Raw genomic sequence first — 72,089 nt, forward strand, 5'->3', positions numbered from 1 at the left:
GTAGTGATTGAGATGGATTTCTGGTGCCTTCCCTTTTCACCCCAGGTCTCTTCCACACTTACCCTGTCAGCTCTTTGGGACTCACATAGACAGAGGTCTGGCCTTCTCTTAGTTGCACTGACTCACAGAGCCAGCAACATTCCCAGAAAAAAATGAGCTGAGATCCAAATAATACAGTTTAGAATCATAGCCATTCCAAACAAAAAATAACACACAACTGGAGTACAGGTTACTTCAGAAGGAGAAATATTAGAATAGAGAGATGAACAATTTAGAATTAGAGTAATAAACTAAAAGTGATAGGGGAAGATATTTGCAATATCTAATATCTTAGAATAAGAATAAGAAAACATAAACAAAGACCAAACAGAAATATTAGTATGAAAAATATGGTAGTTAAAATAAACAATAAAACAGTTCAGATAAATAGCAGCCAGGATCTGTGTGGAGGGGATGCATTAGTGATGTGGAAGACTAAACTGAGATCATCTTAAGGAAGAGGGAAAAGACAAAGAAATAAAAAATATGAAATGAAAAGCCAAGACATATGGAAAATAAAGTTGAAGTACTAACATCCAGATAACAGAGGTGCCATAAAGAGAAAAAAATAGAGAGGAAGACAGAAGAAATAATGATGATAAAGTTTCCAGAGTTATCTAGAGGGAAAAGAGGAGGATAAGAAGGAGGAAGAGAAAGAGGAAGGGGAAGGGGAGAAGAAGAGAAAGAGAAGGCAGAGGAGAAGAAAGGCTTTCGATTGAAAGATACTGCAGAGAATAGATAGGGAAGACAGAATGGAAGTGTGTAATTTAAGAATAGCAAAGTCTAAGAGAAAATTCTAAAAGTTTCCAGACAGAAAGAATAGTTCACACACAAAAGAACAAGAGTTAGATTGACCATAAGAGATTTTTCAAATAAGCACTATATACAGGAAGTCATGAGTATCATTTAAAAAATATTAGAAGGAAAGAATTTAGACTCCGTAATTTTATATTTAGCCAAGACATTTACATATGAGGTCATGACAGAAATACTCTTAGTCCCATAAAGCTTCAGAAGGTTTGTCACTGACAAACCACACTGACAAAAATCCACACTGACAGCTGTTTTGGATGAATTATATAATGAGGAAATGCAAACCCAGATTTGGCTACCATATTGAATAGCACAAGTGTAGATCCTTGCTATTCAAAGTATGGTGTTGAACCAGCATCGGCATCACCAGGGAGCTTGTTAGAAAAACTCAAGTCCCACCCTAAACATCCAGAATCAGAATCTGCCTTTTAACGAGAATCCTAGATGCCTTGAGAGTTTGAGAAACACAGTTCTAGATACATCAATATGATTGGGGTTAGGAAGGAGGGAAAACTAAGGGAATGTAAAAATGTGCTAAAATTCTTATCAAATTAGAGGGCAAATGATTGAAAAGAAGCATTAAAAAGTAAGACAACTGAAAAATTAAGATGGTAAAAACTAATCCAAATATATAAAAATAATTATAATAAATGTGAATGGACTTAACTCACAAGTTAAAAAGCAAATATTGACAGATGGGGTTTAAAAATCCAGATGTATGTTATTTACAAGACATACTTAAAAAGCTAAGAACAAGCCCAAGTTAATGGTAAAAGGAAAGAAAAAGATATAGTGGCAAATATTAACCTAAACACAATAGCTATATTACTATCAAATAAGATTGACTTTAAGGCAAAGGGCATGACTAGGGATGGATAGAGCACTACATTATGTAATGATAAAGTGTTCATTTTTGCCAAGGAGACATAGCAATTTTAAAGATGTATGCATCTAACAAAATAACCTCAAATATCTATATAAAGCAAAAACCAATAAATAACATGGAGGTGATAAATCTACCACCATACTAGGAGATCTCAACTTTCTCAATTGTATCAGCAAGGATATAAAAAATATGAATAATACAAATGATTAGCTTTACCTAATGGGCATTTATGAAATTCTAAATACAAAAATTAGAAAGTACACATTTTTCTCAAGCACGTCAGAAATATTTACAGTTTCAAATAATAGATATAACTCAGAACATTATCTCTGACCACAGCATACTTAATTTTGAAGTGAGTAATCAAAAGATAAATAAGAAACCTTACATATCCGAAAACTTGAAAAATATACTGCTAATCAGCCCATGGATCAAGAAAAAAATCATAATAGAAACATACAAATACCTAAATCTTAAAGATTGTGAAAACACTAAATATCAGACCTTGTGGAACTTAAAAAAAAGTATAGCTTTAAATATGTATATAAGAAAATAAGACAACCTCAAAGTTAATGAGCTATGTGTCTACCTTAAGAAGGTAGGGAAAAAAAATAGAATAAAACAAAAGGAAGGAGAAACAGATAAACATAAGAATAAAAAATCAAGAAATAAGAAAAAAATGCAGTAAAGAATATCAACAAAACCAAAAGTTGGATCTTTGAGTGACTCATAAGATAGACAAATCTCTATTAAGACTAACCAAAAAAAAAAAGAAAAGACACATATAAACACATACTATGAATGGAAAGGGAGGAATAACTTCACACAGAGATTTAAAGATAAGAGGATACTATCAGCAACTATATGCCAACAATTTTGAATATGTAGACAAAATAGGCAAATTCCTAGAAAATTACGACTGAAAGTGCTGCTTAAAAAGAATTAAAACAAAGCATCAGTCCCAGATGGTTTTACAGATGAGTTCTACAACACTTTCAAAGAACTCATCATTCCATTTTATACAACTTTCATGTAGCAGAAAAAGAAGGAATGTAACTTTTTCTATGAGGACTGTACTACCCTAATGCCAGAGCCAAGCAAAGACATATTGAGGAAGGAAGAAAAAGGGAAGGAAACAAAGAAGGAAGGAAGGAAAGAAGGAAGAAAAAAGGTAGGGAGGGAGAAACGGAGGAAAGACTATAGGCCCATTTCACTCAAGGGTATAGATGCAAATATCCTAAAAAAATATTTTCAAATAGAGTCCAAAAGAATCCAACAGTGTTTAAAAAAGATTAACACACCACGACTAAGATGAGTTTATTCTAAATGAGCAAAGATGGTTTAATATTTTAAAACTCATAAACATTAACAGATTAAAAGAAAAAACTGCATAGTCATTCTAAAAGTTGTAAAAGAAGTTATTTGACAAAACTCATTCATGATTAAAGCACTTATTAACTCAGGATTAGAATGGAAATTTATAAACGTTGTAAAGAGTACTTATGAAAAGTCCCCAAAATGGGGAAATGATTTCATTTATAATCAGGAAAAAGATGCCAACAATATCACCACCATTCCTCATTTTATTGGATGACCTAGTCAGTTCAATAAAGCAAGAAATAGAAATTAGAGGTATAAGGATTGGAAAAGAGAAATTAAAACCATCATTATTTGTAGATGATCATGTAGTTACATAAAAACACCAGAGAAGTCTACAGACATATAATTAACAGAATAGATTCTAGCAAGATGAGTGAGCATAACAATAATAAACACAAATCAGTTACATTTTTACATAGCAGCAGCAAACTAGAAAACACAGTTAAAGACATCATTTAAAATATCATCAGAGAATGTCAATTATCTAACAAACGGTGTATAAGACTTCTACAGGGAAAATTATAACACTTTACTAAGAGAATTTTAAAAGGTATAAATATATGGAGAGATACATTCAAGGGTAAGAAAACAATAGAGTGAAGCTGTCAATTCTCCCTAAATTAATTTACAGATGTAAGGCAATTCCAATCAAAATTCTAACATGTGTGGAACTTGAGTACAAGAAAGAGGTGGCATATCACATAAGCAAAGAAGTGAACATAGCTGGAAAATAGTGGTTATCCATGTGGAAGAAGATGAAATTGTAATCCTGCTTTTCACCATGTACAGATATCAACTCTAAGTGAACTGAAGACTTACGCTTTAATATCCAAAATTTAAGACTCCTAGTAGAAAAATATTTTTAAACAAGATACAAAAATGTCAACTCTAAGGGAAAGATTGATAGATTTGTCTATATTAAAATTAAGAACTTGGTGCTGGACCAAATAGATATCCTTCACAAAAATTAACTCAAAATGGATCACAGACCTAAATGTATAATGCAAAACCATAAAACTCCTAGAAGATAACACAGGAGAAAACCTACATGATGTTGGGTATGGTGATGACTTTTAGATATAATGACAAAGAAATAATTGATAGGATGGACTTCATTAAAATTAAAAACTTTTGCTTTACGAAAGACAGTGTCAAGAGAATGAGAAGACAGGCCACAGACTGAGAGACAATATTTGTAAAAGACACATCTGATAAAGAACTATTATCCAAAATATATAAAAAACTCTTGAAACTCAATAATAAGAAAATAAACAACCTGATTAAAAAACGGGCCAAAGACCTTAACAGACACCTCACCAAAGAAGATATACACATGGCAAATAATCATATGAAAATATGCTCCACATCATATGTCTTTGAGGAGATGCAAATTAAAATAGTAATGAGATACCACTACACACCTATTAGAATGGCCAGTACCACTGACAATACCAAATATTGGTGAGGATGTAGAGCAGCAGGAACTCTCATTCCTTGCTGGTGGGAATGCAAAGTGGTACAGCCACTTTGGAAGACAGTTTGGTAGTTTCTTACAAAACTAAACATACTCTTATTGAACGTTCCAGCAATCATGTTCCTTGGTACAAATGAGTTGAAAACTTATGTCTACACAAAAATCTGCACATGAATGTTTATGATAGCTTTATTAATAATAATGCAAAACTTTGAAGCAACCAAGATGTCTTTCAGTAGGTGAATGGATAAACTGTGATACATTCAGACAATGGAATATTATTCAGCACTAAAAAGAAATGAGCCATCAGCCCATGAAAAGACATGGAGGAAATTTAAATGCATATTACTAAGTGAAAAAAGCCAATCTGAAAAGACTATAGACATATGGTTCCAACTCTATGATATTCTGGCAAAGGCAAAACTATTGACACAGTAAAAAGATCAGTGGTTGCTAGAGGCTGGGGGTGGGGGAGGAGGGATGAACAGGCAGAACACAGAGGATTTTTAGGGCAGTGAAAATAGCCTGTATGATACCATAATGGTAGATACACACTATTATGTTTGTCAAAGCCCATAGAATGTGCAATAGCAAGAGTAAACACTAGTGTATACTGTGGATTTTGGATGATTATGATATGCCAGTGTAGGTTCATCGATTGTAACAAATGGACCACTCTGGTAGGGAATGCTAATAATGGGGAGGTTATGCATTTGTGGGGGGATGGGGTATATGGGAAATCCCTGTACCTTCCCCTCAATTTCACTGTAAACCAAAAACTGCTGATAAAAAAAGTCTTAGAAAAAGAGAGAGAGAAATTAAAACACTATGGCAAAATTTTTAAGAATTAAGAATTTTAGCCATCTAAAGGACTTTTAGGGACTTCCTCGGCGGTCCAGTGGTTAAGACTTTGCCTTTCACTGCAGGGGGTGTGGGTTCGATCCCTGGTTGGGGAGGTAAGATCCCACATGCCTCATGGCCAAAAAATCCAAACATAAACAACAAAAGCAATATTGTAACAAATTCAATAAAGAGTTTAAAAATGGTCCACATCAAAAAAATCGTAAAAAAAAAGACTTTTAAAAGAAAGTAGAAAGTCAATCTAGAAACTGAGAGAAGATCTTTGCAATATCTACACATGATAATGAATTTGTATCAAGAATATATAAAGAACTCTTACAAAATAGTAAGAAAAGCACATATAACCCAATAGAAAATTGTCCAGAGATATGAGGAGGCATTTCACAGAAGAGGAAACACATATTACCAACAAATAGATGAGGAGATGTTCAACATCACTAGTGATAATGAAATTAGTGATTATTAGTGATAAGAAAATGCCAATTAGCACTACAATGAGACAGAATTTAATACCCATCTAATTGGCAAAAATGAAAAAGTCTGACAATATCAAAAGTTGGAGTGGATATGATTCCAGATGATCTCTTTCTTATACATTGCCAGTAGGAATTTAAATTGACATAAACATGGTGGAACACAATTTGGGATGACCACCTAAAGTTTATCATCTCTTTTATGCCAGCAATTCTACTCCTAGGTATATACCCAAAAGAAATTTGCACATGTACAACAAGAAGCAGCCACAAGAATGTTCATAGCAGCAATGTTCAAAATAGCAAAAATCTGGCAATTAAAGTGCCCATCAATGGAAGAGTGAATGATTAAACTGAGATATTTGCATGATAAAGAAGTACATGGCAGACAAGACAAATGAACTAACATGATACACAACCATATGGATGAATCTTAGTACTATAATATTAAGTGAAAATGTAAGCCCTAAAAGATTACACTTTTTTTAACTAAAATAAAAATATGTACAATTTTAATGAATATATATGCAATAAAATTATACAAAAAGAAAAGTTTAAAAAATGATGAATCCAAGATTATGAATGATGATTAACTAAAGTTGGGACAGGAAGGGGAATAAGATAGAGGGAGACCATGTAGCTAGATACAGGTTATTCTCAAGTTCCAAGCTTTTGTTTTGGATGTTGGGTTCACAGATGCTTATTTAATAATTAGAACTAACTAACCAACTAAGTAACTAATTTACTACCCCTTTCAATTATTTATTGTTACACAACAAGCCACTCCAAGTTTAATGGCTTAACAGAACATTTGTTATTATCATACCTCATGATTCTCTGTGTCGAGAATTTAGACAGAGCACAGAGGGGCTTGTCTTTGTTCCACAATGGCTGGGTCCGTTGGGACGAGTCCAACAGCAGGGGGCTGGAACAATGAAGGACTGGCCAGGCATTTCTCTCTTTATCTCCATGGGGCTAGGGTTTCTCACAGCATGGCAGCCCCAAGGTAGCTGGACTTCTTACATGGTGGCTGAGGACTCTAGAGTGACTAGGTGGAAGTTGCAAGCCTTCTTGTGATGTTGCCTCAGAAATCAAGAGAAAGGGAGGAATAGACTCCATCTCCATTCACCTCTGGAGAGGCAGGAAGAATGAAGAAGAGAGGAGTTGATGGCAACCATCTTTACATAAAAGCCAATGGGAAGACTCTATCATAAATAGATCTATTCTCCCCAGAATAACCTATTAATTTGATATGAGTCTCATCAAAACTCAAAGTTCTAAAATTTACAAAGATTCAGCGTGAAAAATGTTCTAAAGTTTATGCAAAGATTCAATAAGAAAGAACAGTCAAGAACATTATAAAAAAGAGGAGTAATAAGAAGATACTTTTCCTAGAAGGTATAAAATATATTCTTGGGGAGATGGAAGTGGGGAGGAGCAATATAGGGATAGGGGATTAAGAGGTACAAACTATTCTGTATAAAATAAGCTACAAGGATATATTGTACAACAAAGGGAATATAGCCAATATTTTATAATAACTAAAAATGGAGTATAACCTTTAAAAATTGTGAATCACTGCATTGTACCCCTGTAACCTATATAATATTATACATCAACTCTACTTCAGTTAAAAGAAAGTAAAGCATAAAAGTGGAAGTAAATAGAAAGTCCAAACCCAGACAGGTGTTTATAGGGATTTAGTATAAGGTAGAAATGAGATTTACTTCAGTAAGGAAAGGACAGGCTATCTGATAAATGGTACCTGCATAATTGGCTTCTTTTATTAAGAAAAAATTATGGTTGGATTCTCTTCCTTATTCCTTACTTTAAAATAAATTTCATATTGAATACACATTTAAATGAAAAAATTAAAACAGAATATAGATCATATGGTAGTTCTATTTTTAGTTTTTTAAGGAACCTCCATAGTGTTCTCCATAGTGGCTATATCACCTTACATTCCCACCAACCTAAGTGTCCATCGACAGATGAATGGATAAAGAAGATGTGGCACATATATACAATGGAATATTACTCAACCATGAAAGGAAACTAAATTGAGTTATTTGTAGTGAGGTGGATGGACCTAGAGTCTGTCATACAGAGTGAAGGAAGTCAGAAAGAGAAAAACAAATACCGTATGCTAACACATATATGTGGAATCTAAAAAAAAAAAAAACTGGTTCTGATGAACCAAGGGGCAGGACAGGAATAAAGAGGTAGGCATAGAGAATGGACTTGAGGACACAGGGAGGGGTAAGGGTAAGCTGGGACGAAGTGAGAGAGTAGCATTGACATATATACATCATCAAATGTAAAATAGGTAGTTAGTGGGAGGCAGCCTCAAAGCACCTAGGCGGGTGGGATAGGGAGGGTAGGATGGAGACTCAAGAGGGAGGGGATATGGGAATATATGTATACATATAGCTGATACACTTTGTTATACAGCAAAAACTAGCACAACATTGTTTTACAATTATATGCCAATAAAGATGTTAAAAAAAAAGAGAATATAGAATATTATTTTTACTGTTTCAGAATGGGGAAGACTTTCTACTCTTGACGGCAAGAGCAATAAAGTTAAGATACCAATAGATTTGACTACATAGAAAGTACAAATTCATGTTGTAAAAATTATTATTCTGAAACAATGAAAAAATAAAGATATCAAAGTGGAATTTTTTGCAAAAGTACATTGAGTTAATATTCTCTATGTAAAGAACTCTTAAAAATCAGTAAGAACATGAATAGCCTAATTGTAAAAGATGGCAAATTACAAAAGCAATTTACAAACGAGCCAATACATATAAGAAAAAAGATGATATTCTTTAAAAAATGCAAAATGAGATATTTTCTCCCCCTATTAGATTGGCAAAGATTAAAAGGAGTAAAACTGCATAATGCTTATCAGAGTATAAAGAAATAGTCACTTTCATACCCCACTGGTTTGAGTATAAATTAGACTTTCCTGGAGGGCATTTTGACCATCTCTACCAAAAGCCTTAAAATGCAAGCAAGCCCTCTGGCAAAGTAATTTCGTTTCTGGGAAGGAATTTATTCTAAGCAGATAATTGGAGAGCTTCAAGTTAAACATGGCGGATTGAAAAAAATTGGATTTAACCCTGCCCCTCTCCTGAAACCCCACCAGACTGATACAAAGTTAAAAGAGAAGTGTAAAGTAACAAGGAGATGACAGTGGGATAGAGTTGTCAACATAACTTTGGAAGATGAAAATGGATGAATGAGCAGAGAATGGCAAATTGAACACATGCGTTTAATTTTGCTCTCTTCCAAAAATCCCACTAAAGCTACAGTAAAGGGATTGTTTAAAAAGGCTTGAACCCACAATGGTGTGGGGAGAATGGGAGAGGAGAAAGGAGGAACACAATTTTGTACGATAGAAAGTTGGTGGATGAGTCATAATTTACTTGGTGAACCTGAGAAAGCTGAGAACTCACCTGGTTTATACCACAGAATCTTCAAAGGACAGAAGAATTGGAGGCCCCAGTTCCTCTGGAAGGAAGTGGGGGAAAGGATGTGCGTGACTAACATAGGGAAGATTGTTTGAAAGCTACTTAAGATCCCTATGCCCCCTATTCAACTCTGTGTCACTGAGTTCCTGCCTCTCCCCTACCCTAGCTGGTGACTGGAGGTTTATTCTCCCTGGAGAAGGCTGTTTGCATTCCTTTTTAAAAAAAATAATTCGTTTGTTTATTTATTTATTTTTGGCTCCGTTGGGTTCTTCATTGCTGTGCACGGGCTTTCTCTAGTTGCGGCGAGGGGGGGCTACTTTTCATTGCAGTGCACGGGCTTCTCATTGCAGTGGCTTCTCTTGTTGCAGAGCACAGCCTCTAGGTGTGCAGGCTTCAGTAGTTGTGGTACACAGGCTCAGTAGTTGTGGCTCACGGGCTCTAGAGCTCAGGCTCAGTAGTTGTGGCACATGGGCTTAGTTGCTCCACGGCATGTGAGATCTTCCTGGACCAGGGATTGAACCCATGTCCCCTGCAGTGGCAGGCAGATTCTTAACCACTGCACCACCAGGGCAGTCCCTGTTTGCATTCCTTGACCTGTGGCCATGTCATGCCAGTCTCTGCCTACATGGTCACATTGCCTCCTCCTCTTCTGTGTCAGTCTTTCTCTGCATAAGGACACTTATGTTGGCATTTGGGACCCACTTGAATAACCCAAGGTTATAACCTCACCTCAAAATCCTTGAGTTAATCTCACCTGCAAAGACGCTTTTTCCAAATCAGGTAACATTTATAGGTTCCAGAAATTAGGATGTGAATATCTTTTAGGGGACCATTTTTCAGCCTGCCAAATATGTTAAATTTATTGATTTTCAAATGTTAAACCAGCTTTCCATTTCTGGGATAAACCGTACTTTGTTTATACTGTATTACCCTTTCTGAAAATACATTGTTAGATTCAACTTACTAAAAATTTTAATAGATGTTTTCTAGGTCAAATGTCATGAATATCATGAAGGACATTTGTCTAAAACTTTTTGTACTCCCTGTTAGGTTTAGATATCATGGTTGTGATGTCAGTTTTTACTTCATGTATTTTGAATAACTAGTTTTTGGTTTCACTGATTTTTCTTTATTGTTTTTCTACTTCCCTTTTTAAAATTGATTTCTGTTCTTTATTATCTCCTTCCCTTTTTTTACTTGGGTTTAATTTGCTTTCTGTTTGTTTGTTTCTTTTAGTTTCTTAAACTTAAACCATTAGTTTGCAACCATTTCCCACTTTGTCCCCCCTTCATATATTAGCATTTAATGCTACAAATTTCTCGTAAAGCACTGCTTTACTTGTAACCTATTTATTTTGACTGACTGTATTTTCACTTTTATTTAATTCAGAATATGCTTTTATTTTGTTTGTGAATTCTTTGAAGCATAGGTTATTTAGAACTGTTATTTAATATCCAAATATTTGGAAATTTCTCAGTATTTTTCTGTTACTGATTTATAGTTTAATTCTGTGTGGTAAGAGAACTTTATCTGCATGATTTCAATTCTCTTAAATTTATTGAGACTGCTTTATGGTCCAGAATATAGTCTATTTTGGTAAAGGTTCCACATGTCCTTGAAAAGAATTTGTATTTTTCTATAGTTAGATGGTGTGATCTATAAATTTCAGTTAAATCAGATTAGTTGACTTAAGTTGTCTTCCATATTCTTACTAATTTTCTACTTGTTCAATTACTGAATGAGGACTGCTGAAAAATTATAATTATTTCTTCTTTCAGTTATATGCTTTTACTTCATCTATTTTGAATCTCTATTATTAGATGCATACACATTTAAGATTGTTTTGTTCTTTTGATGAATTTATTCTTTTATTCTGTCTTTAGCCCTGGTAATATTCCTGTTATGAAGTCTACTGTATATGATATTAAGAGAGCTACTCTAGCATTCTTAGGAATAGTGTTTGCAAGATACATCTTTTTCATTATTTTACTTTTTTTTTTTTTTTGCGGTACGCGGGCCTCTCACTGTTGTGGCCTCTCCCGTTGCGGAGCACAGGCTCCGGACGCGCAGGCTCAGCGGCCATGGCTCACGGGCCCAGCCGCTCCGCGGCATGCGGGATCCTCCCGGACCGGGGCGCGAACCCGCGTCCCATGCATCGGCAGGTGGACCCTCAACCACTGCGCCACCAGGGAAGCCCCATTATTTTACTTTTAATCTATCTGTGTCTTTGTGTTTAAAGTGGGTTTCTTGAAGAGAATATATTGTTGGGTCTTGCTTTGAAAGAAAAATCAAATCTGACAGTCTCTGCCTTTTAACTTGTATGCACAGACCATTTATATTTAGTGTACATTTAAATATTTTTCAGCTTAAATCTACCAACTTCCTCCTTGTTTTCTTTTAATTCCAATGCTATTTGTTCCTTTTTTCCTCTTTCCTTCCTTCTCTGGATTAAATTTAAACTTTTTAATTTTATCTCTGCTTGGCTTATTACTCTACCTCTTTGTTTTATTTTTTAGTTATTGCTCTATGGTTTACTATAAACATCTTTAACTTATATTATAATTACATTATAGTCTAATTAAAATAATATATTACATCACATATAGTTCTAGGAAACTTAAAATAGTATATTTTCATTTCCCTCTCTATCCTTTATATTAATTTTCCTTATACATATTTGTAAACTGCATAATAGATTGTTATTATTTTTACTTTAAATAGTCTATCATCTTCTAAAGAGATTCAAATGTGACTTTTAACATTTCTAGTGCTTTTTATTCTTTCTGTGGGCCCATTTTTCTGTCTGGTTTCATTTTCCTTCTGCCATATGATCTTCCTTTAACTTTTCTTATAGTGCAGGTGTGATGGCAATAAATTCTCTCAGCTTTTGCCTGAAAACTTCTTTATTTTCTTTTCAGTTTTGAAAATATTATTTTCTTCCTTTTTTTGGCCATGTCACATGGCTTGCAGGATCTTAATTCCTTCGCCAGGGATTGAACCTGGGCCCCAGCAGTGAAAGTGCAGAGTCCTAATCACTGGACCACCAGGGAATTCCCAAAAAATATTTTTTTGAGTAAAAATTCTAGGTTGACAGATTTTTCTTTTGTTCAGGACTTTAATTATATCTCACCTTTGTTTTCTGTCTTGCCTAGCTTCTAATAAGAAGTCAGTAAGCTGGTAAAATCATAGAGCCCATTTTGTTTGTTTCCCTTCTCTCAGTTATTAAAGTCCTGGGCAATTTATTCCAATGTCTAAAAACCATTATTATATTTTTTTTCTTGTTTTCTGATTGTGTAAAGAGAGAGTAAATCTTGTCACTGTTACTAAATGTTGGCTAGAAGCTGAACTCTACTGTTATGATCATTTTTAAGTTTCTATTATGATTTCTTTTTGAATCATTATTTAGAAATGTGTTTCTACAATAATCATAGTTTTGTTATTGAGTTCTCATTGAATTGCATTGTGATGAGAGATTGTGGTTTGAAGTTATAGCAATTTTTTGAAATGTGTTAAAGCTTGCTTTATGTCCTGGTGTGTAGTTAAGTTTGTAAATTATTCTTGTGTGCTTAAGAAGTATGTGTATTTTCTTTCTTTCTTTCTTTTTTCTTTCCCAATTAAACATTTATATGAAGGAGATTAATTCTCCTCCCCCTCAGAGAACCTGTTTGTAGCTGGGGCTGCTGGTGACCAGTGGGGGAAGTAGTGTCTCCAGGGAGGGGCAGGAGCAGGGGTGGGGTAGGGTGAGGGCTTGCAGTGGAGCGACTCCCCTCTGTGCCTGGGCCACAGCCAGCACCTGGTCAGCACCCCCTTTCCACACCAAGTCCCACAAAGGGGCCGCTGCTGACTGGTCATGACACCTGCAGGGTCCCTGTTTTCAGGGCTCCTGTGTTGGCTGCCAAGTCTGTGTCTTGAGTGATTTATCTGTGAGATCAGTCATGTGCACCTCACTGAGGTTTATTTGGCAGAGGGGGTGCATGAGGGTCTGGCAGAAGAGGGCGAGCAGGCTGCCCCTTGGGCCCAGGCTGGTTATGCCCTGGAGCTGTCCCTGCAGACTCCAGGGGACAGTGGCAGGGTCTCCTCCTTGGAGGGTTTTGGGTGTTGATGTGGAGGTATGGTAACTGGTGGTCCTCAGTGCTCTGCTCTGTAAACCTGTCCACACTACATTCCTCCTCCCCCCAGCCCTGCCCAGCCCCTGCTCAGAACTCCCACTCTGAAAATCCTTGAATAAGTTGAGACCCTTGTACAAAGGCTGGGGCGGGCAGGTGTGTGTGTGTGTGTGTGTGTTTACTCACAAATGCCATCTGAACAGCTCTCTGCATGTGGCTCCAGGAGCAGACCCCAGACTCCACACAGCGGTGGCATCCTGCAACTCCCTGCCTTTTATAAACCTCAGGGGTGGGGACCCTCCTGTCTGCCCTTCTGCAGGTCTGGCTTTCTGAAATGGTGATGCACATGACCCCCAGCAATGCACCCCACCCCCCCGTCAGCCTGGTAGGTGGGAACTGCAGCCCTTCCAAACACGTTGCTCTGATGCCCAGAGCAAACTGGGGCTCCCTGTTGGCTGCCTGTGGGCAGTCGTTCCCCATGTGGGCCGGTCCACATAATTCTCTCACACTCACCTTCACATCCACGCCTGCGATCCATCTGGAGCCAGCTTTTTATAAAGACCAGCCTTCTCTCCCCAGGGATGAGCCATGTCCCCAGCACGTGTCCCCTGGTCGTTGGTCACTGGTCCCCTTTGGAGCCCACGAGTCCCCAGGCCCATTCAGGGTGACCTTGCTACTTCATTGGCAGAGCTGGCCTGTCACTTATGTTATCGTAGCGACCACAGCTTTGGGGTTATCTCCATTCTGGGGGAGCAAGCGCTTTCTCTTTGCTCTTTTTCACTTCACATCCCCATTCCTGGGCCTTTATTCCTCCACGGGCCAATTTAGGAGGAGTTTCCTAAAAAAAAGCCTGCTGGAATTTGGATTTGCATAACATTGACCTAGACACTAACTTGGAGACTTTTGTCAGCTGTGCTGTCCTGACTGCAGCACTTTCTTCATTCTGTTGCTCATCTGCATCCTTCTGTGGAGTCTCAAGAAGGTCATGAGCATGTCTGCTCTTTGGTACTTAATTACTGGCTTCAGCTGCTGTTGTGAGCAGTGTCTTACTTTCTGCTTATTATTGCTGGTGTGGAGTCTTATGATTTCTGTAGGTTTATCTTGTGACCCATTAGTTCCAGTGGTTCTTGTGTTTATTTGGTTACACTTTCTATGAAGACAGTCACATTATTCACAAGTGATGAGGGTCTTATCTTTTCCTGTCCAATCCTCACACCTCTGACTTCATTTTTTTGTCTTGCACATTTCCTGGGACTTTCAAGATTATGTTCAACAGAGTAGTGGCAAGTGACATTCTTGATTTACTTCTGATCTTGAAGAGATTGTGTCTTAGATTTCTCTTTTTTTTCATTCTTTTTATCACATCTTTATTGGAGTATAATTGCTTCACAAAGTTGTGTCAATTTCTGCCATACCTCAAAGTGAATCAGCTATATGTATACATATATCCCCATATCCCCTCTCTTGAGGTTCCATCCCACCCTCCCTATCTCATCCCTCTAGGTCCTCACAAAGCATTGAGTTGATCTCCCTGTGCTATGCAGCAGCTTCCCACTAGCTATCTGTTTTACATTTGATAGTGTATATATGTCAATGCCACTTTCTCACTTCATCCCAGCTTCCTCTTTCCCCCCACATCCCGTGTCCTCAAGTCTGTTCTCTACATCTGCATCTTTATTCCTGCCTTGCCACTAGGTTCATCAGTACCACTTTTTTAGTTTCCATATATATGCATTAGCATACGGTATTTTTCTCTTTCTGACTTACTTCATTCTGCATGACAGACTCTAGGTCCATCCACCTCACTACAAATAATTCAATTTCATTCCCTTTTATGGCTGAGTAATATTCCATTCTATATATGTGCCACATCTTCTTTATCCATTCATCTGTTGATGGACATTTAGGTTGCTTCCATGTCCTGGCTATTGTAAATAGTGCTGCAATGAAAATGTTGGTACATGAATTTTTTGAATTACGGTTTTCTCAGGGTATAAGCCCAGGAGTGGGATTCCTGGGTCATATGGTAGTTCTATTTTTAGCTTTTTAAGGAACCTCCATACTGTTCTCCATAGTGTTTGTATCAATTCACATTCCCACCAACAGTTCAGGAGGGTTCCCTTTTCTCCACACCCTCTCCAGCATTTCTTTTTTCTAGATTTTTTGATGATGGCCATTCTGACCAGTGTTAGATGATACCTCATTGTGGTTTTGATTTGCATTTCTTTAATGATTAGTGATGTTGAGCATCTTTTCATGTGCTTCTTGGTCATCTGTATGTCTTCTATGGAGAAATGTCTATTTAGGTCTTCTGCCCATTTTTGGATTGGGTTATTTGCTTTTGTGATATTGAGCTGCATGAGCTGCTTGTATATTTTGGAGATTAATCCTTTGTCCATTGCTTCATTTGCAAATATTTTCTCCCATTCTGAGGGTTGTCTTTTCATCTTGTTTACAGTTTCATTTGCTGTGCAAAAGCTTTGAAGTTTCATTAGGTCCCATTTGTTTATTTTTATTTCCATTACTCTAAGAGGTGGGTCATAGAAGATCTTGCTGTGCTTTATGTCATAGAGTGTTCTGTCCATGTTTTCCTCTAAGAGTTTTATAGTGTCTGGCCTTACATTTAGGTCTTTAATCCATTTGGAGTTTATTTTTCTGTATGGAGTGAGAGAGTGTTCTAATTTCATTCTTTCACATGTAGGTGTCCAGTTTTCCCAGCACCACTTATTGAAGAGGCTGTCTTTTCTCCATTGTATATTCTTGTCTCCTTTGTCATAGATTAGGTGACCATATGTGTGTGAGTTTATCTCTGGGCTTTCTATCCTGTCCCATTGATCGATATTTCTGTTTTTGTGCCAATACCATACTGTCTTGATTACTGTAGCTTTGTAGTATAGTCTGAAGTCAGGGAGCCTGATTCCTCCAGCTCCATTTTTCTTTCTCAGGATTGCTTTGGCAATTCAAAGTCTTTTGTGTTTCCATAAAAATTGTAAAATTTTTTGTTCTAATTCTGTGAAGAATGCCATTGGTAATTTTGTGTGTGTGTGTGTGTGTTACGCGAGCCTCTCACTGTTGTGGCCTCTCCCATTGCAGAGCACAGGCTCCAGACATGCAGGCTCAGTGGCCATGGTTCATGGGCCCAGTCGCTCCACAGCACGTGGGATCTTCCTGGACTGGGGCATGAACCCGTGTCCCCTGCATCGGCAGGCAGACTCTCAACATCTGCGCCACCAAGGAAGCCCTGCCATTGGTAATTTGATAGGGCTTGCATTGAACCTGTAGATTGCTTTGGGTAGTACTGTCATTTTCACAATGTTGATTCCTCCAATCCAGTAGCATGGTATATCTCTCCATCTTTTTATGTCATCTTTGATTTCTTTCAACAGTGTTTTATAATTTCCTGAGTACAGGTTTTTTGCTTCCTTAGGTAGGTTTATTCCTAGGTATATTATTGTTTTTGTTGCGATGATAAATGGGATTGTTTCCTTAATTTCTCTTTCTGATCTTCTGTTGTTAGCATATAGGAATGCAAGAGATTTCTGTGCATTAATTATGTATCCTGCAACATTACCAAATTCATTGATTAGTTCTAGTAGTTTTCTGGTGGCATCTTTGGGGTTTTCTATGTATAGGATCATGTCATCAGCAAACAGTGACAGTTTTACTTCGTTTCCAATTCGTATTTCTTTTATTTCTTTTTCTTCTCTGATTGCTGTGGCTAGGACTTCCAATACTATGTTGAACAATAGTGGCAAGAGTGGGCACCCTTGTCTCATTCCTGATCTTAGAGGAAGTGCTTTCAGAGTTTTACCATTGAGAATGATGTTTGCTGTGGGTTTGTCATATATGGTTTTTATTATGTTGAGGTAGGTTCCCTCTATGCCCATTTTCTGGGGAGTTTTTTTTTTTTTATCATAAATAGGTGTTGAATTTTGTCAAAAGCATTTTCTGCATCTATTGAGATGAACATATGGTTTTTATTCTTTAATTTGTTAATATGGTATATCACATTGATTGTTTTGTGTATATTGAAGAATTCTTGCATCCCTGACATAAATCCCACTTGATCATGTTTTATGGGTTTTTTAATGTGTTGTTGGATTCTGTTTGCTAGTATTTTGTTGAGGATTTTTGCATCTATGTTCATCAGTGATATTGGTCTATAATTTTCTTTTTTTGTGATATCTTTGTCTGGTTTGGGTATCAGGGTGATGGTGGCCTTGTAGAACGAGTTTGGGAGTGTTCCTCCCTCTGCAATTTTTTGGAAGAGTGTTAACTCTTCTCTTCTCAAATTTGATAGAATTTGCCTGTGAAGCCATCTGGTCCTGGACTTTTGTTTGCTGGAATATTTTAAATTACAGTTTCAATTTCATTACCTGTGATTGGTCTATTTATATTTTCTAATTCTTCCTGGTTCAGTCTTGGAAAGTTGTACCTTTCCAAGAATTTGTCCTTTTCTTCCAGGTTGTCCATTTTATTGGCACACAGTTGCTTGTAGTAGTCTCTTAGGATCCTTTGCATTTCTGTGGTGTCGGTTGTAATTTCTCCTTTTTCATTTCTAATTTTATTGCTTTGAGTTCTCTCCCTTTTTTTCTTGATGAGTCTGGCTAAAGGTTTATCAATTTTGTTTATCTTCTCAAAGAACCAACTTTTAGCTTTACTGATCTTTGCTATTGTTTTCTTCATTTCTATTTCATTTATTTTTGCTGTGATCTTTAGGATTTCTTCCTTCTACTAACTTTGTGTTTTCTTTGTTCTTCTTTTCGTAGTTGCTTTAGGTGTAAGGTTAAATTGTTTATTTGAGATGTTTCTTTTTTCTTGAGGTGAGATTGAATTGCTATAAACTTCCCTCTTAGAACTGCTTTTGCTGCATCCCATAGGTTTTGGATCATGGTGTTTTTGTTGTCATTTGTTTCTAGGTATTTTTAAATTTCTTATTTGATATCTTCAGTGATCTCTTGGTTATTTAGTAGTGCAATATTTAGCCTCCATGTTTTTGTGTTTTTAAAGTTTTTTTCCTTTAATTGATTTCTAATCTCATAGCATTGTGGTTGGAAAAGATACTTGATACGATTTCAATTTTCTTAAATTTTCTAAGGCTATTTGTTACCCAAGATGTGATCTATTCTGGAGAATGTTCCATGTGCACCTGAGAAGAAAGTGTGTTCTTCCATTTTTGGGTGGAATGTCCTCAGAGTATCAATTAAGCCTATCTGGTCTATTGTGTCATTTAAACCTTGTGTTTCCTTATTTATTTTCTGTCTGGATGATCTGTCTGTGTAAGTGAGGTGCTAAAGTCCACCACTATTATTGTGTTATTGTCATTTTCTCCTTTTATGGCTGTTAGCATTTGCCTGATGTATTGAGGTGCTACTATATTGGGTGCATAAATATTTATAATTGTTATATTTTCTTGGATTGATACCTTGATCATTATGTAGTGTCCATCCTTATCTCTTGTAACAGTCTTTATTTTAATGTCTATTTTATCTGATATGAGTATTGCTACTCCAGCTTTCTTGTGATTTCCATTTGCACGGCATATCTTTTTCCATCTTCTTACTTTAGTCTGTATGTGTCCCTAGGTCTGAAGTGGGTCTCTTGTAGATAGCATATATAAGGATCTTGTTTTTTATCCACTCAGCCAGTCTGTGTCTTTTGGCTGGAGCATTTCATCCATTTACATTCAAGGTGATTATTGATATGTATGTTCCTATTATCATTTTCTTAATTGATATGGGTTTGTTTTTGTGAGTCTTCTTGTGTTTCCCACTTAGAGAAGTTCCTTTAGCATTTCTTGTAAAGCTGGTTTTGTGTTGGTGAATTCTCGTAGTTTTGCTTGTCTGTAAATGTTTTGATTTCTCCATTGAATATGAATGAGAGCCTTGCTGGGTAGAGTAATCTTGGTTGTAGGTTTTTCCCTTTCATCACTTAAAATATATCCTGCCACTCCCTTCTGGCCTGTAGAGTTTTTTTCTGAGGAATCAGCTGATAAACTTATGGGGATTCCCTTGTATGTTTTTTGCTTTTCCCTTGCTGCTTTTAACATTGTTTCTCTGAATTTAATTTTTGTTAGTTTGATTAATATGTGTCTTGGTGTGTTTCTCCTAGGGTTTATCCTGTATGGGACTCTCTGTACTTCCTTGATTTGAGTGGCTATTTCCTTTCCCATGTTAGGGAAGTTTTTAACTATAATCTCTCCAAATATTTTCTCAGACCCTTTCTCTTTCTCTTCTTCTTCTGGGACCCCTATAATTTGAACATTGGTGCTTTTAATGTTGTCCCAGAGGTCTCTGAGGCTGTCTTCAATTCTTCTGTTTCTTTTTTCTTTCTTCTGCTCTGTGGCAGTTATTTCCACTATTTAATCTTCCAGCTCACTTATCTGTTCTTCTGCCTCAGTTATTCTGCTATTTCATCCTTCTAGAGCATTTATAATTTCAGTTATTGTGTTGTTCATCACTGTTTGTTTGCTCTTTAGTTCTTCCAGTTCCTTGTTAAACATTCCTTGTATTTTCTCCATTCTTTTTCCAAGATTTTGGATCATCTTTACTATCATTACTCTGAATTCTTTTTCAGGTAGGTTGCCTATTTCTTATTCATTTATTTGGTCTTGTAGGTTTTTACCTTGCTCCTTCTTCTGTAACATATTTTTTGTCATTTCAATTTTTTTTTTTTTGATGAGTGGGAATGTATTCCTGTCTTACTGGTTGTTTGGCCTGAGGTGTCTAGCACTGGAGTTTGCAGGCAGTTGGGTAGAGCTGGGTTTGGTGCTGAGATCAGCACCTCTGGGAGGCCTCACTCCAATAAATATTCCCTGGGGTCTGAGGTTCTCTGTTAGTCCAGCAGTCTGGACTCAGCTCTCCCACCACAGGAGCTCAGACCCAACCCCCAGCCTGGGAACCAAGATCCCGCAAGCCATGCAGCATGGCAAAAGAAAAGAAAACAAGGAGCAGTACAATAACAAAGAATAAAAAATAATATAAAATTAGAAAGATAGGGCTTCCCTGGTGGCACAGTGGTTGAGAGTCCGCCTGCTGATGCAGGGGACATGGGTTTGTGCCCCGGTCCAGGAAGATCCTACATGCCGTGGAGCGGCTGGGCCCATAAGCCATGGCCGCTGAGCCTGCGTTGTCCGAAGCCTGTGCACCGCAGTTAGAGAGGCCACAACGGTGAGAGGCCCGCGTACCAAAAAAAAAAAAAAAAAAAAAATTAGAAAGATAAAAACTATATTAGAAAAAATAAAAATGTAATTGAAACAACTGCAAAAAGGTAAAACAAAACCACAACAGGAAGAAGAAAGAAAGAAAGAAAGAAAAAGGAACAAGCCCAAAGGAAAAGAACAATAACAAAGTATAAAAAATAAAATATAATTAGAAAAATAAAAGATTTATTAGAAAAAATAAAAATATAAATGAATCAACAACAACAAGGTAAACCAGAACCCCAACCTAAAAGAAGAAGAAAAAAAAAAGGCTGGAAAAGCCTTTGGGTATGGGGGGCAGATCTTAGGCATGGGGTGAAATTTAGGCAGGGGTGGGGTTTAGGGTGGGTCAGGGCCTATGCTCAGCACCCACACAGCCAGAAAAGACTTTGGGGGTGGGCCTCCGTGGGCGACATTCAAGCATGGGGCAGGGCTTAAGCTTAGGACCTGTGCAGAAGGATCTGTGCAGAAGGGGAAAGGCAGCATGTCCAGCAGGGGGCCTTCAGAGCGTGTAGTTCTGGAGTTTGGAGGTAAGGCCCCGGGTGAGGGTGAGTGGGTGGAGTTTAAGCCCAGCGCGGTTGAAGGGGGTCTCAGAGGGGTTCTCCAAGTGCTAAGTGCCACCTGTAGAGTTAGGGTCCTGGGTGTGGTGCGGGGGCGGGGCTTGGGCTCTGTGTGGCAGGAGGAAGGCTCCAAGGGCCGAGGATTAGGTTCAGGAGCCCAACAGCTTCCCCGTTGCCCAAGTGGGCAGGAAAAGTACTGGTGGCTCTACCTTCCATTCCTCCGCCTCCCCTGTCGCCGCTGACCCCCTAACCATGGGTGGGTTCTGCCGGGTGTAGGAACTCCTCCCCTCCCCCAGCCACCCCTCAAGGGTGCTGATCCTATAGGTCCATCCTTTACTTTTGCTCCCCCTTCCCTCCCTCCCACTCCCTCAGGATCTGCGTGGCTAGAGGGGGCCTCGGTTGGCAGAGGATCAGGCCCGGGATCTCAGCAGGCTCCTGGGGGACCAAGTGAGCAGGGGAAATGATGGCTACACTCTCTTTTGATCCTCTGCCCTCCCAACGGTCCTCCCTTTCACCCTCTGGGCGTGGGATCCCTTCCCCTCCCCCAGCCACCCCTCAGGGTGGTCCTGTCCTACCTCCACTTCTCCTCCCCCCTCACCCCCCCCATCCTACCTGGTCACTGAGGGTTCCTCCCATCCCCTTAGTTGTCCATGGTCCCCCACCAGTGTCTGGTAGGTGCCCTAGTTTTGTGGAGATGTGAATTCCACGTCCTCCTAGTCTGCCATCTTGACTATGCACCCTGTATTTTCTGACTGTAGTGAGAATATCCACTAAACCAAACTATAGTCAATTGTTCAAATGTCATGTATCATTACTGATTTTTATTTTCCTTTATCCATATGTACTTGAGTAAACTGTGTTAAAATTATTCATTATAATGGTGAATTTGTCCCTGGGTCTAGCACCTATTCTAATAAGTATAGACAAGTTGATGATTATTGTATCTTCCCAGTACATTAAATTTTTTCTCATTATGAAGTGATTCTTTTTATCCTTGATAATGCTTCTCATCTTAACATTTGTCTCTTATAGATAGCTGGCTATCTATCTTTTCTTTGTAAGTACTTGCTTACAGTATCTTTTCTTATCCTTTTACTTTCAGACTCTCTGTCTTCATGTTTTATATGTGTCATTCTAAACAACACATAGATAAAAATTTTAAGTCTAAACTGACCATATACATCCTTTAACTATTGGTGTAAGTCTATGCTACTTTATTTCTCTTTACTTTTTTTAAAAAAATATTGAGTTTTGGTTGATTTCCTTGTTTTTCTATTGTAGTGCCAAAATTGGCATTTGCCCTCAGGATCACTTTTTCTTTTACATTTGTTTATGTTTCACTTCTAGTTTCCTTTTCTTTTTCAAGTTTTATTTATTTATTTATTTTTGATTTTTTTGGTTTGCTCTTGGATTTATTTTAAACCAAGCTGTAGATTTCATTTTATTTTTAAATCCCTGGAAATTGATTCAGTATGATTCAGTAATCCCCAGAGATGGGATTAATAGGGTTTTTAAAAACTAATATATGACACAGAAAATCCTTCAGCTGATGCATAAGCCATTGCTCTGGAAGAACTGTGGATTATTTATTGATAAAAAATATAAAGAAAAGTAATTATAATTCCCACTGAATAGCATATGAAGCAACTAATAAAGATGTTTTGAGGTTTTTAGTTGAATGACTTGGCAGACAAAGTAAATTCAAAGGCAAATGAAAGAACTTGGGTTCTTTGCTTCCATAGTCTTTTTTTTTTTTTTTTTTGCAGTATGCAGGCCTCTAACTGTCTGTCGTGGCCTCTCCTGTTGCGGAGCACAAGCTCCGGATGCGCAGGCTCAGCGGCCATGGTTCACGGGCGCAGATGCTCCACGGCATGTGGGATCTTCCTGGACCGGGGCACAAACCCGTGTCCCCTGCATCAGCAGGCGGGCTCTCAACCACTGCGCCACCAGGGAAGCCCTTCCATAGTCTTTTTAATGTGAGTTACAAAACTCTTTGCCTGGATTGGAAGACTTAATATTGTTAAGATGTCAACACTACCCAAAATGTTCTATAAACTCAATGGGTCCCTATCAAAATCCCAGTGAAGTTTTCTGCAGAAATAGAAAATACAATCCTAAAATGTATATGAAATCACAAGCGACCCTGAGTAGTCCACAATTCTGAAAAAGAAGAGCAAAGTTGGAGGTCTCACAACTTTGTGATTGCAAAACTTACTACAAAGCTACAGTAGTCCAAATAGTGTGGTACTGCTATAAAGACAGACATGTATACCAATGGAATAGAAATATACAGCCCAGAAATAAACCGTTGTATATATGGTCAAATGGTTTTCAACAGAATGCCAAGATTATGCAATGGGGAAATGTCAGTGTTTTCAACAAATGATGTTGGGAAAACTGGATATCCACATGCAAAAGAATGAAGTTGGACCCTTACCTTACACAGTATACACAAATTAATTCAAAATGGATCAAAGATCTAAAGGTAAGAGCTAAAACTATAAAACTCTTAGAAGAAAGCATCGGGTAAAATCTACATGACATTGATTTGATAATGATTTTTTGAATATGACACCAAAAGCACAGGTAATAGAAGAAAAAATAGATAAATTGGACTTAATAAAAATCAAAAACTTTTATACATCAAAGGGTACTATCAGCATAGTGAAAAGGCAACCAGTGGAATGGGAGAAAATATTTGCAAATCATACCTCTGATAAGAGACTAATATTCAAAATATATAAAGAATTTCTATAATTCAAAAATAAAAAACAGGGACTTCCCTGGTGGTGCAGTGGTTAAGAATACACCTGCCAATGCAGGGGACACGGGTTTGAGCCCTGGCCCGGGAAGATCCCACAAGCTGCGGAGCAACTAAGCCTGTGAGCCACAACTACTAAGCCTGTGCTCTAGAGCCCGTGAGCCACAAATACTGAACCCATGAGCCACAACTACTGAGCCCACATGCCACAACTACTGAAGCCCGTACATCTAGAGCCTGTGCTCCACAACAAGAGAAGCCACCACAGTGAGAAGCCTGTGTACTGTAACGAAGAGTAGCCCCTGCTTGCTGCAACTAGAGAAAGCCTGTGCACAGCAATGAAGACCCAATGCAGCCAAAAATAAATAAATAAATTTATGGAAAACAAAGAATAAAAAACAAAGAATTAATTCCACTAAAAAACAGGCCAATAAGCACATGAGAAGATGCTCAACATCATTAATCATCAGAGAAATGCAAAACAAAATCTCAATAAGATATCACTTCACACCCATTAGGATGGCTACTATAACAACAATAACAACAGCAAAAACAACAACAATCCAGAAAATTACAAGCATTGGTAATGATGTGGAGACACTGGGATATTTGTGCATTCCTGGTGGGATAAAAAATGGTGCAGTTGCTATGGAAAACAGTATGTGGTGCCTCAAAAAATTGTACATAGAATTAGCATATTCTAGCAATTTCACTCTGAGGCATATACCCAAAAGAATTGAAAGTAGAAACTCAAACAGATATTTATACCTCTATGTTCATAGCATCATTATTCACAGTTGCCAAAAGGTGAAAACAACCCAAGTGTCCATCAACAGATGAATGGATAAACAAAATGTGGTATATACACAGAATGGAATATTAAAAAGGAAGGAAATTCTGACATGTGCTACAATATGGATGAATCTTGAAAACATTATGCTAAGTGAAAAAAGCCAATCACAAAAGAACAAATACTATATGGTTCCACTTATATAAGGTACCCAGTGGAGTGAAATTCATAGAAACAGAAAGTAGAACGGTAGTGGCCAAGGGCTGGAGGACGGAAGGAATCAGGAATTGTTGTTTAATGGGTACAGGGTTTCAGTTTTGGGAAATGAAAACAGTTCTGGAATTGGATGGTGGTTATGATTGCATAACAGTGTGACTGTACTTAAAGCCACTGAACTGTACAGTTAATGATGGTTACATGGTGAGTTTTGTGTTATGCATATTTTACCACTAAAAAACCCCAGCATTTTGCATTGGACCAGGAGAGATTTCTCACTAAAAAACAATCTATGCCCATCCCCATTGAAGACCAATTAATTGAAGACCAATTAAATCAGATTCTGGGGTATCACTTTATATATATTTTAAATCTCTACCAGTAATTCTAATGTAAAGCCAGTATTGAGGACATCTGACCTGACTTATACATCTCAATGATGGAAGACTGTTTTCCTGACTTTATATTTATTTCCCTTATGTTTTTGAGTTTGGTTATAAAATATAAATTGTATTTAAGGTAATTTTTCTAGTATCTGGCTATATTTTAGTAGGAGGAACCTTTAAAATATAAATTTAGAATTTTATACCCAGCCGAACTATTCATCGATCTGGAGAGTAGAATAAAGGCAATTCAGACACGTAATCTCTCAAGAATTTTATCTCCTATTCTTTCCGAAGAAACTTCAGGAGGTTGTATTCCAACAAAATAAGAGACAAGCTAAGAAAATGAAAACAGTGGAACTAGGAACTAGGCTAGCCAACATAAGAGAGAAGCAAAGTGAATTCACAAGATGATGATGAGAGAAATATGAGAAAAAAAGAAGTATTAGGTGGTGTAGAAGTATGTATAGTGGTATGAAGTGCTTGAGAGCCAGACCAGATGAGAACAACAAGGTAAATAACTACTTGAGGTGTTGACCTTATTTAGAAAGGTTTCATAGTTCTGTCAGAGAGTTTGAGAAGAATTAGCAAAAAGTATCGATAAAGTGAGGTAAATTAAAAATGGAGGCAGTTATTAACTCCAGGAAGAAGTGAAAATTTTACAGGAAAGGAAATGTAATCATAGTATACTACATGGCTCAGACTTAAGAATGTTGTAATTTAACTCTATTGGAAGATCAAGGAGAGGGGAATTGTTTGTGTGTGGCAGTATAAGCACTCCCTTCTCATCTCCCATAGTAGGAAGTAAATAGATGATGTTTAAACTTGGTTAATTAAGAAAGTAGAATATAAACAAATTATTTATATGTATGCAGTTAAAAACCACTAAAGGAACTGTGAAGGTCTTGGCGGAGGGGGAGGAGTGAGACAGGGCACTGCTGGTTTTCATTATGAGATTTTTTGACTTTTAAAATTATGTTCAGGGCATTCCTCTGATTGGTGAGATGTTTTTCAAGTACACAAGTGCATAAAGGTGTATTGTAAGGATGTTCATCTCAGCATTGCTTATGATAGCGGAAAAATTACTATCTACTTGGGGAGATAATTTGAGTGTATATCTTACATGCAATCATTCTGCCAAGGAAAATAACAGTTGAAGAAGACAATAGAAGGAATGTTTGTGATTAGTGGCCAGATGGATTATTAAGGTACATGGCTGCAGGATTTCAGAAGAGGGAGAGAGCCTTCTGGCTGTGATTGGTTTTGGGAAGATGATGTCTGTGTTTGGCTGTTAAGATGGGACTCAGGGAGCTCTGAAACTGGGGCAGGGGGTTATCAAGGGCCCAGAAGAAGGCGGGAGCCCAGGGTCAGGGAAGAGTGGGCATACTTGCTTGGCAGGTGGGGGAGGGGATGGTGAGGAGGAGAAGAGACTCAGCTGTGTAGGGCGTTAAGGCCACGCTGGAGAACAAGAGCTGTGAATGGCTGGTGCAGTCTTTTCCCATGTGTAGCCAAGTGTCATTCCCACCAAGCCCTGCAGTGGGGTTCTCTGTGGTGTTTCTCCAGAAACAGCTACATGCTCTTTTCCTCTATCTCTGAGATCAAACATGCAGTTTTGAAGTGGCCAGTGGCCAAGATTAGGCTCAGTGAAGGTGGAGGAGTTGGGACTAGGGTAAGTCTGAGGACAGGTTTAGTGGTGAGTCTGTGGCCAGGGTTAAAGTTCGGTCTGAGGCCAGGTCTAGGGTTCAGTCTGTGATCAGTGTTAGGGTTTGTCAGCAGATGCTGGTTTCTGACTGGATCCCATTTTTTCCCATGTCAATAAATGTTGCTTAATTTCATGGGTGAATTGCAAATTTTAGCCAGCTATTCTTTTCAAAGCCTTTCAGCCTCTGCCCCTTCTTCTGGCTTTTTGTCTCCCTCTTACCATACCACACATACAGGCATCTCTCCCAGACCTCCCCAGGCCCAGCTGTCACTAAGTCTCAACGCACTACCTCCCCCTGTTCTCATTAGCTGGGGTCCGAGCCCTCAGGCAGCGGATGCCTGGCCCGCGCTGTGAGGAAGGGGCTGCATGGTGGGAGGTGGTGGTGTTGCTTTGGTCTCCTGCAAGACGTGGCTGGGCTCCCTGTCCCCCTGCCCACCTCACCCCAACCAGCGGCCAGTGGGTCCTCTCCCCCCATCATGCTGGGTTGTCTACCTTACTCAGTGCCCAGGAATCCTGGCCCACACAGTGCCTGGGTGCTTTCGAGGCAGGTTACTGAAACTTTTATCCCAGCGTTCCTTTCATTCCTGATCTTCCCCACAACTGCCATGGTCTCAGTCAGGCCACTCCCTTTCCTTGTCCCCAGTAGACACCCGAGTCAGGCCTTGGAGGAGGAGTTCCCATCCAGCCCAGCTCAGCCCTCTGGGTGAGGGACTGTCCCTTGGCTAGGTGGGGGTGGCGTGGAGGTATGATGGGGGGGCCATGGGACGGGGCAATATCTCCTTGACTCACTGCCACCCCCCTGGGTGTATGCGTCCCTGGCATCTGGTGCTCGGCTGCCTTCCAATTTGACTGCCTTCTTCCTGGCCTTCGTGCTCCAACATGCAGGAGTTTCAGGAGTGGCTTTGAGGGTGCACAGCCCAGCCTGGCACTGAGGCAGCCAGGGAGGGAGGGGCACACGCTCTGGCTGCCCTTCTGTCTCTCTCAGCTTCTGTTGGCCTTCCTCTCTGTTGTCTCTGTTTGCTCTCTTTTTGTCCCTGCCCCACCCAGGCCCTGGCCTCTTCCTGTCTCTGCTTGCCCCTCTCCTCTTTCCCGGACCTGTCTGTCTGTCCCTGTCACTGTCTTGCTTCTGCTCCATATCTCTGCCTCCATCCCTGGCTGGGCTCCAGCCCCCGTCTTGCTGCTCCTCCCGTTTTCTGTCTGCATCTCTTGCTTGCAGACTTTTCACTCCATCATCACAGATTGGAGGGGCAAGTCTCATCCTTAATTACTTGGCAACAGAGACGTATGACAAATACCTGTTGGTGATGATCTTAATTTGGGGAGGGACCCTTCCCCTAACCTCTCCCGACCCAATGATCCCCATATAGGAAACTTCCTCACCCACTCACTTCTCGGAGCTAAGGAATTCAAAACCACAGAATGTTCTCTGATCTCCTACCAGGCACGTACCAGCACTCTGCTGGGGGCTGGAATGTGTTAGTAAAACAGGTCTTCATCCTCCAAGAGTTTACAACAGAGTAGATGTGATGGTGGAGGCAAGAATGCAAATGCTGAAAAAAGGAACAACAATCTGAGATGAAAGTAATTGTTGCAGGCAATAACTGGGGGCTCTAGTGGACCATGCAGGCATATCTCCCCTACTGTTTTGAGGACTAAGCAGTCACCACGGGCTGAGGGAGCTGTGCAAATCCTTCCAGAGCTCGTGAGTGCTGGGTGGGATTCACAGATGAAGTGAATGCGTGTGGGGAGTGAAGCAGCCCTTCCAAGGTGGAAAACATAAACAATGGTGCAGAGGTAAAAATGTACATGAGGCCAGGGTCCTGGGAGGTTAGCCTGCTGAGACCTTGGTGTTGGTGTTTGTGAACAAATGGGGAAAAATTGAGAGGCCACTTGAGCCCAGATAGTGGACTCGGACTTGACCCATTGGGCAGTAGGGAGGCAAGGTAGCTTCTTGAGCACAGGCCTGATGGGCCTCAAGTGGCCATCAGGAAGCAACTCCAGGCTGCTGCATGCATCCTGCTTCCTCCCTCGACCCACAGGCACCAGAGGGCTTGGACCACGGACATTATCCATGTCCACAAAGGCAGCTGTGCAGATCCTGGTCTCCACTGAGGAGCAAACTCAAGACCACAGCATCTGTCTCCGGTGGCAGGTCTGCAGGGATGAGGACCGCTGGGCATATGCCCAGGCAGGTCAGGGAAAGTTGTGATGGCTGTGTGCCCTGTGCTCGTGCTCTACAGTGGCTTCCCTGGTGCCTAGAATAAAGCTTAGAATCTGTGCAGGGGTCGCAGGCCCCACCTGGCCCGGAGCTTGTGTCCTGTAGTGTCTTCCCATGGTGGGGTCCTCTCACATGCTTCGACTGTCTCCCCACGCACCATCTCGCAGCCCACTCCTTTCCGCCAGGGGCTTCCACATGGAGGCCTGCCTTGCCCACTTCAGATGAGGTTTGGTCCTGCCCTTGTGTCACACTTAGGGAGCCCTGGATCCTCCGTGGTGGGGCACCTGGCTGCTAACTGGTGCCTATAAAGCACTTGAAAACATAAAGGATGACACCAGTGAGGAATGCAGCTTCTAATCTCAGTGTATCTTGAGTCAGAGGAGGAAACGGGGAGGGGACAGTCCCGAGAAGCTTCTGGACTGGTCTCCTTTCCATTTTCAGGAAATCTGCCCCTTCAGGGTCTGCACCCACGGGGAGGGTCCCAGAAGACCCTCTCTCCAGGAAGCACCCCTTAGCAGTGTCCCGGTCATGGTTGCTTCTGTCCCTCGGGATGAGGTAGAGTGCAGGGTCAGGAGACCCAGGCTCTGATTTCTAGAATGGCTGTGAGGTCATTAAAACACATCTTGTATTTGCAAACCCAGGTGACAAGTAACTGAAAGCCAGCCTCAAAGCAGCTTAAACAAGTGGGTTTATCTTCTCACACAGCAGGGAGTCCAGGTGTAGAGTGTTTCCAGACCAGCGGACCTAGCAGGCCAACTGTCCCTCAACCCTCAGGGATCTGGGACCTCTCATCCTTCCTCTGCCTAAAGTAGCTGTTGCAGTGTCTCCCTCAGGGTGGTAAATAGTAAAATTGCATCTCGCTTTTCAACAGTGAGAAAACTTTCCCTCCCTCCCAGGTCCTATTGACTAAGATTGGGTGACACACTCAGGCCAGGGGAGTGAGACCCTGTCATCAGCCTGCACCGCTGGCTCTCAGAGGCAGGCCATGGCACGTTGTGGTTGTCCTGGTAATGGGGGTGCTACGGCATTTGGAAGGGTGTGGCTGGAGATGGCCTGCCACGCATGGGATGGTTTGCATCCTCCATGACTTTTGACTGTCATACAAGCCATTCATGAAGGTGAAAAACCTTACTTTTATTATACAAGCATAGGCCCTAACTCCATGTTATAGAAGTGTTCTTGCCCAAAACTTACCACTTAAATTGGGGGAAAATTCTCCATGGTTTAGAGCCACCCACCGCTTTGGAAGATCCCAAAGCCTGGGTGAGGCTGCATGGGGCACGAGTGACCACTGCCCCTTGGGTCACTGCCTTTGCCGCTGTCCCAGTGCATCCTCTGGGGTGGTCCTACTTGACCATGTAACATATCAAAACACAATCATCTTATTAGGAATTGCTTTTCCTGTATTCCTCCTTTATGTTAGGTATGGCATTGTGTTGAGTTTTTTCTTTGAAACTACATTATCTACGGATTTCATTTCAGGATAGGAAGGGGGCTGGCTCACAAAGTCTGCGATCAAAAGCGGGTGTAGGGTTTGAGAGGGTTGTGAGCCACTGCCTTAGGCTAATAGAGTCCGTCCCTGGGGCCAAGAGGGGGCATCCTCCTTGGGCACCTGGGATGATAAACTTCAGGACAAAATTGGGGGTTCCCAGCAACAGAATCTTCTGTGGGATGGGGTAGAAAGTCAGGTGGGAAGTTACACTTATCCCACAGTGGGAGGGGCCTCAATTTGCTCATCTGTGAAATAGGCTGTTAATTTCAGCTCTGCTCACCTCCTCCCTTGTGAGACTCTAATGCAGGGAACTGTGAACTTTCCTGGAGAGGGGCAAAGTGCGGTTGACTAGGAGAGCCCTGCTGTGTCTTTATGGATCCCCGTTCATGCCCTCAGGAGCCCATGTCCTCCCAATCCCATATTTTAGCCCCAGAATCATTAACACCATTAACAACAAACAGAAAGGCAGTTACCAGACACAGAGAACAAACTTGTGGTGGCCAAGGGGGAGGGGTATGGGGGAGGGATAGAGTGGGAGTTTGGGATTAGCAGATGTAAACCAGTATATATAGAACAGATAAACAACAAGGTCCTACTGTCTAGCACAGGGAACTATATTCAATATCCTGTGATAAACCATAATGGAAAAGAATATGAAAAAGGATATATATATATATGTATAACTGAATCACTTTGCTGTACACCAGAAACACAGCATTGTAAATCAAGTATACTGCAATAACAAAATAATTAACTAATAAAAAAAGAAAATACAAAAATAGATAAGTGAAAGACCAAAAAAAAAAAAAAGGTTGTTACCAAAGCATCCCACCAGTCCACCAAAATATGGTGTTTCTTAACCCATCTCCCCAGGAGGCTAGCACATTCCATTGGACTGCCCCTCCCAGGGCAGGACTGCCTGCAGATGGGCCCTGTGTTCCATAGAAAAGAAACAAATGGAGATGGTGAAATTCCAAGCAACAGGAAGTGTGGAGATGGGGCAAGTGCTCCCCTGGAATTCACTCCTGGAGACTCAGATGCTGGCTCTCAGTTTCTTCCGGGAGGCGGGGGTAGGAGGGGTAATGGGGGTGATGGGGGGGCGGGGAGAGCTTTGGCAAAGCTGCAGCTTGTCTGAGTCGGGTGGGGTGGGGTCAGCCTCAGCCTTACAGGCATATCGTGGTTAAGAGCAAGGCCGACCACCTGGTTGAAACCACCCGGTTTAAAACCAACGCCTGTATCTAAATGCTGGAGCCACATGTTAACCACTCTGTGCCTCCGTTTCCTCATCTATACATGGTATAGCAACGTATCATTGGATTCAAAGAAACAATGTCTATAAAGCTTTAGAACCGTGTCTGGCACGGTATGATCTTGCCATTAGCTGACTTGCTGCTGATGCGTGAAGTTCTGAGGCTGAGAGCAGCGTGCCGCGGAGGCATCCCTGTCCTTGGCTGGGCCCAGTAGCTGTACTCCTAGGGCTCATGACCACAGGTACTCTGGGGGAGCTGCCTCGGAACCTCTGCTTCCCCTCCCAGGCCCGGGGTGGCTGGGCCCAGGGAATGACCTCATCCAGGAAGAGGAGTCTCTAGGGCTGCCTCCCCCCGGGGCCCTCCCCACTCCACGTTGTGCTGATCCTAGCAGCTGACCCACAGGCAGCAGGTCCCCAGGGGTCACCCCAGCGACTCAGTGTGGCCTCTCCAACCAGACCCAGTGCGTGGGACCCCTCGGCCCCTCGCTTCTGCAGCCAACCCCAGTCTCAAATGCACCACTGACTTTGACCTCTAGCTGATACCTCAAGCCTGCTTCTGACTGATGTGTGACCCTGACCTTTGACTGACCTCTGACTCTGGACACAGGCTGACTCCTGGGCTCAGACAATCCCAGTTCTTGTCTTTGGCCGAGGCCTGGCCTGGCTACAGACTGACCCATCTCCCAGGCATGGAAGGTAGTCAGGGGGCTTCTGGGATGAAGTCCTTCTCTTGTCACCACACGTCCTTCCCTTCTGATCCTGGTTTCTGGGCTGGGGTGCTCCATCTGCCTGGCAGTCTGACTCCCTAAAGGCAGGGAGTGCCTGCCGGACCCCCCTTACTGGGAGTGGTCACCTGGAGAAGGGGCCTTGGCCTGGGAGGAGAAGAAGCTGGCTTTGTCACTTTTGTCCACTTCTCAGTGCTGCCCACCAAGGAACATTCTTCCTCCTGCTCCTTCTGACTACAGCTCCCAGATGGAAGGGACCAACCTTTCCCCACGCCCCCTATCCCCTGTTAGCCCAGGGGTTCCCTAAGAGCAGTGACAGAGCTCCCCAACTGGACCAGGTTTCCTAAGGAAGAACTATGTCTCTTCCATCAGACTGGGGCATCCCCCAAAGCTGGAGTTGTGTCTCAGTCACCTGAGGGGGGGTCCCCAAGAAGAGGATAAGGGCAGCTTGAGTGCTGGAGTTGTATATACTTGGATTCAAATTTTGACATCGTTCATTAGCACGTGTCCTTGGACCAGTCTCTTAACCTGTCTGAGCTCAGTTTCTTCACCTGCAGAATGGGGCCAGTGACATTACTTACCCCATAGAGTTGTGAGGATTAAATGAGATGAGCTTCAGGAAGCTCTGGGCATAGTGTCTGGCACTTGTAAGCGCTCTGCAGATGTCAGAAGTCATGGATATTGTATTGCCGTCTTGTTAGGGGTTCCGCAAAGGCAGGTAGGCTCAGCGAAGCTGAGATCTTTGCCCTCCACCACTCAAACCAGGTTGTCACTGGGGAGGGATCAGATGGCAGTGTCTGGGCTGGCCTCCCCTGCTACCCGCAGAGGCTCTGGGACTGCAGAGCTTGGTCCAGCCTCTCCGTAAAGCTCCTCTCTGCCCTTCACCCTAAGAAGGCTTCTCCTCCTTGGCTTCACCCCTCTACATCTACTCATCCTTTTTGGGTTGCGGGCCCAGCCCGGTCTCTCCAGGAAGCCTCCTGGGTTGATGCCTTCCAGGGCCCAGCTCTCTAAGGCTAAGTCACAAAAGCCAGGGCTGATCCTCCATGGCTGATGGCCTTACCATGATGCTTGGCTGCCTGATTCTCCAGAGACAGTGAGGATCTGGGGCCAAGCCTGCCCTTCCCACCATGGACCCTAGGACAGGGCTGGGGTAGAGGTGGGGTGAGTCGTCTGAACATAAGCCACTGCGCTGGGGATATCTCTGGAGCACTTGTGACTCAAACAAGTACCCAAACTGTCCTTGGGAGGGTTTGGGGTCTTTTTCTCTCTCTTTTCAATTAAGCAAATCAATTAAGTCATTTTGAATCGCTTCAGTTGGACACTTGGGGCTTTCTCCTTAGTGAAGCCTGATTCATTAAGACAACAGGACAGGTGCCAAGGTCAGCTATGACTTCATGAGCTCAGGGCATACTTCCTGTGGGCAGGCTGGGGGGTCCTGCCCACAGACCATTACTCAGGAGAGAGAAAAGCAAGGCAGGCACCCCCATGCATGCCCCATGACTGACCTCCGGGGAAAAGACCAAGAAAACAAGGATGTGATTGATGCCCTATGGGGTCACTTGGCCAAAGCAAGGTGTGAACTCAGGTTGCCCCAGAGACTGGGGCATCCATTTTTTTCAACCAGCCATGAGCATTCTTCAGTAGTCTTCTAGATGCAGGTTTGGGGGGAAGATCTTAAAAAATGGTTCTATGACTCCTGGAGACTCCCTCTTTACCTTGGCTGCTGGGGACCTCAGATATTAATTTAATCCTGAATCACAATGAGCTGTGCCACCCTCTATGTGTGCCATATTTGTGTCTTTTTCCTCTTGAATTTTTATTTATTATTATTATTTGGTAGTAGCAGCATAGTAGAATGCATGTATTTTATTGTAAGCTACGTTGTGTCCTCTCTGGAAGTAAGTAGAACGTAAATGGAAATTCAAATAGTGGGCTCAGAGGAGCTCACAGACCATTGAGGGGGGCTCGTGGGAACATCCTGTATGTTTTCTTCTTGGTTGGAGGCAACCTCAAGCTAAAGGGTGTGGATAAAGTGAATTTTCTGGGGCCTGAGGACCTGGAAACAAATTTCAGCTACAGCCTCTGGTTGGGGTGAGGAGGCCCTTGGCCCAAACCATGGCTCTCTGTGGAGGGAAAGTGGTCCAGGTTTAGGGCTGCAAGCCCTGACTTTTGGCCCCAGCTCCACCTTTCTCTGGCAGTGGCAGCTCCTTTTGCCCCAGTGGGCCTCTGTTTACCTGGGTGTTAAGTGGGTATGATGGGGGCCCGACTTTGGCTTTCATGGGGCTCCTCCAAGGCTCCCCTGAGCCAGTGGGTGACTTGAACAATTTCTCTGGTCAGGACTGGATTACATGCTGCCCTTTCTACTCAGAGAAGGAACGGGGAGGGTTTGCCCAGACTTCAGAGCTAGAAAGGCTCCCTACTCGTAGCTCTGTAGCTCCTAGAGGAGGAATCCATGTGTTATAAGAATGGCTGCTTCCGTTGCCAGAAAGACCTGCTCCCCACCTGAGGCCTAGTGCCCCCTGGCCACTGCCTCTTCCACTGGCCTGGATCCCTGTGTGTCACATTCCCGGCATCCCGTGGTGACCCTGCGCACATGTCATAGCTGCTCACCTCCCTTGGAGCGGCAGCTGGCTTCTCAGCTTGGGGGTGCCCGCCTGAGGCTCTGAACAGTAGGAGGCTGCTGAGAGAGCCGACGTGAGCTTCCAGGGGCATCTCTAACCTGGAAATGCGCCGAGTGGGCCCTGAGCCACCTGCCTCCCGCTGATTCTGTGCAGATGATATCATGGGCACAGACAGCATTTACTGAGCACACGTCATATGCCACCTGCTGAGCCGAATGCCTTCTTTAATCCACAAAACAATCCTAGGAATCAGGTACCATTATTAGCTTCATTTCACAAATGGGGAAACCGAGGCACAAAGAGGTTGTGTCACACAGTTAGGAAATCGTGAATTACCAAAGTTCTCTTAACCATTACAGTCTACAGACTTTCAGTCATTCATTCCACAAGTGTTTCCTGAGTGAATATCTCGTGCCAGGTGGTAAGGATCCATTAATGAATGAACCAGACTGGAAGCCCTGCCCACCTGGAAGTGACATTCCAGAGGGGGAAGAAAGACAATAAACAATAGACACTGGTAGACAAGCAAATGATCTAATACGTTAGAGGGTAACCAGTGCTATGGGGAAAATAAAGGAGAGTAAAGGGGACTAAGGAGAGAGGGAGTGGGCACAGGGCGTGTTGCAGTTGAAGTGGAATGGCCAAGGAAGGCCTCATTTCTGGGAAGACTTGAGGGAGGTGAGGGAGGGAGCCCTGTGGCTCCCTGGGAGAAAGACACGTGTGGGCCCTGCGAGTGAGCCTGGCAGCAGGGGGCCGAGTGTGGCCGGAGCGAGGCTGAGGGACATGAGGAGAGAGAGAAGGGGGGACCCGGACACCGTGTGCAGGCCCCTGATGGCCACTGTAAGACCTTTTTTTTCTCCAAAACCACATTGGTTTTATTATAAGAATAGGAGGATGGCCGCATCATCAGGGCTTTGGTTTCTACTTTGAAAATAATGGGCAGCCTTTGAAGAGTTCTCAGCACAGAGGGACCCGGTCTGACTTCATGTTTACAAAGGGCCCTCTGACTACAGAGGGGAGAGCTGATGGCAGGGTTTCAAGGGCTGGACTCCAGCAGTCGTCCAGGGGAGACCCCAGGGCCTGGCGTGGCCAGGGAGGAGAGGTGCGGTGAGAAACAGTGGGATTCTGGATCTATTTTGAAGGTGGACAAAAGATTTGCCCCGGAATTGGATGTGGATGGGAGGCAACAAGAGGAACAACTGGCAGGATGAGCTGCCACTTACCCAGACACAGGGCGGAGAAGTGTTTTTCTGGGGTTCGGATCCAGAGTTCAGTCTCGGGCGTGTTGAGTTTGGGCTGCTTATCGTGCATCCCAGGCAGAGCTGTTGAACAGGCAGCTGGACCTATGGGTTTCGAGTGCAGGGAGAGGCCAGGCTGAGGCCATGACTCTGGGCATCCCAGCATCAGAGCTTAGGGGTTGCTGAGGACCAAGAACAGGGAGAGGTCAGGCCACGCAGTAGGCAAGTAGCAGGGCTGGGACTGGCACCCCATGCTAACCCTGGGGGAAAGGAGCCCCTGTATCCACTGCCTCCCAGCGATGCAGCCAGGGCAGGAGAGTGCTGTGGCTCTCTGAGCCCTCCATGCCCTGGAACAGAGAAGGGAACTGAGGCCCACGTGCCTTGCCTGGCCCGGCGAGGACAGGCGGCAGAGCTGGACCCTAGGCCTCCCTGACGCAGGGTTCAGAGATTTGTGCGTGACAAGATAGCACTCGTGGAAGCGCCCTGACAGGTCTGCAATGTGGGAGTGAGTGTGGTGCTGATTATTTGCCCCATTGGCTGGCCAGGGGTACCTTTCAGCAGGATTGCCCTCTCACCCAGTGAGCTCTGGGGACCGGCTCAAGCTCCTCCTGCTGGGAGAGGGCCGGGCCCCTGGGTGGGGGCCTCACGCTCAATCCCTGCCTCCTGATTCATTCCAGCTCTCCTGGTGGCCTGAGTCACTTTCTTTCCAGGTGAGAGCTGCTGCCTGTTTGGCAAATCCCTGGATCCCAGGGGGAGCAGTGGGAACTAGAGCCCAGGCTGGTCCTGTGTGAGGGAGGCAGCCACCCATACCTGCCCCAGATCCCTGCCCCAGCCTGGAATTCACTCACTTGTCTCGCTCTCCACCCAGCCAGCAAATCTTGAGTAACCATCTCTGTTCAGGTACTCCGTATTGTGCAGGTTACAAGCCACTTTCAAATGGTCCCGTTTTGCAGATGATAAGACCAAGGCTCAGAGAAAGGAAAAGGCTGGTTCAAGAGTGCCCAGCTAGTTCGTAGAGAGCCAGGGTCCAGCCCCGCCTTGTCTGACTTCATGAGCTTTTCTGTTTACAGTCACTACTGTCGCCAAGCCTGGCTGCCATTTTCCAAGTCTTGGCCCCAATTCTCCACTCTGGGAGGCGAACTAGGACCTTGGGAAAATCTTTCAATTGGCCTTGTACTTTGGGTGATGGAAGAAGGAGACAGGGGCCAGTGAGGAACAGCCTCCTGGATGACTGTGCAGCTGTGGGAGAAATCCTGGTGGGTGGGAGCTTAGCAGCAGCTCTGCGGAAGCGATGAGAACATCAGGGGAGAAGCCAGCTGATAGAAGGCATTCTGGGGAGGGAAATAGCCAGAGGAAGGGAATGAAGTGTGTTCAGGGGCCAGGATCATAGGGTGTGTGCATGGGGTGGGGGAAGGTCAAATTGCAGACGTTTCTGAATGCCTATGGAACACTCTGGGCAGTACTGGTGAGGGGCTAAGGCACCTCTTCTCCCAGGAAGTCTTCCTGTGTAAACTGTTCTGGTTCCTCTGCCCCAGCCGGCTCTCCTTCCTTCCCTGGCATAGCCTGTACTGCAGAAGGAAAGCACAAAACTTCCTGGGTCATGCCCTCTCTCCCAGGAAGCAGGGCATGGGGCAGCTCACAGGGTACCCACATTACTGATAGAAACCAGAGACTTTCCCAAGAAGAATCAAAGCTCCAAAGGAGGACAGGTGAACTGTGTTTTAGTTGAGGTGTATCCAGAAATCTTCTCTCCAAAGAGCCCCAACCAAATGTTATGGTGCCTCGAAGTCAAGCAGTGAAGATTCAGCATTTTGGACAAGGGCACACCCCTTTATCATAGGCAGATTTCCTGGCAAAGAGTGTCATTGTTCCCATCACTGTGAATGCCACAATTTAACACTTTCCTCCCTGGGTGGGTGGCGAGGGTGGGATGGGGGGCCCAGAGAGGAGGAGGGCGGCCTGAGAGCCCCGCAGGAAGGCCGGGTGACAGAGGCACCTCGGGCCACTTCACACCTGTGCTGTGGGAGGACCGGGTCCATTTGGAGTCTTCACAATAACCCATCCCCACGTTTTACCGATGCCCCGGCAGCTGGGTCAACTTTTGCCCTCTTTCAGTAAGACTCTTGGTGGGTGTTGGTCTTCCCTGTTATAGGTGGGTGTAGGGGCTGATTTAGGGGGACTGAGAAGGGGGCTCTTGGAGCCCAGTGCCCCTTAGCAGGCAGAGCCTAATTCAGGAAAGCAAACCTGAGCACCTGTCAGGTAGCCAGTCTGTAGAGGGCACAAAAGAGTCAAGCTGTAAAATGATGCCATCTCAGGTTTCCACCTATGACCCCATCATAGCTGCCCAACGCAAATAAGCTCCACTCCCAGTGAAATGGACAGTGTCCTTGAGCAGAATTAAGAAAGCGTTAATGCCAACCTATCTTGACTGCGTATTTCTGCAATAAGTATTGCAGAAGAAGAGTGTCCTTGTTCCCATCACTGTGAATGCCACAATTTAACCCTTTTCCTCCCTGGGCCACTGTGGTGGCCATGTTGCGTGATGCATCTATATGCCACTCCTCTCACGTAAACCCAGAGTCGAAGCTGCAATCAGCCAACATCTTGCAACCAAACAATGTATGGTGCACGTGGCATTGCTTTTTGGGAAGGAGGGATTTGTTTTATTATATAAAGTTAAAGCTTTTGACGTGACCCTCCAAAGCAGGTCTGGTTTAGAAAAAGGAAGTCTGAGAACTTGAGGAACGTAGCCAGTGGATGACCATGAACCAGAATAAAAATAATGTTTAAATGTATTGTGGGCTTCCCTGGTGGCGCAGTGGTTGAGAGTCCGCCTGCCGATGCAGGGGACACGGGTTTGTGCCCCGGTCCGGGAAGATCCCACATGCCGCGGAGCAGCTAGGCCCGTGAGCCATGGCCGCTGGGCCTGCGCATCCGGAGCCTGTGCTCCGCAACGGAAGAGGCCAAAACAGTGAGAGGCCCACGTACCGCAAAACAAAAAATAAATAAATAAATAAATGTATTGTGAATAAGGCTTAGTAATGATAGGTATAAGGTTAAGAGTGTGCTTAATAGTGGTCAGTTATAAATAATAGGAAGATTGTGAAATAAAGACAGTTCCAAGTAAATTAAAATGTATTACATTTACCGCAAATAGTTGATTCCTTGTTTTGAACATAAAGAAAAAAGTATGTAATTTACATTATCTGAAAATCTGTATCTTCAGTTCCACTGACTAAAACTGAACAAAAATATGTTTAATGGTTTATTGGGACATGAAATTATTAGCTCTCTTGCGTTGAATGAGTGCTTTGTTCTTTCCTTATGAGAATGGCTGGCGGCATAGAGGCTGCTTGTGGGGTATTTGGGAATGTTGGTGCTACAAATTTGTGATATAATAATACATGTGCTCCTTATTAGTGCTTTAAATAATAAGATCTAGCAGCAGGTTTAAGAATTATTGCAGTTTCAGTGTAATGATGAGCATTTATGATAATTGAGAACATTTTCCCAACCGGTGCGATCTGAAAATACCTGATTTCAATTGGTGACCAAGTCCCAGGTACTTTTGTTTTCTTCTGTGGTGTGTGGCCTATAACAATAATTAAAAGAGAACTCAGTTAGGGGTTAGTGAAGGTGTAATTCCCCCCACCACCACCACCCGCTCACCCAATTCCCAAACCCTCTACATTCAATCCATGGATTCCCAAGGGGTCTAGGGACCCCAGCGTAAGGATCCTGGCCTCTGAAGCTGCGCCTCCATCCCAGCCCACCGGGCACAAGCCTGGAGAGTGAGGTTCCAGGGCTGAACTCCCCTCTGACTCTTCCTTTGTGCTGGTGTCTTGTCTACCCCTCCCCACGCTCTCCCCTGGTGGCTGCTACTCGTGGCTCCCTGCTGTGCCCCCATCCGCCTGCCTGCACGTCCCCTCTGCCTGGGGGCCTCCTGCCTGGCCTGCTGCTCCTCTCTGCTGGCTTCTCGTTGCTTCTCTGCATGGCAGCCAGGGGGATGGCAAGATGCAAAGTTCATCATGTTACCCTCTGCTTAAAATCCCTCAGCGGCTTCCGAGCACACTGAGGGGAGGAAAAAGAGGCAGGCCTTGGCTCCCAGGGCCCAGCCCCGCTGTCTCCACCTGCACCAATCTCATCTCCCACTGGCCCCTTTCACTTTTTTTTTTTTTTTTTTTTTTGCGGTGCGCGGGCCTCTCACTGTTGTGGCCTCTCCCGTTGCGGAGCACAGGCTCCGGACGCACAGGCTCAGCGGCCATGGCTCACGGGCCCAGCCGCTCCGCGGCATGTGGGATCTTCCCGAACCGGGGCACGAACCCGCATCCCCTGAATCGGCAGGCGGACTCCCAACCACTGCACCACCAGGGAAGACCCCTTTCACTTCTTGACTCAGGCTGGGTGCCCATCCGTCTGACCTTGGCTCTAGCTGCTCCCTCTGCCTGGGGTGCTCCTTGCTCAGACATGACCTCCTCCAGGCGCCTTTCCTGCTCTCTGCAAGGCCCCTGTTCCACACTGGCTGCTCTGCTCAATGCCAAGTTATTATAATGTGGTTTTACCTCTCACCTGGGAGATGCTTGGAGGTCCTTTGACATGACAAGGGAGGCACTGGGAGCATCCTACCACCTGGGAGGACTGAGCGGCCCTGGGAGGACCCTGGCTCGAGGCTTGTGCTGACTTCAGGGGCTAACGCAGCACTGGGACCCCGGGCCCATAAACCTGCGGTGTGGTGGGGAGAAAGGCTGCCCTCCCCATGGGCGACTCCCACTGTGTGGGCTCTCTTTGCACCCTGGTCTTTGGTCTAAAGCCCCGAATGCAGTTGCAATTTTCCTTTTCTTTGATGGAGATCATCTCCCCATCCAGACTGTAAGTTCTGAGGAGGCCCAGACGGCGCCCGTGGCTGGCCTCTCGCCTGTGCCTGGCACACAGTGGAGTTCAACAGTTACTACTGATTTCTGTTCCTGGCAGGCGGTCAGGAAGAGCCTTCGGACGCTCACAGCTCCCCTAGCCTCTTCAGAACGCGCACACTCCCAGCTGGGCTTACTCAGTATTTCCCCGCCCAACGGCTAGGTCATGGCTTACTCGTCTCGCGGAGGGTTGCCAGTGACTCAGACCCGGCGTGGTGGGGCCTGGCTCTGAGGGAGCTCCCCGGAGACCGGGTAGGTGCTCAGGAAACGTGTGCCGAGTTGACTGTCAGCCAAGCTTGGAGGCAGAGGGTTGGACAGGATGGCCTGGTTGGAGGAGGGTGGCCCCTCAGAGGAGGGGACAGACAGGACAGGTGCCCAAGGTCAGGGTTCGATTTAGGGTCAGGTGACGGGGCCCAGCTCAGGGGAAGGTGCTGCGGAGCCTGGGGAGTTCCACGCCCTGTGATCTGGGCTGGGTGCTCCAGATAGGATCCTGGCACACCCCCAGTGGCCTGCCCCCACCTGTTCCTGGGGCAGGGGCAGCAGGTGGGGCCCACTTATCTCCAACCAGGCCAGCAGGTGGAGCTGGCCCGGCTCTGGGGAGACGGCAATCAGCTGGCGCTCCTCAGTGGAAAATCACCTCATTGCACAGCCCCTTACTGGGAATGGGAACAGAAAGAACCTGGGAGACGTGGGGGGCAGAGGGCCACCACCAGGTGTTGGGGTCTGTGGAAGATGCTCAGATTCCTTTCACACTAGAGGCAGGTGGGCCTCCTCTCTGCAGGACACACAGGTGGGCAGTGGTCAGACTGGCTCAGTCCTGGGCTGTGTAGATCTTGGCCTTCTGGGGTCTTGGAAAGCAATTGCAGCCTCCTTCTAGGCCCTTGGGGGAGGGTTCTCTAAAATCACCTCTAATCAGTAGGCTTGGACCAACTTCAGTCACGGTCTCCTGAGGTGTGACAGCACCCTTGGCCAGGGCCAGATTGGGGGCTGAGTGCTTGGGATAATTTTTTATGGGGGCTGGGGCTGCTGGCCTTCTTATGTTCAGGGTGGGCAGGCTGAAGAATGTCCACATCACTTACTAGTTAATCTGCTTCAACACAAAGACTTTTACATGACATGTGTGCATATACTCAGAGCATATGCTTTCCCACACATATCCACAAATGAAGACATGCTCTTGAGTGACCACAGACATAATCAGGCCCCGGTGCACCAGTGCAGAGGCTCAGTGCAGTGGTACATGCGTATACCAGTCTCCACGTGCAGGATCAGTGCCCCGGTCCTGTTTGGGAAGGTGGGTAGTCAGGCAGATCTCCTTGCAGCCTCTTTTCTGTGCACTTGAAAACCATACTTACAGGTGAACTGTTTGTACAATTTTGTAGCTCATGTCATGAAACACTTTTTATAAGCATCGCTTTAAATCATTGCATAATCTACTGTCACATGGGCGGACCATAATTTATTAAAACCAATTCCCTACTATTGAACAAGTAAGTCGTTTTCAGATTTTTCACAAGACTGTGCATAGATATCTCTCCACCTAACAGACAACTTCCTTGGGCTGAATTCCCACAAGTCACAATACTGTCAAAGGGTAAGACTTTTTTCCCCATTTTTATCGAGATATAATTGATGTATAAAAGAGTAAGACTTTTTTTAAAGGCCTTTGATAAATACTGTCAAATTTACTGAAATGGTCAATTTATATGCCCATTAGCAGTGTTCATTTTCTCATTCCCTTGCCAAGCCTAGACACTCCTATTTCAAAAACTATTTCAAGTGCAAAATTGTTTTTTGTCATTCTTTTAGTTTGCATTTGTGGATTATTAATGATTACAAACATTTTTACATGTTTGTTAGTCATTTATACTTCCAATTTTTCTGTTTAGGTCCTTTTACCATTTATCTATTTTGACCCTAGCTTTTTTTTTTTTTTCCACATTGATTTGTAAGAACTCTGTATATGAAGGACATAACTCTCCCTTTACTGGCCATATTTATTTCAAATATTGTTCCATGTTTCCTACTTGATTTTATATTTTGCTTATTTTTTTCTGACATAGTGAAGACATACAATCTAAGCGATCAAAATTAAAATGTTTTTCTTCAGAACTGCTCCATTCAGTTTTAAGAATGCTCTTGCCTATTCTAGCTGTTGATGATCACTTCTGTTTTCTTCTTGTGTATGTGTGGCTTCATTTTACATACAGCTCTAAAAGCATTTGGGAAATAAGGAAGAGATGACATTATCCCTGCCCCCAAGGAGCTTGCAGGGGACAGAGGAGAGGGAGTACCAGCTTGTGTTATCACTGCTTTCATCTGTTCAGATAAGGGTTCAGTGAAAGGAAAAGGAAGCTACATGGAGGAGATGGGACTTTACTCAAGTTTGCACTGGGCTGAGAGAGGTTTTATTTATTTATCAAACACATACCTAGGATTATCATGTGCCAGGCATTGTTTTAGTGCTTTATAAATTTTAACTGATTCAATCCTTATAATTATTTAGAATGATTATCTTACTATTAATATCCCCATTTTATAGATTAGAAAACTGAGCCCCAAAGAGTATAAATACCTTACCCAAGATAGTGTATGGAAGGGTCAGGATTGGAACTCATGAAGTCTGGTCGGGTTGGAGGGAAGCAGGGCTACTTAAGACTAAGGGACTGGAATGTTCAAAGGAAGAATTTAGACCAGCAGTTGGCTAGCAGTTGGCAAACTTTTCCTGTAAGGGGCCAAAGAGTAAATATTTAGACTTTGCAGGCCAAGCTGGAAGACTGAGGATATTATAGGTACTTCTATAACTAGAGAGAAAACAAATTCCCACAAATTTTTATTGATGAAATTAAATATAATAATAATAATAGAGTACAATTTTAAAAAATAATATAGGTCTACAAATGTGAAGAATGGAATATTTCTGGAGAGATATACCATGTTGCTCAATTGGGATTTAAAGTTAGTGGTCCCAGTCACCTGACTGATTGCGAATGTTCATCTGTAAAAGCCACTCTCAGCTTGCGGAGCCTTAGGAACACAGACTTGGCCTTGCACGTTGTCGGCTGACCTCAGTGTGGACCTATTCCTGTAGGGCTGAGCTGCATTGAGAAATGATGGATGCCCTTGTGGAGCTGTGCACCAGCTACTGCTGGGGTCCAGGGGTCCACCTCAGGGTAGAGCAGTGTAGGTGGGGAGGCAGGACAGACTTGCTACACTTTTCTGAGGTGGGCTCCCAGGTGACTAGCTGTGAGGAGAGGGTCCCACAGACAAGGTGGGGTGGTGGGCATGACGTGGCACAGGGAAGCACAGTCCTGCCCACCGAGTCAGCAGTACCCTAGCACCTGCCTTCTCTCAGACGGCTCAGAAGAGCCCATCCGGAAGCCTTGGCTCAGGGCCGGTACACCAAAGAAGACAAGGACATTGCTCCTGCCACAGTGCAGTGGGGCAGTGCTGTGCAGTGGAGCCGCGCTGTGCTGGGGTGGGGGGGGTGCCGTGCTGTGGGCGGGGGTGGGGGGGCGTGCTGGACGGTGGGGCTGTGCTGTGGGCGGGGGGGGGGGGGGCGTGCTGTGCGGTGGGGCCGTGCTGTGTGGGGGCGGCGGGCGACGTGCTGTGCGGGGGTGGGGTGGGGTGGGGGTGGGGGTGGGGGTGGCGGGCTGTGCTGTGCGCTGGGGCGGGGGACTGTGCTGTGCGGTGGGGCCGTGCTGTGCGGGCGGGGGTGGGGTGGCGGGCTGTGCTGTGCGGGGCGGGGGGTGGGGTGTGTGTGTGTGTGTGTGTGTGTGTGTGTGTGTGTGTGGCGGGCTGTGCTGTGCGGGGGGCGGGGGACCGTGCTGTGCGGTGGGGACGTGCTGCTACCGGGCACCAGGAGGGCTCTGCAGCCAGTAACAGTCTCCACGTTGCTCCACATGGCTCTGACTTCAGAGCGACCACTCTCGGGCTCCAGCGCTGCCCCTTCAGACTCCTTTTACAGGCCGGCGGGACAGCCAGACCTTCCCTTTCAGGGCGGATGAGGGGAGGGGCTGTATGGTGGATGAGAGACTATTGCTGAAATGGGGGGACGAACACAGAAAGGGAATGTGAGGCCGTCACCTCCGCGGCCACAGTTTTGACTGAGGCAGGTCCCACTCTTGGGAAAGGCTCTGGGACTGCTCTCCCTCATACCTCCTCGAGGAGCACAAGCCTGCCCCCTCCTGTGCCCTGTGTCGGGGGCAGAAGGTGGCCACTTCCTGCGGCTGGGCTCTGTAATTAAGTCTGTAGCAATGGGCAGGGGTTAGGACACATCTCATCCCAAAGTTCTTGTTGTCAGTGGGCTTAAATGCAGACAGGTGGCTTCCGAAACGCTCCTGAGAAATCATCGCGGGTGAGCCCAAGCTGCGCCAGATGCAGATGAGCCCGGGGGACAGACACAGGGTGCCTCAGCTGTGGGTGCGGTCGCCCCTCCTGTCCTCAGGTCCAGAGGGCCCTCGGAGAGCAGGGTTAGAGGGCTGAGGGCCAGGGAGGGGGTGGTTCGGGCCCACGGTGGTCAGCATGGGGCTGAGAGAGTGTCACTCCCATGCGCAGGCTTGTCCCTTATCCCTGACCTCTGAGTGACCCTGTTCTAGCCTGACTAACCCTTGACCCCGGCCTCAGACACAGTTTTAATCCTCCTCCCTCTCCAGGCTGACCTTGAGCCCTATTCAGCTTACAAAGCAAGCATTCTTTATTCCAAGGGAGACTGGGCACAGCCGTGTGGCAGCTCCATGTGGATCCAGAGAGACTCAGCCCACAGCCCGAGTCTTAAGCCTGGAGGGTGGGCCATGGACAGGTCTGGAAGGTCACCGTACTGAAAATCGGGCCCGGCCTTCTCCCCCGGCTCCCACTCAGCTGGATGACTCTCGGCAACTCTCTTAACCAAAGTGAGGTCTGGGTACTCAGAGAGATGCACTCATCCGTCCAGTGGCTATAACTACACCCCAATATCTGCTTTTGCCATCTTTTGAAGTAGGTGTGAATGTTCAATGGGGAGAAGTGGAAGTGATTTGGAAACCATAGAGGATTACGATACAAACTTGTAGTATTAAAATGAGAAGGATTGCTTGCGTAGACTGCCTGCCATCAATCAGTCCGTACTCTGTGCTTCCAAACCCTGCTACATATGGTAGCTTGGTTATACGTTCCTTTCCCCTAAAATTTTCTACTCTTTCCATTCCTTTTCCTTTTAATATTCATTGAGAAAAGTTCCAAACATACTCAGAAGTAAATAGTTTAATGAACTCTTTATGTGGTGGCCAAGAGAGCGTGCTCTACTGCAGGTGCCCTAATTGACCTGGGGTCCAACTGCTGGGCTCTAGTGGGGCAGGGGCTGCACCTCCCCAGGGCTGGGCCCTGCTAGCGTGGCCACGCCATCCTGGGAGATGTGGGCTCCTGTGCTGGCGACTTCAGCTTTGTGCAACTGACCTCAGCCTTCAAGTCAGCCCTGAAGTCTCAGATGCACCACCCCAGTCTTTCTCCTCCCTCCTTCATTCAGGGGCAGACTTGCATTTATCAATAGAATGACAGCTCTCCCAGCCTTTCTGCCCCTTCTCTATTCTCTTTCTCACAGGTATTTCCTCTAATAAAATGAACACTTTTAATCCCATTTTGGAGGACATGGACTGACAGACCTGATATTGCATACATCCGTCCTCCAAGGTCAACAGTTATCAACATTTTCCCACATTTGCTTCATCTCCTCTTTCCTCATCCTTTCTCCCTCCAATGAAGTGATTTACAGCAAATCCCAGACAAAATGCCATTTCACTCTTAGAAGAGTTATTGCTCATTATTCACGAATTCTGAATTTGCAAGTTCACCTACTGCTAAATTTTATTTGTAAGGCCAAAATCAACACTGCTGTGCTTTTGTGGTCATTCACAGAGTGGTCAAAAATCTGAGTTGCCAGCTGTCCTCAGCTGAGGTCAAACAAGCCAATGTTCTGTCTTTTTCTTTTTTGTTTGTTCCAGCTTTATTGAGATATCATTGACATTTAACATTGCATAAGTTTAAGGTGTACAAGGTGTTGATCTGATAAACGTATATTGCAAAATGATTACAGCCATAGCATTAGCTAATACCTCCGTCACATCACATAATTACCATTTTCTTTTTTGTGAGGAGAACATTTAAGATCTACTCTCTTAACAATTTGTTCTGCTGTAGCAAGCGGCCTTTACACAGTCTGTCTGGCGCCACATTTTTTGCATTTTTGTGCCTTTTTTGGGTGATTTTTCTGTTTAAAATGGTCCCCAAGCATAGTGCTGAAGTGCTGTCTAGTGTTTTTGAGCTCAAGAAGGCTATGGTGTGCCTTGGGGAGAAAACGTGCGTTAGATAAGCTTTATTTAGGCTTATGAATTATTCACTTTCATGAATTATAGTGCTATTGGCCAAATTCAATGTTAATGAATAAACAATAAATATTAAATAAGGTGTCTTTAAACAGAAACACACATAAAACAAGGCTATGTATTGATCAATTGATGAAACTGTGACCAGAAACTCACAGGAACCTAACCTTGTGTATCCCCTGAGAACAATGGTTTAGTATTCAATAATTCAGTGTTTTGGTGATTTTATATAACTTCCAAAGATAATGAAAACCAACTGTTAATGTATAATGAAAATTTCCTTACAGGACCACAATGTCATTATCACACCTAACAAAATTAACACTTGTTCCTTGGTAGCATTTAATAGCCCATTATCGAACTGCTTCAACTCTCTCAAAAATGTCTTTTTATGGTTGAGTTATTCAAACTGGGCGGGATCCAAACAAGAGCACATTTCATATTTGGTTGTTATTAAGTTTTTGAATCTAGAGCATTTCTCCCTCTCCTTTTAATTTTTTTTTCCCATGCCACTGACTTGTTGAAGAAACCAGGTCAGTTGTCCTGTGAAATGTCCCACATTCTGTATTCTGTCTGTTTGCCTCCTTCTGGTATCATTTATCATATATTTTGTGGCAATGGAATTTATTTCTAGAGGATTCTATTACTGGTGGGGTCAAGGTATGAAAGGTGAATGGAAGTTAGGGTTGTACTGAAGAGGGTGACATTAGGGTTGGGTTGGGGTGGAGTTTGAATTCAGGGCAGAGCTACATTTGGCAGGACGATCCAGTGGTTAGCAAAGACTCAGAACTCAGGATTTCTGGGTACAAATTGTGCTTTGCCACTTAATAGATATTGACCTTGAACAAGTTATGTAACCTCTCTGTGTCTTAGTTTCCTCATTTGTGAAATGAGGATAACAAGAATCCTTACCTCAGGGTTGTTGTGGGGTTTAAGTGAGTTACTATGTGTAAAGCACTTGGATTGGTGCCTGGAACATGGTGATTGCTACATAAGTATTTGCTATTCTATTGTTCTTGGGGTTAGACTGGGGGTTGGGGCTGGCTTAGTTGCACGGTAAGGGTGATTTCTAGTTCATGATTCTACCCAGTACTGGAGGTTCCACCTCATGGTCAGAGAGGTTTGGGGGTGGGGAGTACCAGGACCAGCCCTGCTTGGATGGTCTTCCCTCACTCCCTGTCTGGATACCAGTTTGGGATTGAACGGGTGGCCGGCAGGGCTCCATCTCACTTTCCCTTGGAAGCTTTCCCATTCCGTAACCAGTTCCGACCCTGACCCTTCTCCTTCCTTGCTCGTGTGCCAACAGGGCGGCAGATGTTCTTTGATACCACCACAGTCCTGAGTGAGGTTTTAGAAGGCTGGGGGGAAATAGGCCTTGGCCTCTGACTCACTTCTGAGAAGGAAATGTTGCAGGGTGAGGACACTTGTGTGGACACTGGGATCCGTTGCGTTAACCTACAATGGAGAAGGGCTAATACAATTCTAACTCAAGAATAAGACAGGTCATACAGTGGCCACTAGAGGTGTTGGTGGATATGGGTGTAGTACTCATCTATCCATCTATATGTCAACCGTCCATTCATCCATCCATCCATCTGCTTATTCGTCTATTCATCCATCCATCCATCACCACAACAACCACCAGGCACCCACTCTGAGTCAGGCACATCCTCCTGGCACTCAAGCAGCTCATTGTCTAGAGAAGAACGCGGTGTATTTAATGACTACATGCTGTGCTAGTGGAGGAATGTACAATATGTGAAGAGATTTCTGGAGAGGGTGGAACCATCTATGGCTGGGGCCAGGGGCTAGAAAGGAGGCGTCCTCCTTCTCTACCTTGTACCTGATTTTTCTGCCCTGGTGGCAATTCCTGTCCTAGGGTTGGGTCCACTGGCAGGCTAATTCTTCAGTTTCCTTGTTCTAAATCACTGGGTTCAACTTGAGAAGAGAACTGTTCCTTCTGGGAAGGAATTTTGGAGATGCCAAATCAATCCACCGTGCCTGGCCAGGCACCCTGGGGTCATAGCCAAAGTCTCTGAAGATAGGCTCTCTTCCTCGTGAAGGCTCCCTGGGGAGATGTCCAGGCCACATGGACACAGTGTCCAGGCTACCTCTACCCACGGGACTGGCAAGGCCATGGATACAGTAGCGTTGCCCCAGTTTGGAGCTGCTTCCTTACTTGGGGCAGTGGACAGCAAGCCAGAAGCCCCTCTTGTGCCCTTCTACTCTGCTGCCCCCCCACCCACTACCCCGTCCAGCCCACCTCCTGGCCCTTCGCTTAGGTCTGTTATTAATGGCTCTCAATCTTGAGTATCCTGATAGGGAATATTTTGCCTCTCACTAATGGAAGGCTCCAGAATCAGAGTGCAGGAAATGTGATTCCCCCAAATAAGACCAGGCTCCCCAAAGCTGCTGCATGGTACAGGCCGTCTTTGCCATTGGCCTGGGGGTCAGATGGCAGGGGCTGTGTCTGGTCCACCAGCCTAGGGCAGGGGAAAAGGCCCCGCCCTTCATGTCTCCCCAGCTCCAGAGCAGCAGCGAGCCCATGGAGCCTCGCAGACTGGCCTGTTTATGGGAAGAACCTGGCCGGGGCCTGAGGTGGTTTCAGCACACTCTCCCTCACTCCATCTGTCTGACTAATGCTTCCATCTGCAAGTCCCAGGTGAGAGACGGCCGTGTCTCCCGCGGCTGCCCCAGTGAGTGGCTGTGTTTACGGTGTAACTGCCTGATGGCATCACAGAGGGTGGTTTGGGTGAGCTGTCTCTTGGGAGTGTCTGCCTGTTGTCTGCCTCAGCCCCAAGCCGGACCCCACGCCAGCCTCTGCCTGAGCTCATTGCATTATTCATAGAACCGTAGGCCCAGCACCCCTGCCCCCAGTGCTGTGAGACCCCTCCCTGGTTGATGCTGGTGTGTGTGTGTGTTTCAGAGTAGGGGGTCCTCTCTGCACATCCTCTTGAACTAGCCCCAGGATTTCTCCTCTGACATGTCCCTTAGTAGAAGCTCTGCAGACATAACTGCCACCAGGGTGTCTCTGGAGATGGGAGGCCTTGTTTCCATCTTCCGGCTCACAGAGAATCCCAGCAATGAGCCCTGACGTCTGGCTCCCCATTCCTGAATGGCCCCTAAATACCTTTTCCTGTACCAGTGGGTTCCCAGCTCCTTATACGCGGAGATATTTTTCTCTGCTCCTCCCAGCTGAAGAGGGCCTCTTCCTGGTCCCAAGTCCCTCCCACAGTAAGAGAAGACAAGGGACGATGCCATCAACAGAACTTGGTTCCCAGCCTGGCTCAACCCCTACCACCAGCTGTGTGAACCACCACCACCAACCCACCTCTCCCACTGTGCCTTAGCTTCCCAAGCTGTAAAATGGGAATAATAGTATGAAGAGTCCCTTTGGGGTTAAAAGAGATCATGTGTGCAAAAGTGTTGGATGCAGGACTCCAATTCTTAACGTTCTTCCTCTCCCTGACTCTGTCCCTGCAATACTGTATTCCCCAGGGACTGTCTCCTGAGCAGCAGTCATGCACAGAGTGTATCAGAGCAGAAACGAAAACACAAGAACTAATGGAGGGAGAAGAGCCCCACCCTATAGCATCCTCTGAGCTGATGGGAGAGATACACTCTCTGGCAGGGGAGCTGTGTGTGTGTGTGTGTGTGTGTGTGTGTGTTGGGGGCATCGTCCAAGCGCCCAGATACATGTACCTAGGTTAGACCAATGACTGTGGTATCTTTTTAACAGGCAAGACCAATGAGCAAATTCATTAAGTTCCTGTTTTTGTTTTTTTAACATCTTTATTGGAGGATAACTGCTTTACAATAGTGTGTTAGTTTCTGCTGTATAACAAAGTGAATCAGTTATACATAAACATGTATCCCCATATCTCCTCCCTCTTGCGTCTCCCTCCCACCCTCCCTATCCCACCCCTCTAGGTGGTCACAAAGCACCGAGCTGAAAGTTCCTGTCTACCATCAATTGTCAAAACTAATAATTTGATTTAACTAAGCTGATTATCTTCATTAAAAATCATTAGTTTCGGGGCTTCCCTGGTGGCGCAGTGGTTGAGAGTCTGCCTGCCAATGCAGGGGACACGGGTTCGTGCCCCGGCCCGGGAAGATCCCACATGCCGTGGAGCGGCTGGGCCCGTGAGCCATGGCCGCTGAGTCTGCACATCCAGAGCCTGTACTCCGCAACGGGAGAGGCCACAACAGTGAGAGGCCCGCATACCACAAAAAAAAAAAAAAAAAAATCATTAGTTCCCATATGCAAATGTTCCTGTGTTTGCATTTTCATAATTATGTTGACATTTCACAACTTGCATTTCAAGGGAGTGCTGTGCTCAAATTCCTCTTCCACCCCAGCCCACAAGGCACTCTGTGTTGACCTCCTCAGCCTGGGGGCTGTGCTAGTGTCGGGGGACAGTGGGGAACAAGACAGGCCTGGCTGTCCTTTGCCTGCAGCCCACACTTTGCATCCATCTCATGCTGCCCCTGGTGTCCTGGATGGTCCATGCCCTTCTGTCTGTGGGCAGGGCCAAGGTCAGGCTGACATCCAGTTTCAGGAACCTCCAGGTGCCCGGTTGCCTAACTGAGTCTCCTGCAAGTGGGACAGCACTCAACACAACCTCTCAGGGTCACCATTGATCAACACGCCCACCATTAACTAGGGGAAGGGAGGCCCTCAGTCCCCCTTCAGGGAAGAGGAAGCACCCAGTGTTTGTTGAGCGCCCACAGCTGCCAGGTGCTGGCACTGAGGTTCCTTCTTTAATCCCTCCAGGAATGTATCAGACGATCTGTTTTACAGAGGATGAAACTGAGACTTGGGGAAGTTAAGTAACTTACCCAAGTTCACATGGCCAGGAAGAGTGTCGGTTCTGGGTCTGCACTCCAAGCCTGCGCCTTTTCACCCCATCCTGCCTTCCTTCCCAAGAGAAAGGTAAACGCAGCCCCAGGTGCTCCTTATTCCTGGCTCCCTAAGGTTTTCCAGTGCTGGCTTCACTGGCTGCATTGGGAGAAATGGGAGCCGACATGACATCGCACTCCACGAGGGTGGGTCTCAAGGACACCGGCCTTCCCCCAATGCCCTGTGATTTTCCCTTGTATCACAGGTCCTGGCCTGGCCCAGGAGGTATCTGAGTCCTAAAGAGTCTTGTGCATTTTGGGTCCTGGGCAAAAGAGTGCCTCACCTCCCTTCAAATCCCCTGCAGCCCACAGGCAGGCTGTGCTCAGGGGAGCTGGAACCCACCATCTGTACTCCCACCTCTCTTGGCTGGTGCCCTGGCGGGTTTTCCTAGATGTCCAGCCCCTGGAGTGAGGGCCAGGGTCTGGGTTGGGAAAGTGTGGAGACCGCACAACCTGGGAGGACTCCAGATGCAGCAGAGGAGCCCGGCTTTGTAATAACAGCCACCGGAGCTGACATCCATTGAGCATCGGCCGTGTGCCCAGGCCCCGTTCTAAGCACCTTGTCACCGACAGGCAGGAAGATGTGCCTCTTGGAGCCTCGGCCTCCCTATCTCCTTGTTCCCGCCCAGGGATGTGTGTCCTGTGGGAGCAGAGGGCTCTGAGCTTGGATTTCTGGGCTCTGTGTACACAGCCTGCCTTTGTCCCAGACTGTGAAGCAGGGGGGCTGTGTCTGCCAGGGTCTCCCTTGCTGGCCCCGCGAGTTGGGGCGAGTCTGAGCCTGGAGGAAGGAAGGGCCCTTTCCCAAGGATGGCATGAGGGCCCAGCCCCACACAGCCTCCCCCGCTCGGCCCCTTCCCTCCCTGTGTGCCCTGCTTCCTTTTCCTGTGTCCTGGCTTCCTCCCCACCTCTCTCTCCTCAGCCCCTCTCTGACTTGCTTGGCCCAGGCCTCACCTGGGGGTGCCATTCCCAAGGACACCCCTGCAGCCCAGGTGCAGGAGACCAGTGGCCCCTCCCCTCACACAGCACAACACGGTCCCTCCCTGGGACCCCGGGCCCTCCCGCCTGCTGTCCTTTCCCTCGCCTCCGGCCTTCTCCTCCCATCTCTGCCATCTCCTCTCTTTCCCCTGCCTCCCCCTTCCTGCCTTCCCATGCCGGGAGCTGTCTCGCTGAGTGTGAACACCTCCCAGCCCTGTTCAGCACCTCCCATCTCACGGTCCTGTCTCCCGCTGCCCCCCCACAACACCCCCAGACCTGAGATGGGAGCCGCCTCTACACTTGAGAGAGACAGAAGCTTCTAGACTCTAATGAAAGGAGACCAAGGGCCTGGATGGAGGCCTTGGGTCTTGGACTTTCGGAGGAGCCAGGGGAGCCCAGCAGAGGAGACACATTTTGCTCAGAAACCCAAGAGAGCCTGTGGTACGTTCTTTGGCATGTGTTCCTAAGGGAAATCTCCTGCTCTCTTTGAGGACAGAATTGACCTTTTAAAAAAAGTTTAGGCTTCCCTGGTGGCGCAGTGGTTGAGAGTCCGCCTGCCGATGCAGGGGACACGGGTTCGTGCCCTGGTCCGGGAAGACCCCACATGCCACGGAGCGGCTGGGCCCATGAGCCATGGCCGCTAAGCCTGCGCGTCCGGAGCCTGTGCTCCGCAACGGGAGAGGCCACAACAGTGAGAGGCCCGCGCACCGCAAAAAAAAAAAAAAAAAAAAAAAAAAAAAAAGTTTAAAGTTATCGCGACCCAGGTGGTGAGTGAGGTGAGTTAGAGAGGACCCTGTTGGGTGGGAACCTGGGCCTGGCAATACAGAAAGACTGCTTTTGCATGCCTTGTCAGATCAGGTCTGCTCTCTGGGAGACAGCCGGCTCCACCTGTCCTCTGGAGCTCACATCCAGTGGACGGGCTACCTGAGGGCTGCTGAGAGTGCTTCTGGATATGAGAGAGAGCAATGCAGTTCCTAGGGAGAAGGCAGATTGAGATGTGGGAATTCTTCTTGAAAACGTTTGCCGCTGCGATGTGAAGGATTGGGAGTCATCGTGCCAGGGAAGCAGGCCTGGGGCCCACTGGGTTTGTGTTCCAGCATCACCGCTTTCTGTGTAACCTTGAACATGTGACCCTCTGGGGCTTGGTTTTCTCACCTTTAAACTGGGAATAATGTTCAGACCCATCTCATAGTGTTTGTGTGAGGCTTAGCAACTGAAGGGGCTCAAGACATTTTTGCTTTAAAAAAGGACATTTCTGGGCTTCCCTGGTGGCGCAGTGGTTGAGAATCTGCCTGCCAATGCAGGGGACACGGGTTCGAGCCCTGGTCTGGGAGGATCCCACATGCTGCGGAGCAACTGGGCCCGTGAGCCACAACTACTGAGCCTGTGCTCTAGAGCCCGCAAGCCACGACTACTGAGCCTGCGCGTCTGGAGCCTGTGCTCCGCAACAAGAGAGACCGTGATAGTGAGAGGCCCGCGCACCGCGATGAAGAGTGGCCCCCACTTGCTGCAACTAGAGAAAGCCCTCGCACAGAAACGAAGACCCAACACAGCCCAAAATAAATAAATTAATTAATTTTTAAAAAAAGGACATTTCTAAAAAGTGTCCCATTTCGAAAAACAGTTTTAAGTGAAGCATGAACAGCCTCCCAAGCAATTACACAGGAGTTCAGCCATCCTTTGGTGTGCCCAAATGGAAAAGCTAGATTCTACTTTGTCTCTGCCACTCCCCTGCCTTGTGCCCATCTGTAAGATGAGGAGGCTATAAAAGATGTTTCTCAGTTCCTGCAGGTTTGACATTATTTCCTCAAGAATCCAGTGTCACTGTTCTTTTGGGTTTTTTTTTTTTGGTCACTGGCCCATGGCAGTGGAAACAGTCAGATGGCGGCTGGGTGAGGGGAGGTGGTGGGTGAGAAGAAGGCCTCCTTCCAAGAGCCTGGATCCAGGAAAAAGAGACCAGACAGGAGAAATCTGGTCTTGAGTCAACTTCTAGAAGGAAATAGGGTCCATGCCTGCCCTGGGGCCCCAAACCCAAATATTTGGAGGTTTCTGCAGCTGGGGTATGGTAGGGGTGAGTCACCCAGCAGGGGAAAAAAGATGGAAAACATTCCCCTTGTCCTCCTCACTTCCCCATCCTGGGCTCACGAGCAGGGAGGCTGAGCAGGGTCAAAGCCACACATACCCCCAAGAGACAGACATGGGCATATTTAGTCCCCAGGCCTGGGGGAGCGGGGAGGGTGGAACGGGAGGTGGGGGGGCTGTTTCAGGATGTAGCAACGAGAACATGCACAGCTCCCTCCCCACCACCTTGCAGTGGCTTTAATGAGCTCCTTGCAAAGCTATGACCCTTTAAACAGATCACGTCTATCCACGTCAGGAAGAAAGCATTATTAATAAGTGGCCCTGGGCACCTGGTGATGCTTGTGAGTGGTGGTGAGCCGGGGTACACGAGGGCACTGCAACTTGAAAGGGAACATTTTCCAAAGGGAGGTGATAGGTCTTGATAATTGTTATAATAATAGCTCAGCGGGCCTGTGTTGGTTCCTTTCATCCTCTGAGGTCATAAATGGCTTTCTCTACCAGGGAAAGGACAGGATCTCCACCCACCACAAACACCCTCTTGCCTGCACTCACCCAGCTGGGGATTTGCCCAGCTGTTATTTCTGAGCTAGGAAAACTTTGGGATTGTTAAAAAAAGGTGAGCTAGGAAAACTTTGGGATTGTTAAAACAAGGTGAGCTAATCACGCCTGTGTGCACCATTCCCTCCAGATAGGAGTGGAAACTCCACTTGTCAAGTAGGTTCTAGAGTCCTCTGCCAGGAAGCCTGGTCCATTATACTGGCCCGGCTGCCCCTGTTGTCTCGCACACAAACCTGGAGTGTGTCGGTAGTCGACTCTTTGTTTGCTGCGTGAGCGACCACAGATGCATGGCTGATTTACTTTCCTCTTCTCCTCAAGTGTGCTTACACTTGAAGAGTTGACAGTTGTGTCCTGAGGATGGAAGGGTTAACACAACTCTGACTTACATCTTTGTTGGGCTCTGAGCATCTCTGTAAGGCTCTACCAGTGACCACTTCGCAGGGTCAGCAGCCAAAGGGTGGGCTGGCAATCAGAGTGCCAATGATTCATGTATAGATGTTATCCAGACCGCATATTTATTTAAGGCTCTTGGTCCTCTGTTCTCTTTTACGATGGTCTGAGATGGTGAGATGACAAGAGCATGGTCTAGTGTGTGCCAACCTGAGACCATGGTACCGTGGGGGCCCCCTCGCCCCACTAATTCCCATGCGGAGGAGGTGGCCACGTTCATGGTCTCTTGGTCTGGAAGATGATGGTGCCACCTCCACTTTGCTCCTGCCTCTGCTCTGGTTCGAAGCTGCCTGCGCTATGTGTGGCCTCTTCCCAGCCCTCAGGCCTGGCCAGGCCCCCTCCTCGGCCCTTCATAAAGGCCCCTCTGTGGTCTTTGGTCCCAAGATATTGGCCTTGCTGAGTAACCACAACTTCCCTGGGAGCCTAGTGGAAACACGCATCCCTGGCTTTCCTGTGAATCTTGATTCAACGTTCAACCCTTTGTTATGCGCTGGGCCATGTTTAGAATTTGGGAAAATGGCCCTGTGATCTTCCACGCCAAACTTCATCACTTCGGCACTTAGGTGCTGTGTGGCACCACGGATGTTTTCACATTATGTTCTGTTCTCTTGTTTGACTACACAGACCTGGGCACAGAACAGGATTCTGGGAAATGCTGTTGAGATTGAATGGAGGATATCTGAAGATGGGCAGGTGTGTAGAGAGCTTAGGAACAAGGGTTCAAACTCTGATCCTGCCACTTGAGCAAGTTATTTGCCTTTGCTGCTTAGTTTCTTCAACTGTATAATGGGGATAAAACACGTACGTCATAGGATTGTGAGAGGATGAAATGAGTTAATGCAGGAAGAACATTTAGAGCAGTGCCTGGACCATGGACTGTCAGCTGCGGTAGTAATCATTATTTTTATTATTGTAAAAGTGGAGGAGCTGAACTCTGACCTTTCCAAGTCCCACTCCCCAGAACCGGGGCCTCCATGATTCACAGGTGTGGAGCGGGCTACCGGCCGCCAGCAGACAAGGATCTTGTTAAAGCCTCTGAGACCATCCTGAACTCTCAGCGAGCTTTAGGCTTCCCCTGTCGGGCGCTTCCCCTTAGGTCAGACTTCTAGCCTGCGTGCTACAGCCAAACCACACCTCTGTGCCTCCCTCGTGCTTCATGTAGAGAAGGAGGCGGGCCCAGATTCCCAGGCTACGAGATATCCCAGTAGCCAGAGTCCAAAAGGTGGGGAGGATGCCAGAGTAGCTCCTGGGCATGCCAGCCTGCTAGCCCAATACCTGTGGCCCCATTTCCTTGGATCCAGCCCTTGAAGCGAGAGCAGCCACTCAAACACCCAAATGGAGTGCCCATAAAGGCTCTGTGTACAAATCCTCACCGTATCCACCCCTCACCCCAGAGCAGCGTCTGACTGCAAGGGCCACACAGATGTTCTGTCACCATGACTTTCCCTCCATCACCTACGACGCAAGGAAGGTATGTTCTCCCAAACATCAGTTCACCGTCCACACGGGTGCTACCACAAAGGGTGTGCTCTTCACTCTGTGCTGACTCCTATCCATCCTTCACAGCTCGCTCACATGTCACCTTCCCCAGGAAGCCTTCTCTGACCCCTTTGGTCCATACCACGCTCTCCCTCTCTGAGTTCCTCTGGCCCTTGGCATTGATATGACATAGGCCAAAGGTTTATCAGGGCCTATCCCACCCTCCCACCCTATGCCTCTGTGACGGCTGAAGTCTGTGGCCAGGATGAAGTGACAGGACATCACAAAATTTCTTCAGAAGCCAAGAAACAGACCTGCAATCCCGCCCTTGGGGAGGTGGATCTTCCCCTGCACAAGGCTGTGATGGAGCCCTGGCCACATCTGCTTCTGAAAGGAGGGGAAGAGTCATCGGACCTCACTTTGAACTTGCCGTGAGATGCATGCAGGATTCAAAGTTAAGGGCCGGGGCAGGAGAGGACGGGCTGGCCTCCCTCAGCGTTGGATTTGGAGGTCAAGTGCCAAGAGGTAGCTATCTGGGAAGCACCAGTGTCTCAGTAAAGACTGCTTTGCAGCTGGTGCGCCCTCGTCCTGCAGCCCTGATGCTTGCTCTTTGGATCTCTCTTTGCCCCTGTTGCTGTCTCTCGGTCTCTGTGCCACCGTTCCTCAGCCTTCTCTTAAGGCAGGCTCACACAGGCACCTGGACTGACCATCCTCACACGTCAGCAGAGGAGTGTGGAGACCCAGCCTTGGCACAAAGAGCCTTCTGCTCAACATCCCCCCTGCCCAACCCCCGCCAGCCTCCCGTCTAACATCAGCACACCGCCAAGGCAAAGACTGGCCAGCTGGCCGCCGGTATCCATTTTCCAGGCAGGCACCGGCAAAGTCCTGAGTCTGAAATGCCAACCTGTCATGGTTCCCCACACTCTGGATTATGCTGGAGTGAAGCCCCCTTGGCTCAGAGGTTACTTTTTTGTCTGAGATTATCTACATCACAAATGCAAAAGAGAGAAAATAAACTGCCTTCCAGAAGAGGGAAATGAGGGGGTCCAAGGCAGGAAACGACCATGACCCAGTGTCAGCCTCTGGGGTGGCCGAGCTCTGACCTCTGCTTCTCCTGCCACGGCTCTGACTCGGTAGCCGCAGGGAGCGAAGGAACCACGTTAGGTAACTGGGCAGGGTGCTGGGATAGTGGGGAGAAAGGGGTGGCCCAAAAGTCAAAGACCAGGAGAGGTGCATCCGGGACGAGACCGCCACCCTGAGGCAAGACTCCGCTCCCAGATCCAGGCATCACTCTTTGCGTCCTGGCCGGACACACCTCACCTCTCTCTGGGGATCTCCTTCCCCTCAGGAGTTTTCACACACAATGTTTGGCAGACTCTGACATTTATTTTCATCACTGTTTTTAAGGTGAATGGCATCTGTCACATTCCTTCCTGGCCGGCTTTGTTATGGGGCGATTTCCCACTCCCTAATGACAGGTAAGGAGCGAACACTCAGCACCTCTGGGCAGCCTCGCCATCCCTGCTGGATCTGGTTCCCACAGCAGCTGTCTCTATTCCCGGGATCTTAATTAAGATCCTCTGTAACGATGGCAGGGGACTTCTCCCGCGATTACCTCCTTGCTTTGCCAGGTCCCTCAGGCTCCCGCTCTCCATCCTCCTCCCAGCTCCCACAGGCTACGCCCCTCGCCCGGATGTGACACAGCTTTTCCTGAGGGTTTTGGGGGTTCACGCAAGGGTTTTGGGAATGTTTAGACATTCCAGCGATGCTTGAGTGCAACATAATAATACCACGCAGATAGTTTTAATGCCTGTGCCCTAGAGAAACTGTAAAACTACAATGTAGCCCAGAGCCCGGTGCACAAACAGAACTCCTTACATGTGGGGTTTCATGAGTGAAATGAATGAAAAGGTTAGCGTGTGGGTGAGTTCAGTACTGAACACAAAATGTGGACAGTTGGGGCAGAACACTTCTGCTTTTCTGACCAGAAGCCGTCTTAGATTCCAAGCCTCTCTCTGAGAGCTAAGCGTTTACATTCATCAGGTCCGAGACATGGGGGTCTGCTCACGACGTGCTGAGGGTGTGCAAGGCCACACAGTGGGGACAGCACCGGCCCGGGCCCTGCCATCCCAGCTTCTGTCCCAGTTCTGCCCTGACTTCACTTTTATGGCCTCCGTTTTCTGGCCTGCAGACTGGGGCTCTCAACCCCAGTTGCACAGGTAGATTGTGAAGCAGCGACCAGACCCTGCCTGTAAAAATGTCCGGCAAGAGCCATTCCAGGTTGATACAAGCTAAAGGTGGGCCTCGGCTTCTCCATCTGGAGGCAGAAGGGACTGGCCATTCGAGGTCTCCGGGGCCTTGACCTGGGCTGCAGCCGCGGAGTCCCACACTGGCCCGGCCACAGCTCGCAGGCTTCTCCCTGGCCCAGGGCTCCTGCTCTTCTTTCCCCTCAGGGTCCTTCCTCCTCCCGCCCTCTTCCAGGCAGACTTCCTGCCCCCAGCTCCCACTGCAATCCGACGCTTAACCTGTTCCTTCAGACCCCCACGGGGTCTACCTCACTCAGCCACGTCTTGTATCTCCGAGGAGGTTACCACTTTCCTAAAGGAAGTTCTGGAATCGTATGACGAGCACCGAGGCCAGAATGACGTACGACTCATTCAGGTCAACTCCTTTATGGTAAAGGCTGAGAATAGGCTCTCCAAGGTTAAAGGGCAGGGCCAAGGCCATCCAGATGGTCAGCTGTCCAGGCTGGAGGGAATTGATGCCCAACCCTACACTCTTCCTGGAGGACCTAGTAGTCAGGACTCATACAGGGTGGCACAGACACATGGGAGGTGGAGGGGAGGTATGTGTGTGTGAGTGAGAATCCCCATCCTCCCCCGATTCTGACTGAGTCTTGCACTTTGCCCGGCTCTGATCGTGGCGTGGACACTCTGCATAGGAGCACAGCTTGTTTCCCCTACCTCTCTCTGAGCCTCAGTGTTCCCAGCTATAAAGTGAAGGGTGGCACTAGGAAAACTCTTGAGTTGCCTCTGGCTGAGTCATTCCCTGGCACCATGAAGTGAAACAGGAGATGTGGTGGCAATCGTGTCCCAAAGACTGCCCTAGCACCCCCTCTCGCCTTGGTCGCCCTCACACGCCCCTGTCCACTGTGCGCTCCAGTGGCCCTGTGGGAGGCTGACCTGTCCTGAAAGGTGGCTGGCTTTGGGTAGGAGTGGTGAGTTGCAGGCTGGGAGCCTGGAGCTTGGAGCTCTGTCGCCCACCTGAACATTCACTCATAACATAGCTGTGAGAAAACAATGGGATGATTTTTGAGCCTGATTATTTGCAAAATTGAGATAACAATTAGCTTCCAATCACCCACCTCCTTGTGGTTGTGGGGCAGATCAGGAGATCTCCTGCCCTGCCAGTAAGGGGCTATTATGACTAACCCCGAAGAGCCAGCGAAAGAGTGAGAAGGTGGAGAGAGTGAAGTCAGGTCAAGCCCAGAGGACAGAGGGGGCTGGAGGGATAGCTGAGAGGGGGAGGGCGGAGCCCCCATAGGGGCGGATTCTGCACAAGGCATTGGAGGTTGAAAGGCAGCTCTAGCAGAGCCAGGAAGCTGAAAGGTGGCCGTGAGCGAGCCCGGGGCTTCCTAGGGCTCCAGATACATCAGACTTAGGCTGGTGGATGTGCTGAATATTTGTGGATTTGACAGAATGTTTTAATCGTGTCAAGAAAGATTTAGTGAAGATGCTAGAAGGACTGCCAACCCATTTCTTTGACCTGGTCCTAGAGCTGAGAACTTAGTTTTGGGAGCTGGGGCTCTGAGGGGTGTGGAGGTCTGGCAGGCTTGGAGCCTGCCCTGCCATTCAGGTCTTCCTCGAGCTCTTCACCCAGAGCTTGGTTTTTATTCGCCTAGTGCCTTCCTTCCCAGGAACTCAGAGGAGGGGCACTTTGTTATCTTGGAAACTTTCAACATCCGGGGGAGGCTGGGAGGTGGCTGGGATCCTTATCAGGAGTGTGGCCCAGGCCTGGGGAGGGGCCACCCCATCTCTGTTCAAACTCCTGGCAGCCCAGAGTCTAGATTTTCTGGGGCAGCTTGGTTTCAGCATTCGGACCCAGGAGACATCTGGCCCTGCTGTCTAATTGTTGCCAGAAAGAAAGACCTCAGATCAAATCCTTTATTCGCAAAATCATGATTTTTGGTGCTATCCCTGGGCTTTTAACGTCAGTGAATCATCCCACACAGGTCTTCTCCAAGCTTCCTTGCGTTGCACTTCACGAATGGTTTATCTTGGAAGGTTTAGCAGGAAGGAGACTGCTCAGAACTCTGCGTCCAGGAGACTTCACTGACACACAAAAAAGCAGGTTGGTGTTTAGCTGGCTCTGGTTTAAAATGTTCCCAGGCTCAAGTCACTCGCAACATATTTCACTGAGTCCATCATTATTTTCTGGGCCTGTTTGATTTTCACAAGAAGATGTCCAACCTTCCCCAGTTTGACATCTGGCGGCTCACTGGGTCTTATACAAAATTTCGTCACCTGGAAGGGCTTCAGGGAAGGCCAGTCATGAGAACTTCAAGTCCCCACTGTCTGCCTGAATCTGGCCCAGAGACACTTTCCTTCAAAAGCATTTTAGGGATCTGCAGATAACACCCTCCATCATTTGCTCTGACATCTTCCGCTGGATAAATTCAGATCATCAGGAACTCGTGTAGCTGTACCGAACCTCACATCCCTAGCCCCTCAACTAACTGCATTTCACATTAGGCAGACTCTCCTATGCCCCGCTGATGAATGTAAGAAACAAAGCTGACAGCCGTGCCTGCTGCAAAGATGCCTCTGAGTGCTTTGCCCGCTGTCTTATCCGCTGTCCTCTTTGTGTGTGTGTGTGTGTGTGTGTGTGTGTGTGTGTGCGCGCGCGCGCGCGCGCTGGGGGCAGAGGGGAGAGATTAAGGAGACATTTCTTTCTGTTCTCTGGGACACCAGGAATGCTGGTGTTTCTCCTAGGCAAGTAGTTTGCTTTAATCTTGAGGATCCTGGGAACTGTGCAGCTGATCGTGTTTCATCTTGGCACTGGCTGTTAGAAGTTTTAGAGCCAAATTTTTGGCCCACCCCTAGCAAATGGATCAAAGTTTATGGTATGTTTATTTTGTATTAGTCCCATCCTTGGCTCCACTTTATGGCTTTACCCTTGCTTTTTCAGTTTTTTCTTTCTCACCTGCTTCTAATTTATGTCATCTCACTGAATTTTATGCATCTTTATAAGCTGCCTGAAATCCTTTTGTGAAACAAAGAGACAAACAAACAAATGAATATTCCCCATCACTAGACAACACACCTTAATTTCTGATTTGGGAAGTCAGGTCCATAAACCTCCAGCTGTCCCCAGGGCCGCCATTCTTCCACAAGGCCGGCCAAACAGATCAACTGCGAAAGAAGCTCAGCATCTACTTTCCAAGGGATGGAGAGAAAAAAGCGAAAAAATAACAACACGAAATCAGGTGATGCTAAGGGCTGTGCTGAAGATAAAGCAGGGCAGGGGGACTAGGGGACAGACAGCCTGGCGAGGGGTGATCTCACTGAGAGGAGACTTTTTTTTCTAACATCTTTATTGGAGTATAATTGCTTTACAGTGGTGTGTCAGTTTCTGCTTTATAACAAAGTGAATCAGTTATACATACACATATGTTCCCATATCTCTTCACTCTTGCGTCTCCCTCCCTCCCACCCTCCCTATCCCACCGCTCTAGGTGGTCACAAAGCACCGAGCTGATCTCCCTGTGCTATGCGGCTGCTTCCCACTAGCTATCTATTTTACGTTTGGTAGTGTATATGTGTGAGAGGAGATTTTTGAGCCGAGCTCAGGGAAGAGACGGAGGTACTCAGGGTGTCCATGGTGGAAGAGCATCCCAGGCTGAGGGACTGGCTAGCGCAAAGCTTGGTGGCACGCTGAGAATGTTGAAGAGACTCAAGAAGGCTGGTGTGCCCGGAGCTGGCCAGTGAGGAGCGTGGCAGGAGATGAGCAGCAAGTCCTTGACCCCAGGCCACAGTAAAGACTTGATGATCTTCTGAGAGGAGGAGACTTTGATGGTTTTGAGCAGAAGTGTGGCATGTTCTAACTTAAGTTTCAGCACAACTACCGTGACAATCAGGGCAAGGATGAAGCAGGGAGAGGAGTTAGGAGAACACTGCGGTCCAGGCAAGAGCTGATGAGCGTTTGAACTACAATAGCAGCAAGAGAAGAGGTAAAAAGTGTTCTGATTCTGGATCTTTCTCCACACTATCACCAAACTAGAAATCTGTATTGTCTACTTTCTTTGTCTACGTGTCCTCGTCCTTTTCATTCTCAAACAGTGTGAGCCAGCTGCTGCTCCCAGCCCCTCACAGGTCGCTAAGAACTCCTCCACGTGACGGTCACTCCGGAGTCCTCGCTTCTTTTGCTTCCACTACCCACCTCTCCTGTATCTCCTCCCACCTGGCACAGGCTTCTCTTGTACCACCCACCCCTTTCAGCTTGGTGCTTCAGAACATTTTGTCTTTGTCCTTCTTACCTGCAAAAATTGCTACATAATTTGTAGGGCCCAGTGCGAAATGAAAATGTGGAGCATCTACTCTGAAAATTAAGAAATCCAAGATGGCGACAGCAGAGCATTAAACCAAGCATGGGGCCCTTCTGAGCACAGGGCTCTGTGTGGTCACACACCCATGAAGCCAGCCTTGCTCACTCTGCATGTTCCCAGGACAATCCCATCCATGTTGCCATTAACTATCACACACTGTAATGACTCCCAGATACATCTTCTTTCTTGGGCTCCAGACCCAACTGTTGGCCCAACCTATTGTCACTCTACAGGCAACTTAAAAGCAGTCATTTCAAGGATGAACTCATTAACTTCCCCCCAAACCGGCTTCTCCTCTTGTATTCTCTATCTTGATGAATAGAAACATAATCCTCTGAGTTGCCCAAACCAGAAATCTCTGAGTCATCCCTGACTCTACCCTCTGCCTTACCCCCATATCCAACAGGTCTCCAGGTTCGAGTGATTATAGTTCCCTATTATCTCTGGAATCCATCTCATGCTGTCAGTGTCTGGGGCCACTGTCCTAGTTCAGGTGCTCAGAAGCTCCTGCTTCCCTTCCTTTGGTGCAGTTGTTTCCTCCCCACCTCTTTCTTCTCAGCATCCATCCAACCTCCTCCACCTTGTCATCACAGTGATGTTTCTAAAACACAAAACCGAATTACCTCACTTCCTTTTCTACAACTCCCAGAGTCTTCAGAGCAAGTTCAAACTCTTTGGCATCATATGCCAGCTCTTCGGGATCTGGCTTCTGCCAACCAGTGTCTCCCAACCCTGATTCAGGCCACACCTGTCCAACCGGCCAATGATGCCAATGGTCCAGCTATTCCTGTCTCCCCTAACGGGCCATGAACTTTCATACGGCTTACCTTTGTACATCCTGGTCTCCCAGCACGGTGCCCACTCCCTAGCTCCCTCTGAATGCTGTACTCCTTCTGGACCATCATGAAGCAGCTCCAGGATGACACTTCTAACCTCCCAAAGAGGCACTGAAATGACCAATGGAGACCATTGGGAGATGGTGACCAATAAGAGCAAGAGTTAGGAAAAGTCCATAGCAGCACTGATAAACAGAGGAGGCTGCTATGAAAAGAGAAGACATTTATAGAAATTTCTGGAAGAAATGAAGCAGATAGTGTCAGGTTGGAGGGACATCTAATCAGCACACAGGTGAGCATGCATTATAGGTGAAGAAATTGCCCCTGAAAGTGAGAGGAGTGGCCTTCCCTACAAAACTTTGAAGGACCCAGTGCTTGCAGCAACAGGGTCAGCAAACAGGGGTGTGTGGCAAGACAGTCTTGCTGGCAAATTGAAAGGACATGACTGGAAACTGGGTCACTTCTCCATGGTGAGAGTGGTGGATTCATTTTACGTGTGTTCCTTACCATGTCTCAGTGTGGACTGAAGAATAAAGTGGGTGTGGCAGGGCCACAGTACCACAAACTCTGAGCAGTACCACAAATATGGAGAATTGAAAGGAATCTGAAAGATGGTGAAATCCCCTAAAGCACCCACAGTGGCAACTCCTTTCCTTCTTCCTGTTGACATCATTGTCTTTGCTAAAGACACATGTGCCCTGAAGTTCTCTCAGTAGGAGGCCAGGAAGCTATCAGCAAAAACCTAATGGTCTTCCAGGGCTGCCCAGAGCTCTTCATCCCAGCTGTTGGCCAAGGCACTCTATAGCCCCCAGGCTATATACCACTTGAGGATGAGGTGGGGAGCTGTTACGACCATGAGCCTTTTACTGAGAACTGTGGCCTGCTGCTCTGTTCTTTGCCCACCCAGCCTGAAAGGAAACCATTGTGGTTCAAGTCAGTCCCCACCCCAGGCAGACCCCACCTCTGAAGCCTGGCAGCCATCACTCACCTACCTTTACTAGAGGAAATTATGGTGACCTGAAAATCTATACCAGCCCAACTGACGTTCATAGGTGAGAGACAAAGAAAAGCATTTCTAGAACAGAGAAGTCAAAATACCTGCATGCCCTTTCTGGAAGGGCAAGGCAGAGGGGTTGAGGAGAAACAAAGCAGAAAATGAATCAGAGAAAAATAAATCCAGGTGAAGGAAGATCCAGGATATAAGAAATAGTTTAATCCAAATGAATGTGTTAGTAATGAGATTTGGAAATTTAATGCAAGTATTATGGAAGGATTATAAGAAGAAGAAAAACATAAGCGTAAAAATCTGGGAAGTAGGAAGACACAGGAAATAAATTTAAAAAAGCATATTCAAATTTTCATTTTGTTTTTTGAGACACTGTTTATTAAGGTGCATATTTTATTCAGATTTATTTGTTAAAAATTAGAGATAACAAATCATAAGATAGTAATAGGATGTAGGACTTTGAAACTACTGCAGAATAAAAAGAACCAAAAATTTATACAGTAAAACTTAAAAAAGGAAAATAGAACTTATTAATAAATACAAACTAGAAGATAAAATATCAGGAATCAGATCAAACATAAAAATGACAATAAGTGTAACTAAGTCAAATTCTCTATTTACAGAAAAAAAAATCTTAGATTGGTTGTAAAAGCCAAATCCAGTATTGTGCTGTCTATAAGAGAAACATGTAAACCAAACTGATATAAAATGTGAAAAGTAACGATGTGGATAAAGATATATTGGGAAATGAATGTGCACCAGAAAGGGAGAGAGAGAGAGAGGGAATTAGGAAAAGGATTGGAAGCAGGGATGGCAATATCAGTATCCGAGTAAATAGAATTCAGGGTAAAAAATTAGATTGGAAAAAATGGAATAACTTATATTTATAAAAGGTATAGGACTTCCCTGGTGGTGCAGTGGTTAAGAATCAGCCTGCAAATGCAGGGGACAAGGGTTTGAGCCCTGGTCCGGGAAGATCCCACATGCCGTGGAGCAACTAAGCCCATGCACCACAACTACTGAGCCTGCGCTCTAGAGCCTTTGAGCCACAACTACTGAAGCTTGCGTGCCTAGAGCCTGTGCTCCTCAAGAAGAGAAGCCACCTCAATGAGAAGCCTGCGCACTGCAACAAAGAGTAGCCCCCACTCGACGCAACTAGAGAAAAACCTGCGTGCAGCAATGAAGACCCAATGCAGCCAAAAATAAATAAATAAATTTATTTTTAAAAAGTATAATCAATGAAAATATCCAATATTAATGAAACTTTGTGCTTTGAAAGCTAAGTAAAGAAAGGTATAAACTGCTAGAAATGCAAGAATTTAATGAAATCATAGCCATAGTGGGAGGTATCAGTACATCTCTGTCAGAACTGGACAGACGTTCAAAAGGATTTAGATAACACAGTTAATTTGATTTAATGTATTTGATAGAACTTTATACCCAATATATAGAAATACATCTTTTCAAATACCTGTGAATCATTGACAAAAATTAACCATGTATAAGTACATTAAAAAATTCTCAGTAAATTTCCAAAACTGACCACAGTGCAATAAAACTAGGAATAACTGTTAAAAACCAAAAAGTTTTCTAAAAATGGAATCACTTAGAAACAATTTTAAAATTATTTTCTATTGAAAAATTAATAACAAAGAAAATAATATGTCAAAACTTATGAGGTGAAACCAAAGCTGCACTCACAGTAGAATTCATTACCTTAATTATTTTATTAAAAATAAAACATTGAAAGGGAGTGCTTGAGAGTTTTGTTTCAGAAACTAGAAAAGAAACAACAAGACATCAAAAGAAAGTAGAAGGAAGAAATTGAAACATTAGAAAGAAAAGAAAAAAAGAATTTATATAGAAAGCCCAAACAAAACTCTATTGATTTACCTTGTCAGTAAATATTTATTGTGTGCCAAATTTGTGCCAGGTACTGCACAAAACCCCTGGGGAACCTGAGATGAACACTGCAGATGTGGTTACTATTCATGAGGAATTTCTTTGAAAAGTTTTATAAAATAGAAAAAAACTCTTTCAGGACAGGCAAGATAAAAAAGGAAAGGGTGAAAAAGAATACAAATACACAATTTTATAAATAAGAAAGTGGATATAATTACATATATGGAAGAAAAACATTTTAAAGTTAGTGTCATATAGATTTATGTCTGTAAAGTTGAAATTCTAGATGAAATGGGCACTTTTCATGACAAATATAAATAGCAAAATTAGTTCAAGAGAAGACAGAAGACCTAAAAATATCAATAAGCACAGAAGAAAGTGTAAAGGTAATAAAATATGTAACGTCAGGCCAGATGGTTTTACAAGTGAGTTCTATCAGATCTCCAAAGGGCAAATATTTCTTATCTATACTTAGAGATAAAGCCCTTCCAGAACAATTTTATGAGACTCATTTAACCCTAATGCTAAAATCTGACAAAGAGAGCACTAAAATATGAACCAATTTATGGAAGTATAAAAATCCTAAATAAATCATTGGAACTTTCAATATATCAATACAACTTTTGAAAGAGAAAAATACCAAGCTTAATTATTCCAGACATTCAAGGCTGATTAATGTTAAGCAATTCATTAATTTATGTTAATAGATTAAGGAAAAAAATCGTGATGATCTCAATAGATGGCAGAATGTTATTTGGCTAAAGTTAAATTCTGGTCTTGATGAAAACTCCTTGTAAGCCAAGTGGGCTTCCTGAATACCAACAACAACCTGTTAGAAAATAAAATGTTAAAAAAAAAACAAACAACTCATTCAAAGAGCATGCTTAACTACAAAATATCTAGTAACAAATTTAATAAGAAATGTATATGATGTATATGAAACAAATTATATACTTTTTAAAAAGGGTATAGAAGAATATTTGAATTAATAAATGGAGAGACACAGTAAGTTTTTGGATGGGTAGATTTAATTGTGTAAAAATGTCAATTCTTCCCAAATTGCTCTGTTAATTTAATTTAATTCCAATAAAAAACCCAATGCGATTTTAACATTTGAACATGGCAAATCAATTGTAGTTTTGTAAAATAAATAAATAAATAAAAAGAGAGAGAAAGAGAGAGTTTGTTTTATGAGCTATCAGAAAGTACTATAAAATACAGTAATAAAAATTGTGTGACAGAGATACAGAACAAGAAAACGATTAATCAAAGAGAATAAAGAGTATAAAAATAGATGGATGTACATACACATATAAAAAGAACTAAGTATGTGAAGTACACAAAAAGGTTGCAATCATATTAATAGAGGCAGAATCTTTTAAATAAATGGTGTCAGAATATGTAGATATTCATTTGAAAAAAATATGGTGTCTATAGCTTCTTGACACCATACACAAAAATAAATTTTATTAAGTAATTAAATGTAAAGCATCTTACCATTAAAATATTGGAGAGTACTTGCATAATCTTTCCATTTGTAACACCTCTCTAAGCATAACTTAAAGCCTAAAAGTTATAAAATGAAGCAATGTCAGATTTTATTAAACTTTTATGTCCAGTGAAAGACCTAAAAAGACTTTAAAAGACAAATGCAAAACTGGAAATAACATTTGTAATATATATACCAGAAAAAATCATTAATAATCACAATATATAAAGAATTTTTTTAAAATATTGATAACTCAGAAAAAAGGGGAAAGATTATGAAAAGCAATTCATAGAAATCAATAAATATGAGAAAAGATGCTCAAAGAAATTCAAATTAAAATTTATCAGCTTGATAGGGAGGATTAAGAGTATTGATGCGAATTGTTAAGGAGACTAAGTTTGCAGTGTCTGTCCCTTTTAGTCAGCAATTCCATTTCTGAGAACTAAAAAGTTATATATAAGGATGTTTATATGTATGGTTTGAAATAATGAAAAAATGGAAACAACCTGAAGGTTCATCAATTGGGGACTAATTAAATTAATTATGGTCAATTCAAGTGCCAAATTGTGCAAATGTGTACAAGAAAGGTGAGGAATTGGGAGGGAAAACCTGGCAGCAACATAGTTGAACATCATATGCCTAATTCTGTAACCCAGAGACTATAATCCACTTGGATACTAGGATAGAACTTGGAGATCTAGATTTAACACGTTTTTCTGAAGATGAGGAATCTGATCCTGACAAATGTTTGTCCATCTTCTATTTCATAGACCTTGAGTGGAAACCCTGGTAAAACATACTTCCTTAGGTAAAGCAAATCTGACTCTCTGAAACCTACTTGTCATCAGAGAGCAGCTGAGGAGACTGGGAATGATGGATGGGAGTCAAAGGAGACAGAGTTCAGTGTAACAAACAAAATCTTCAGGATTGACTGAAGGTGCCCTGGTGGGATGACTGCTGGGAAGCACTGTAGAAGGAATGTAGATGTTATTTGTGGAAGTTGATTAATTGAACATCAAGCCTTAAGATCTCATGATTCTGTGGTTCCACTCATTGGATTCAGTTTTGTCCTTCGGAGAAGCATAGATTTAGCCTGATCTCTCTCTCTTTAACTTTAAGCCCTTTAAGTAACTGTAGAGCACTCTCCAGTTCACTTCTCATGTTTTCTTCTTCAGGCTCTTTGTCTCCAGTTCCTATTTTTTTAAACCATTTTTCATATATTATGACTTATTGACTCTTCCTCCTCCTGTCCAACTTCTTTTGGTCTTTTTCTTTTTTAACTTAAACTATGGAACCTATAATTTAACCAAGAATTCTAACTATGGTCTAATACAGAATACAGTGAGATTTTTTACTTTCCTTACTTGGGACATACAGCTCCTGTTTGTAAAGTCCTAAGCTACTCCTTCAACTGCCATTTAACATAGCTGGGTCATACCAGACTCACAGAAGGGATGCTCTAATGTATAGTGAGTTTACATACTGCACAACTCTAGGGGGCTCTATTTACAACAGATTGTAGATTTGTATATTTCTTATAATAATTTCCAGCAGATGGCAGTAAAGTGTCTGAGGAAGGGGGCGCCTTTTCTAATTCATACAGAGACCTTCTATGGGCTAGCAATGACCCTGGATCATAGTCAATGAAAGCAATAGATATTTTTAATATGAGTATACAGTCTTTATGGCAGACTCCCCAATATTCAAATATTCATCTCTTCCCTTCTTCCTTCCTAACAAACCACAGGTTTGTTCACATATCCATCCCTCTCTCATGTGACTTTTGGGAAGGCAATCCCTCAACTCTCCCAGGTAAAGATTACTCTAAATCAGAGTTTCTTAGGACTATGGACATTTATGCCAGATAATTCTTTGT

This window comes from Tursiops truncatus, chromosome 14 (assembly GCF_011762595.2).
Source record: "Tursiops truncatus isolate mTurTru1 chromosome 14, mTurTru1.mat.Y, whole genome shotgun sequence".
In the NCBI taxonomy this organism is placed as follows: Eukaryota; Metazoa; Chordata; class Mammalia; order Artiodactyla; family Delphinidae; genus Tursiops; species Tursiops truncatus.